This window comes from Hordeum vulgare, chromosome 4H (assembly GCF_904849725.1).
Source record: "Hordeum vulgare subsp. vulgare chromosome 4H, MorexV3_pseudomolecules_assembly, whole genome shotgun sequence".
In the NCBI taxonomy this organism is placed as follows: Eukaryota; Viridiplantae; Streptophyta; class Magnoliopsida; order Poales; family Poaceae; genus Hordeum; species Hordeum vulgare.
The window spans coordinates 567,118,456-567,190,544 of NC_058521.1; the positions used below are offsets into that span (position 1 = coordinate 567,118,456).

Here is a 72,089-nt window from a genome sequence, read left to right on the forward strand (position 1 = left end):
CCAGTCATTTCTCAAATAATGCATTCTACATTCAGATATCTTAAATTAGAAACCTCAAATTCATACTATTACATGCAACCGTAAATCTAATACTAAGCAAAACTCGTCCGGCTCCGCCGTGTCCATGTCCGGCGACTGGCTGCGCCTCTTACAGTGTCGGTCTGGTCGCCGGTGAAGTAGAGTAGGACATGGAACACTAGCCGGCTCACGGAAGTCGAGCTCCCGATGTCTCCCATGTCCTACTCTTCCTCGTCGGAACCGGTAACCCGGACGGTGCCAGTCGACGTGAGGTGGATGACGGATCCTTCCTGGGAGGAGCCGACGTCCACCACGATGCGGTTGCGTCGCCCACACTAATGCACACTACGGGGTGCCCGGAGTGTGACTCCGCCTCTCCAAGCGAGGGCCCTCGCCGCATCCCGTGTCTACTGCCTCGCCCGACGGGCACGTTGCGCCATGACATTGTCCAAGGACGGCCTTGCGTCGTGCTCGGCGCGCCAATGAAGGGTTGAGTTTCCGCCACGGTCTTCGGACGCCAGACGGACCGCGCCGCCTTCGGTGAGGCAGCGACGCCGGATCCAAGCACCCATTGTGCGGACGCAATGGATTCCCGGCGTTGCGAGTCCGAGCGTAGCCATCGTGCGACCGCCTCTCCGGAGAGGCAGAGCGCAAGCCAGATGTCCATCTCCTCCTCGAGGCCATGATACGTCTCAAACGTATCTATAATTTTTGATGGTTTCATGCTTGTTCTCTTGTCAACTTTGTATGTTTTATATACCTTTTATATCTTTTTTGGGACTAACTTATTAATTCAGTGCCAAGTGCGAGTTCCTGTTTTTTCTGTGTTTTTGACTCTTTTCAGATCTGATTTTGGAACGGAGTCCAAACGGAATAAAATTCCCAAAATAATTTTTTCCAGAACAAAAGAAGATCGGGGGACTTGAGGGCCAAGGCAGGAGGCCCACAAGGAGCCCACAAGCCCTGTTGCCGCGGCCAGGGGGTCGCGGCGACCAGGCTTGTGGCCTCCCTGGCGCTCCCCTGCCCTAGCTCTTTGGCCTATAAATTCCCTAAAATCTTAGAAAAAATAAGGGCGTCCATGAAACCACTTTTCCGCCGCCGCAAGCTTCCGTTTCCACGAGATCTCATCTGGAGACCCTTCCCGGTGCCCTGCCGGAGGGGACTTTGGAGCTGGAGGGCTTCTACATCAACATCATCGCCCCTCCAATGACTCGTGAGTAGTCCACTTGAGACCTACGGGTCCGTAGTTAGTAGCTAGATGGCTTCTTCTCTCTCTTGGATCTTCAATACAAAGTTCTCCATGATCTTCATGGAGATCTATCCGATGTAATCCTCTTTGGCGGTGTGTTTGTCGAGATCCGATGAATTGTGAATTTGTGATCAGATTATCTATGAATTATATTTGAGTCTTTGCTGATTTCTTATATGCATGATTTGATATCCTTGTAAGTCTCTCTGAGTCTTGGGTTTTGTTTGGCCAACTAGATCTATGATTCTTGCAACGGGAGAAGTGCTTGGTTTTGGGTTCATACCGTGCGGTGACCTTTCCGAGTGACAGAAGGGGCAGCAAGGCATGCATCGTGTTGTTGCCATCAAGGGTAACAAGATGGGCTTTCATCATAGATTTGAGATTGTCCATCTACATCATGTCATCTTGCTTAAGGCGTTACTCTGTTCTTATGAACTCAATACACTAGATGCATGCTGGATAGCGGTCGACGTGTGGAGTAATAGTAGTAGATGCAGAAAGTATCGGTCTACTTGTTTTGGACGTGATGCCTATAGATATGATCATTGCCATAGATAACGTCATGACTTTGCGCGGTTCTATCAATTGCTCGATGATACGTCTCCATCATATCTACTTTTCCAAACTCTTTTGCCCTTGTTTTGGACTCTAATTTGCATGATTTGAATGTAACTAACCTGGACTCACGCTGTTTTCAGCAGAATTGCCTTGGTGTTATTTTTGTGCAGAAATCAAAGTTTTCCAAACGTCCTGAAAATCTACGGGGAGCAGTTTTGGAAAATATAAAAAATATCTGCGCCAAGTTCCACGTGAGGGGTGGGCCAGTGGGCCACAAGCCCTCGCTCCGCCACCACCCCCTGGTGGCAGTGGGCAGGCTTGTGGGGGCCCACACGGCTCTGCCGCCCCCAACCTCAGGTCTATAAGTTGACTTTCGTCCCAGAAAAAATAAAAAGAGAAGTTTTCGTCGCGTTTGCGATACGGAGGCGCCGCCACCATCTGTTCTTCATATGGAGGGCAGATTTGTAGTCCGTCTTGGGCTCCGGAGAGGGGAAATCGTCACCATCGTCATCATCAGCCTTCTTCCCTCTCCAATTCCATGAAGCTCTTCGTTGTTCGTGAGTAATCTATTCATAGGCTCGCTGGACGGTGATGAGTAGGATGAGATCTATCATGTAATCGAGTTAGTTTTGATGGGGATTGATCCCTAGTATCCATTATGTTCTGAGATTGATGTTGCTACTACTTTGCCATGCTTAATGCTTGTCACTAGGGCCCGAGTGCCATGATTTCACATCTGAAATTATTATGTTGTCACCAATATATGTGTGTTTTAGATCCGATCTTGCAAGTTGTAGTTATCCACTATGTGTTATGATCCGGCAACCCCGGAGTGACAATAACCGGAACCACTCCCGGTGATGACCATAGTTTGAGGAGTTCATGTGTTCACCAAGTGCTAATGCGTTGGTCCGGTTCTTTATTAAAAGGAGAACCTTAATATCCCGTAGTTTCCTTGTGGACCCCGTTGCCACGGGAGAGATGGACAATAGATGTCATGCAAGTTCTTTTCCCTAAGCACGTATGATGACACACGGAATGCATGCCTACATCACATTGACGAACGGGAGCTAGCCACATATCTCTTCGTGTTATAACTGTTGCAAGATGAATATCATCCAAACAAATCACCGACCCATTACCTACGAGTTTGTCCTACTTCTGCTGTTACTTGTCTTGCTCTGTTGCCGTTACTACTGCTACTGCTGTTGTTACTTGTCTTGCTTTGCTGCTACTGTTGCTACTACTGTCACTTGCTACTGTTGCTACTTGCTACTGCTGTCAGTACTGCTGTTCCTTGCCACTGCTATTGCTCGTTACACTGCTGCTACCTGCTACAATCTTGATCGCTGGTCGTTGACGGGAACTGACAATTTCCGTCAACGAGGCAACTTGGCGCCATTGATACAATCGTTAGAAATAGTCTGCCGTGTCAACAAATCGTTTCTGACACCGTTGTTATCATACTACTTTGCTGTTACTACTTTGCTTGCAGATACTAATCTTTCAGGTGTGGTTGAATCTGACGCATTCAGCTGCTAATACTTGAGAGTATCCTCTCACCTCCTCTCTGGCTAACCAACAAGTTTGGGTCGAATACTCTACCCTTGAAAATTGCTACAATCCTACGCGCTGGTGGGCCGTCAACAACATTCTTCTAGTTTCGATTGCCGGAGAGTGCTAGCAGCATTCTTCTGGTGCCGTTGCAAAGGGGAAGAACAGTTGACATCACTCGACAGTAATTCGTTCACCCACCGTCTACTTGCTTTCATGAGAGAAGCCACTAGTGAACACTACGGCCCCCGGGTCTATTCACAACTATCGTCTCCACTTTTACTTTTACTTTGCTTTGTTTACTTTTTGCTTTCAGTTCTCACTTTGCAAACAATCTATAAGGGATTGACAACCCCTTCATAGCGTTGGGTGCAAGCTCTTTGTGTTTGTGCAGGTACTTGTGACTTGACGCGATCCTCCTACTGGATCGATACCTTGGTTCTCAAACTGAGGGAAATACTTACTTCCGCAGTACTACATCACCCTTTCCTCTTCAAGGGAACACCAACGCAAGGCTCCAAGGCCGCGGGGGAATCCTTTGCATATTTGCCAAGGAAGTCCCTGTAGGCGTAGCCCGCAGCAGAAGGATTCCTAGCGCCATTGCTGGGGAAGGTCTTTTGTTGCCGTAGCAGGCCGCGTGGGACGAGCTCGTGGTCGATGGATTTGGAGGTGAAGGACTCAGATCCGTTAGTTGCCATGCCGGAGTAGAGTTTGGGTGGCAGATGGGAGTGGAGTGAAGTGGCTAGGGTTTGGTACGGTGAGCGGATGGGGACAAATATATGTGGGGTAGTGCGGGCCACTGCGGGCGTGTCTAGGCATGCCCGGGCTCCCCCATATCTGCCCCATATTTGAGTTGGATATGAGGGTTGCTGGTCAACCCGGATGTTTGAGGCTAGTTTGAGGGGTACGTCTGGGTCGCTTTTTCGTGACCGATCAATGACCGGGCGTTTAGTGAGGGTTTGATGGGTCCGGTTGTAGATGCTCTAACATCATATCTCGTGCGTTACCCACATCACACATCTCAATTATCGAATCTTGAATCCATGCATTCCATGTACGTCCATCATACAATATAAATTGCACGAATTTAATAGTTTGAAGCAACACAAAACAAACTATAGTTCAACAGTCCGAACATACCAAAATGAATTCAATGCCCGATCAGTCGCTGGCTGGCATATTAGGATGTTTTTGGATCCCGATATTAACCACATGTGTGGTATATTAGCCATACGCCCACACACCATGTGTGGTGTACGCAGAAGGCAGCCCACATTGATCGTGTGTGGGCAAACAATAGAACTGCCCACACGTGTGGGCGCAGCTACTTCGTATCACACTCCCAAAATTCCCATCCCCGCGTGTGGCACGAAGCAAGTATGCCCACATACGTGGCGCATCTATGTTAGTTACCTACAGGATGACACTTTAGTTACCCCTCGAAATGGCAATTTTAGTAACCCGAGATGGCAAATGTAGTTGAAAAAACATGACAACTCTTTCTGTTTTGGTTAACTATATTTACCCGTGGGATGATATTTTAGTTATCCGGAGATAGTTGCCACATGTGGTCCAACCATAGTTGTCACGTATGTTTACCTGGTTGCCACGTACGCGCAACTGCAGTTGCCATCTAGCAAGGAATCATAGTTGCCACGTACGTGCAAATGTAGTGGCCATCTAGCAACGTACGAGTGTCATGTGGGCGAAGAGCATTTCGATCACATGCGCGTGGACTAGGTGGTGATTGTGTGGGCAGAAACTGGTTCGCCCACACAACAGAGCTGTCTACCACGTGTTGCGGGTCGTGCGGGCGAACTCTCTAACACGCACACACATGATGATGCCAACCTGGGACTAAAATTTTAACAGATTCCTCTAAGATTCATGCAAAACAGAATCAACGTGGATTGACGCGTGTGTGCAAAGTGTAAACATGTCATACATGTGGGCGTTAACATTTGTTTTTTAAGAGGAATGGAACAATAGTAATACTCATTTTAGAACAGAATGGAATAGTAGTACTTAACACGACAAGTTGTCGGAGGAGAAACTTTCACAGCCAAGCAAGAGCTGGTTGGCATGCCAGCAACACATACGGGAGACAACAAATGGTGGGGTCACCCAATCCGCTGCCGTCACTGCGCTGGGCGGCGACCTTCTCCTCGGCCCTCCCCAGTGGTAGTACAGACTCGCATCCTGGCTCATTCTTCCTAGATCGGTCTGACCTTTGCTTTCTGCGGAACAACGATGGCAAGATTGAGGAAGGACGTCATCTACGGGTAGGGGAGAGGATTCAGAGCAAGACTGAGATGGTGCTACTGGACTGTGTTGTGCGAGTTGGTGGCCATTCCTTCCTAGATCGACGACGGCTTACCCTAGCCCCATGTGATCTCTCACAGGTAGTAGGGTCTCCAAGTTCTTGTTGGAAATATGCCCTAGAGGCAATAATAAAATGGTTATTATCATATTTCCTTGTTCATGATAATCGTCTATTGTTCATGCTATAATTGTATTAACAGGAAACAGTAATACATGTGTGAATGAATAGATCACAATGTGTCCCTAGCAAGCCTCTAGTTGGCTAGCTCGTTAGTCAATAGATGATCATGGTTTCCTGATCATGGGCATTAGATGTCATTGATAACGGGATCACATCATTGGGAGAATGATGTGATGGACAAGACCCAATCCTAAGCCTAGCACTAGATCGTATTGTTCGTATGCTATTGCTTTTCTAATGTCAAGTATCTTTTCCTTCGACCATGAGATTGTGCAACTCCCGGATACCGTAGGAGTGCTTTGGGTGTATCAAACGTCACAACGTAACTGGGTGACTATAAAGGTGCACTACGGGTACCTCCGAAAGTGTCTGTTGGGTTGGTACGAATCGAGATCGGGATTTGTCACTCCGTGTGACGGAGAGGTATCTCTGGGCCCACTCGGTAGAACATCATCATGAGCTCAATGTGACTAAGGAGTTAGTCACACGATGACGTGCTACGGAACGAGTAAAGAGACTTATCGGTAACGAGATTGAACAAGGTATAGGTATACCGACGATCGAATCTCGGGCAAGTTCTATACCGACAGACAAAGGGAATCGTATACAGGATTGATTGAATCCTTGACATCGTGGTTCATCCGATGAGATCATCGTGGAGCAAGTGGGAGCCACCATGGGTATCCAGACCCCGCTGATGGTTATTGGCCAGAGAGGTGTCTCGGTCATGTCTGCCCGTCTCTCGAACCCGTAGGGTCTACACACTTCAGGTTCGATGACGCTAGGGTTATAGGGAATTGTTATACGAGGTTACCGAAAGTTGTCCGAAGTCCCGGATGAGATCCTGGACGTCACGAGGAGCTCCGGAATGGTCCGGAGGTAAAGATTGATATATAGGACGGATGGTTTCGGATACCGGAAGTGTTTCGGGCATCACCGGTAACGTACCGGGACCACCGGAGGTGGCCCCGGGGGACCACCGAAGGGGGGCAACGACCCCGGGAGATAAGGTGGGCCAAGTGGGGGTGGGAACCAGCCCCTAGGTGGGCTGGTGCGCCTCCCCACTCAGCCCATAGCGCAAGGGAGAGAAAGGGGGGGGGGGCAAACCCTAGGCCAGGTGGGCCTAAGGCCCACCAGATGGTGCGCCACCACCTCCTCCCCCTCTGGCCGCCGCACCCCCTAGGGTGGGAACCCTAGGGGTGGCACCCCCTCTCCCCTTCCCCTATATATATCGGGCACTTTTGGCCATTGAGACACACGGTTTTTCCCTCTCTCTCGGCGCAACCCTCCTCTTCTTCCTGCTCCTCTCTGTCGGTGCTTGGTGAAGCCCTGCCGGGAGACCTCGTCTCTCCATCGACACCACGCCGTCGTGCTGCTGGAGTTCTTCCCCAACCTCTCCCTCCTCCTTGCTGGATCAAGGTGCGGGAGACGTCACCGGGCTGCACGTGTGTTGAACGCGGAGGTGCCGTGGTTTGGCACTAGATCGAAATCGCTGCGTGTACGACTCCATCAACCGCGTTCTAGAAACGCTTCCGCTTAGCGATCTTCAAAGGTATGAAGATGCTCTTACCCCTCTCTCGTTGCTGGTTTCTCCATAGGAAGATCTGAATATGCGTAGGAAAATTTTGATTTTATGCTACGTTACCCAACAGTGGCATCCGAGCCAGGTTTTCTATGCGTAGATTGTATGCACGAGTAGAACACAAAAGTTGTGGGCGATGATTTGTCAATTTGCTTGCCGCTACTAGTCTTCTTCTTTTCCGGCGGTATTGTGGGATGAAGCAGCCCGGACCGACTTTACACGTACACTTACATGAGACTGGTTCCACCGACAGACATGCACATCGTGCATAAAGGTGGCTAGCGGGTGTTTGTCTCTCCTACTCTAGTCGGATTGGATTTGATGAAAAGGGTCCTTATGAAGGGTAAATAGCTTTGGCATATCATCGTTGTGGCTGTCACGTAGGTAAGAAGGCGTTCTTGCTAGAAACCCAAATCAGCCACGTAAAACTTGCAACAACAATTAGAGGACGTCTAACCTGTTTTTGCAGGGTTTGACATGTGATGTGATATGGCCAAAGTTGTGATGTTGCATGTATGATGTATGAGATGATCATGTTATTGTAATAGGTTTCACGACTTGCATGTCGATGAGTATGACAACCGGCAGGAGCCATAGGAGTTGTCTTAATTTATTGTATGAGATGCAACGCCATGTGCTTACTACTTTTACTTCATTGCTAACAGTTAGCTATAGTAGTAGTGATAGTAGTAGTTGGCGTGACGACTTCACGGAGACACGATGATGGAGATCATGATGATGGAGATCATGGTGTCACGCCGGTGACGATGATGATCATGCGATGCCTGAAGATGGAGATCGAAAGAGCAAAGATGATAATGGCCATATCATGTCACTATATGATTGCATTGTGATGTTTATCATGTTTTATATCTTATTGCTTAGAACGACGGTAGCATAATAAGATGATCCCTCTTAAAATTTCGAGAACATATTCCCCTAAGTGTGCACCGTTGCGAAGGTTCGTTGTCTCGAAGCACCACGTGATGATCGGGTGTGATAGATTCTAACGTTCGCATACAACGGGTGTAAGCCAGATTTACACACGCGAAACACCTAGGTTGACTCGACGAGCTTAGCATGTACAGACATGACCTCGAATACAAGAGACCGAAAGGTCGAACATGAGTCGTATGGTTGAATACGATCAGCATGAAGTTGCTCACCATGGTGACTAGTCCGTCTCACGTGATGATCGGACACGGGTTAGTCAACATGGATCATGTATCACTTAGATGACTAGAGGGATGTCGATTTAAGTGGGAGTTCATACTTAATTTGATTAAATGAACTTGATTGTCATGAACTTCGTCTAAAAGTTGTCTTTATAAATATTGTAGATGTCCAACGTCAACCTCAACTTCAATGCATTCCTAGAGAAAAACAAGCTGAAAGATGATGGTAGCAACTATGCGGACTGGGTTCGCAACTTGAAGCTCATCCTTGAAGCAGCTAAAAAGGCTTATATCCTTAATGCGCCGCTAGGTGACCCTCCCGCTCCTGCAGCAGCCCAGGACATTCTGAACGTCTGGCAAGCGCGGAGTGATGACTACTCTCTGGTCAGGTGTGGCATGTTATACAGTTTAGAAACGGGGCTCCAAAGGTGTTTTGAGCAACACGGGGCATATGAGATGTTCCAGGAGCTGAAGCTAGTTTTTCAAGCTCATGCCCGTGTCGAGAGATATGAAGTCTCCGACAAGTTCTTTAGCTGTAAGATGGAGGAGAACAGTTCTGTCAGTGAGCACATACTCAAAATGTCTGGGTTACACGGTCGTCTGACTTCACTTGGATTCGAACTTCCGGATGATGCTATAATTGACAGAATCCTCCAGTCTCTCCCACCAAGCTACAAAGGCTTTGTGCTTAACTACAACATGCAAGGGATGGAGAAGACCATTCCCGAGTTGTACTCGATGCTCAAGTCTGCAGAAGTAGAAATCAAGAAAGAGCATCAAGTGTTGATGGTCAACAAGACCACTAGTTTCAAGAAAGGCAAGGGTAAGAAGAACTTCAAGAAAGACGGCAAAGCTGTTGCCGCGCCCGGTAAGCCAGATGTCGGGAAGAAGAAAAAGAACGGACCCAAGCCTGAGACTGAGTGCTTCTATTGCAAGGGAAAGGGTCACTGGAAGCGGAACTGCCCCAAATACTTAGCGGACAAGAAGGCCGGCAACGTTAAAGGTATATGTGATATACATGTTATTGATGTGTACCTTACCAGCGCTCGTAGTAGCTCCTGGGTATTTGATACCGGTGCTGTTGCTCACATTTGCAACTCAAAGCAGGAACTGCGGAATAAGCGGAGACTGGCCAAGGACGAGGTGACGATGCGCGTCGGGAATGGTTCAAAGGTCGATGTGATCGCCGTCAGCACGCTACCTCTACATCTACCGTCAGGATTAGTTTTAAACCTTAATAATTGTTATTTAGTACCAGCTTTAAGCATGAACATTGTATCAGGGTCTTGCTTAATGCGAGACGGCTACTCATTTAAGTCAGAGAATAATGGTTGTTCTATTTATATGAGTGATATGTTTTATGGTCATGCTCCGCTGGTGAATGGTTTATTCTTGATGAATCTCGATCGTGATGTTACACATATTCATAGTGTGAGTACCAAAAGATGCAAAGTTGATAATGATAGTCCCACATACTTGTGGCACTGCCGCCTTGGTCACATCGGCGTTAAGCGCATGAAGAAGCTCCATACTGATGGACTATTAGAGTCTCTTGACTTTGAATCATTTGACACATGCGAACCGTGCCTCATGGGCAAGATGACTAAGACTCCATTCTCAGGAATAATGGAGAGAGCAACCGACTTATTGGAAATAATACATACTGATGTGTGTGGTCCAATGAACGTTGAAGCTCGCGGTGGTTATCGTTATGTTCTCACTCTCACCGATGATTTGAGTAGGTATGGGTATATCTACTTGATGAAGCACAAATATGAGACGTTTGAAAAGTTCAAGGAATTTCAGAGTGAGGTTGAGAATCAACGTGACAGAAAAATTAAATGTCTACGATGTGATTGTGGAGGAGAATATTTGAGTCACGAGTTTGGCACACACCTAAGGAAGTGTGGAATCGTTTCACAACTGACGCCGCCTGGCACACCGCAGCGCAACGGAGTGTCTGAACGTCGTAATCGCACTTTATTAGATATGGTATGATCTACGATGTCTCTCACCGACTTACCGCTATCATTTTGGGGATACGCATTAGGAACTGCAACATTCACTCTAAATAGGGCACCGTCTAAATCCGTTGAGACGACACCGTATGAACTATGGTTTGGCAAGAAACCTAAGTTGTCGTTTCTAAAAGTTTGGGGCTGCGATGCTTATGTGAAGAAACTTCAACCAGAAAAGCTCGAACCCAAAGCGGAGAAATGCGTATTCATAGGATACCCTAAGGAAACTATTGGGTATACCTTCTATCTTAGATCCGAAGGTAAAACCTTTGTTGCCAAGAACGGATCCTTTCTAGAGAAAGAGTTTCTCTCGAAAGAAGTAAGTGGGAGGAAGGTAGAACTTGATGAGGTAATTACACCCCCTCTCGAACAGGATAGTAGCGCATCGCGGGAAGTTGTTCCTGTGGCGCCTACACCAACTGTAGAGGAAGTTAATGATGATGATCATGAAGCTTCGGATCAAGTTACTACTGAACCACGAAGGTCCACAAGGGCACGCTCCGCACCAGAGTGGTACGACAACCCTGTGATGGAAATCATGTTGTTAGACAACGGTGAACCTTCAAACTATGAAGAAGCGATGGCGGGCCTGGATTCCAACAAATGGCTTGAGGCCATGAAATCCGAGATAGGATCCATGTATGAGAACAAAGTATGGACTTTGGTGGACTTGCCCGATGACCGGCGAGCCATAGAAAATAAATGGATCTTCAAGAAGAAGACTGATGCAAACGGTAATGTAACCATTTACAAAGCTCGACTTGTCGCAAAGGGTTTTCGACAAATTCAAGGAGTTGACTACGAAGAGACTTTCTCTCCCGTAGCGAAGCTGAAATCAGTCCGAATCATGTTAGCAATTGCCGCCTTTTATGATTATGAAATTTGGCAAATGGACGTCAAAACAACGTTCCTTAACGGGAACCTTAAGGAAGAGTTGTATATGATGCAACCAAAAGGTTTTGTCGACCCTAAGGGTGCTAACAAAGTGTGCAAGCTCCATCGCTCCATCTATGGGCTGGTGCAAGCATCTCGGAGTTGGAACATTCGCTTTAATGAGGTGATTAAAGCGTTTGGGTTCATACAGGTTTACGGAGAAGCCTGTCTGTACAAGAAAGTGAGTGGGAGCTCTGTAGCTTTCCTCATACTGTATGTGGATGACATATTATTGATGGGGAATGATATAGAGATGTTGGAGAGCATAAAGGCCTATTTGAACAAGAGTTTTTCCATGAAGGACCTTGGAGAAGCTGCATACATATTAGGCATCAAGATCTATAGAGATAGATCAAGACGCCTCATAGGTCTTTCGCAAAGTACGTACCTTGACAAGATATTGAAGAAGTTCAATATGGAAAACTCAAAGAAAGGGTTCTTGCCAGTTTTGCAAGGTATGAGATTGAGTAAGACTCAGTCGCCGACCACGGCAGCAGATAGAGAGAAGATGAGTTCTGTCCCCTACGCTTCAGCCGTGGGCTCTCTAATGTATGCCATGCTGTGTACCAGACCTGTTATAAACCTTGCCATAAGTTTGGTAGGGAGGTACCAAAGTGATCCCGGTACGGAACACTGGACAACGGTCAAGAATATCCTTAAGTACCTGAAAAGGACTAAGGAAATGTTTCTTGTTTATGGAGGTGACGAAGAGCTCGTCGTAAAGGGTCACGTCGACGCTAGCTTCGACACAGATCCGGATGACTCTAAGTCACAGAACGGATACGTATATGTGTTGAATGGTGGGGCAGTGAGCTGGTGCAGCAGCAAGCAAGAAGCTGTGGCAGCATCTACATGTGAAGCGGAGTACATAGCTGCTTCAGAAGCGGCTCATGAAGGAATTTGGATGAAGGAGCTCATCACCGACCTTGGAGTGGTTCCAAGCGCGTCGGGTCCTATGACACTCTTCTGTGATAACACTGGAGCCATTGCCATAGCCAAGGAGCCCAGGTTTCACCGGAAGACGAAGCACATCAAGCGCCGCTACAACTCCATCCAGGACCATGTCCAGAGTGGAGTGATAGATATTTGTAAAGTACACACGGATCTGAATATTGCAGACCCGTTGACTAAACCTCTTCCACGAGCAAAACATGATCAACACCATGATGCTATGGGTGTTCGATACATCACAATGTAACTAGATTATTGACTCTAGTGCAAGTGGGAGACTGTTGGAAATATGCCCTAGAGGCAATAATAAAATGGTTATTATCATATTTCCTTGTTCATGATAATCGTCTATTGTTCATGCTATAATTGTATTAACAGGAAACAGTAATACATGTGTGAATGAATAGATCACAATGTGTCCCTAGCAAGCCTCTAGTTGGCTAGCTCGTTAGTCAATAGATGATCATGGTTTCCTGATCATGGGCATTAGATGTCATTGATAACGGGATCACATCATTGGGAGAATGATGTGATGGACAAGACCCAATCCTAAGCCTAGCACTAGATCGTATTGTTCGTATGCTATTGCTTTTCTAATGTCAAGTATCTTTTCCTTCGACCATGAGATTGTGCAACTCCCGGATACCGTAGGAGTGCTTTGGGTGTATCAAACTCCACAACGTAACTGGGTGACTATAAAGGTGCACTACGGGTACCTCCGAAAGTGTCTGTTGGGTTGGTACGAATCGAGATCGGGATTTGTCACTCCGTGTGACGGAGAGGTATCTCTGGGCCCACTCGGTAGAACATCATCATGAGCTCAATGTGACTAAGGAGTTAATCACACGATGACGTGCTACGGAACGAGTAAAGAGACTTACCGGTAACGAGATTGAACAAGGTATAGGTATACCGACGATCGAATCTCGGGCAAGTTCTATACCGACAGACAAAGGGAATCGTATACGGGATTGATTGAATCCTTGACATCGTGGTTCATCCGATGAGATCATCGTGGAGCAAGTGGGAGCCACCATGGGTATCCAGACCCCGCTGATGGTTATTGGCCAGAGAGGTGTCTCGGTCATGTCTGCCTGTCTCTCGAACCCGTAGGGTCTACACACTTAAGGTTCGATGATGCTAGGGTTATAGGGAATTGTTATACGAGGTTACCGAAAGTTGTTCGGAGTCCCAGATGAGATCCCGGACGTCACGAGGAGCTCCGGAATGGTCCGGAGGTAAAGATTGATATATAGGACGGATGGTTTCGAATACCGGAAGTGTTTCGGGCATCACCGGTAACGTACCGGGACCACCGGAGGTGGCCCCGGGGGACCACCGAAGGGGGGCAACGACCCCGGGAGATAAGGTGGGCCAAGTGGGGGTGGGAACCAGCCCCTAGGTGGGCTGGTGCGCCTCCCCACTCAGCCCATAGCGCAAGGGAGAGAAAAGGGGGGGGGGCAAACCCTAGGCCAGGTGGGCCTAAGGCCCACCAGATGGTACGCCACCCCCTCCTCCCCCCTCTGGCCGCCGCACCTCCCATCTGGGGGGGGGGGGCTGCCGCACCCCCTAGGGTGGAACCCTAGGGGTGGCACCCCCTCTCCCCTTCCCCTATATATATCGGGCACTTTTGGCCATTGAGACACACGGTTTTTCCCTCTCTCTCGGCGCATCCCTCCTCTTCTTCCTCCTCCTCTGTGCCGGTGCTTGGCGTAGCCCTGCCGGGAGACCTCGTCTCTCCATCGACACCACGCCGTCGTGCTGCTGGAGTTCTTCCCCAACCTCTCCCTCCTCCTTGCTGGATCAAGGTGCGGGAGACGTCACCGGGCTGCACGTGTGTTGAACGCGGAGGTGCCGTGGTTCGGCACTAGATCGGAATCGCTGCGAGTACGACTCCATCAACCGCGTTCTAGAAACGCTTCCGCTTAGCGATCTTCAAAGGTATGAAGATGCTCTTACCCCTCTCTCGTTGCTGGTTTCTCCATAGGAAGATTTGAATATGCGTAGGAAAATTTTGAATTTATGCTACGTTACCCAACAGTTCTGGATCAAGATTCATTGTCCTAGGTGACGGGCAAATCGATTAAGACGATGCTGGACAGTCGGATGAGACATTAGTGCCGGCTTAATCGGTCAATGACGTGCTCTCCTCTGAAGATCAAGATGGAAGCGGGGATTCTTGGTTGACGGTTGCTTGCTGGAAGAAATCAAAAGCAGAGGTCATCCCGGAATTCTGGGAGGACGTGGGGTTTCCACCAAGAAATCGCGCTCTGGGAACATCGGGATTCCGAGTCACCATCTTCATCTACAGGTAAGCTTCGTTCGATTTCGTTTCAAGCTGATTGTTCGTCGACTGGGTGTAGGTCTTTGCAAGGGTGCGCCGTTGCCAAGCCTTCGTCGACGACTGCGAAGCCCATCCATCGGGGCATGATAATCCGCCCCTGGACAGGGCCGCTTCCGAGGTCGAGGCCACTGCATCCAGTCGCCCTGCGGCTTTGTGGCCAAAACCGCCGATGGCAACGGACGCGGTCGCAGTGGAGCGGACTCCAGCCAGTGCATGCACAAACCGCGCGTCTCTTGTGGATTGGGCAAGAGATGAGTCAAAATCAGAGGCTTGGTTTAATTACGTGGACAATAATTCAGCTTCTCCAGACCAGGCGAATCGGGAGCTCATAAATCTAGCGAGGAGGAACCACTTCGAGGCGTTGGTGGAGGAGCGGTGGCAGATGACGGCGTTCCCTTCCTCGCTGCCAACAGAGTTCATGCAATGGGCGAGGAGAGAGGCAAAATCGGCGGTCCCAAGGCGAGAAGTGAGATCGAACTGCATACTGGGTCTCGCCCCGACCAGTACGCCGCCGTTCCCCGAGCCGGTGGATCCATTGCCGTATCTATCCCTGTCGTCAGCAACGGATTGAGTACTGGTACTGGTGCACCATGGATGCAAGAAGAGGTCAACGAGGGATGTTTCGGTAACGAGGTTGGTGACGGCGCGAGTACGAGGCGGATAATACCCACTTTGAGTAGTTGTGGGAGGAGTCTCTTTCTCACTCCTCCCAACCACTCCATGCATTGTGTGAAGGCGGGCGACTAGGGTTGGGAACCCTAGCCACTAAAAGGTTCTGATCTAGATTCCAAGAGAGAAATTAGGGACGGGTGATTTTTTAGTGCAGGATTGCTTTGTGGCCAAGGAAAAAGATAGTCAGTTCTTGTCCCTGTTGAGCTTTAGTTGTTCCTCCTCTTCATAGCAGGGCGATAGGAGATTGGTATTCAAGTATTTCTAGGAGTCCAAACTGATGACTAAGGCTAATCGGGGGCGAGGTAGGGGACGGGGGGCTTCTCATCCTCCTCCTTTGCAGATGCAGGCTCAGGGCGGGCAGATCCAGGATGGAGATGCCCCTCAGTTTGCATACCCTCCCCCCTACTATGGCTTCCCCGGAGCTCCACCATCGTGGATGAATGGGGGCGGTTACCCTTTCCCCCAACCAATGTTGCCAGGGAAGCAGTGGGAGAATGACCCGTGCTTTGGAGGGGACTAGCAATAGAGTAACATGCAAGGTGGTGCACTCGGAAACCAAGGCAAGATCCAGAATTAGAAAACAGGGAAGCAGAAGGATAAATCTAAAAAATCCCAGGAGAAAATTGATGCTCGAGGGAGTTGTGAGGGAGCTGGTCACCTAAATCACCCAAGATACTTTACTTATTATCCATAAGTGACTTGCTACAGCTGTGGTGATCGTGGACATCACAAGGCTGAATGTGGCAGAGCAAAAAAATGTTTCATATGCAAATCTGCTACTCATCAAGTGGAGACATGCCCTGTTAAGAAGAGACCACATCAGATGGCCAAGTACATTGGTAGTGCTGCTTCTGGGCTGCGCTTCTATCATCTTGAGATGTCTGATGTGGGGGATATCTCTATTGGAGTGATGAGAAACTATTGTGTATATTGAGTCTGGTCATGTGGGCAAGGAAGAACTGGCCAATGGGTTTTCTGTGATCTCCAAAACCAATTGTCCTTGGCATATTAGCGAGATTGATGAGGATTCTTTCCTGGTCAAAATTTCCCCCCACATATCAGTGGAACACGTGGCAGGTTACCCTTGCTTTGGTCTACCTTCCATGGATGTCATTGTTAAACTAGAAGTGTGGAAAGAAGAACTAGCCGAGCTGGACGAGCTAGTCGATGTTTGGGTACAGGTGAGAGGTGTGCTTCCCAGGTGGTGTGAATGGGCACTTCTGGACCAATGTGTTTTTGCTTTTGGATTAGTGAAGGATATGGATTGGCAAGACATGTTTTAGTGCTTGTTTGAACATGTCGGGGTGAAGATTCGGTGTAGGGATCCTTCCAAGATTCCTTCTGAGATATTGTTTGAGATTGGGGGCAAGACCTTCAAGGCTTAGATGATTGTGGAGGTGCCTATAGTCAGGAAAAATGTAGAGCTAAGCAAAAGCATGGACCAAGGTAATGGTGATGGAGGTGAGGAGCAACAAAAAGATTAGATGGATACTGACAAAAATGCTGGTGGAAACAGTGGGAGTTCTAGCAGTTCTGTGAATGGAAATGTGCTATGAGTAACAGAGTTGGCATCTTCTATGACATTTTTTATGGTGGAAGTTTTTGCCGGTTCTTCATTCATAGAGGTCTCACATCTCTATATAATTGGCATTTTCATAACTGCATGTTCTTAAGAGGTGCTGTTTGGATAGCTCTTGTCGTCTTGAATCCAATAAGCTTGAGTTTGCTCTATTCGGAGCTCCTTTGCAAAAGTTATGGCAGTTTCAGCATGAGAGCTATTTTTCTCCCAACATGCGGTAGTACTGCTCGGTACGACGTAGTACCCCTTGGGCGGTACTTTCGTTGTGTAAAGAGCGGACATAGTTTTTTACTACCGCCCTCAGGCGATTGTACCGCAAAACCGTGTTCGGTACTACCGTGACGGATATTTGCACAGCCGTAGCCTCAGCATAGGTAGACACAGAAGTAACTTTTACTTCCGTGTACCTCGTGTGGCAGTTGGATACTACCTTGCGGTAGTACCGTAAGGACGTGCGGTAGTACCGCTTGTTGCCCCGTGCATTAGTTCCTCCCTCTTCCACTATCGTGCGTGCGGTAGTACCGCACCGGGCAGCGGTAGTACCGCTATGCTCGGGCTGAAAGTGGGGGTAACGGCTGGATTCTTTCCCCCACTATATAAAGGGGGTCTTCTTCCTTAATGGTTACTTATCCGTTGAGCTCGTGTTCTGCCCCCATTGTTGACCTTCTTCGAGCTTGCTAACTCTCAATCCCTCCAATGATTCTTGCTCCTTTTTGAGGGAAAAGAGAGAGGAGATCTAGATCCACATTTCCATCAATCATTTTCTCCTCTAAGTGAGGGGAACCCCTTGGATCTAGTTTTTGGAGTTCTTGGTGTTCTTCTTTGTTCTTCCTCTCATTTTCCACCATAGCATTAGTTGTTGTGGTGGGATTTGGGAGTGAAGGACTTGGGCACTCCGTGTGTCCTTGCCATTGCATTTGGTGCATAAGTTTGAGTTCTTCACGGTGATACGTGGAAGTGAAGTTTGAGAAGCTTATTACCCTTTGGTACTTGGTACCCTAGATATTGTTCTTCGTGTATGTTTTGGCATCCTAGAAGCTTGGTGGTGCATCAGAACTCAATCATTGTGGCGTAAAGCTCCGGGCAATCGTCGGGGTCTTCAATTAAGTTATGGAGATTGCCCCGAGCATTTGTGGCCACCTCGAAGCCATATACCATTGTGGTGAAGCTTCGTGGTGTTGGGAACCTCCAATTAAGTTATGGAGATTGCCTCAACCTTGTTTGTACGAGTTCGGTGACCGTCCTCAAGGGTCCCTTAAGTGCCTCACGGCATCTTGCATTGTGCGAGGACGTTAGGAGATTGCAGTGGCCTTATTGTCATCTTGGGGAGCATTGTGCCTCCACACCATTTCAAACGAAGATTAGCATCTGCAAGGGTGTGAACTTCGGGATACATCGTCATCTCCGCGTGCCTTGGTTATCTCTCACCCGAGCTCTTTACTTATGTACTTTACTTTGTGAAAGGACGTGGATGTCGCCTAGAGGGGGGGGGGTGAATAGGCGCTTTAAAATAATTATGGTTTAGGCTTGAACAAATGCGAAATAAAACTAACGTTTAATTTGTCAAGCACAAAACCTACAACAACTAGGCTCACCTATGTGCACCAACAACTTATGCTAAGTAAGATAAACAACTAAGTGAGAGCAAGATATATGACAATAAACAATATGGCTATTACAAAGTAAAGGGTTTGGGTAAGAGATAACCGAGGCACGCGGAGACGATGATGTATCCCGAAGTTCACACCCTTGCGGATGCTAATCTCCGTTGGAGCGGTGTGGAGGCACAATGCTCCCCAAGAAGCCACTAAGGCCACCGTAATCTCCTCACGCTCTTGCACAATGCAAGATGCCGTGATTCCACTAAGGGACCCTTGAGGGCGGTCACCGAACCCGTACAAATGGCAAACCTTGGGGGCGGTCACCGATACCCTTACAAATTGCTCGGGGCAATCTCCACAACCTAATTGGAGACCCCGACACTTGCCCGGAGCTTTACACCACAATGATTGAGCTCCAAGACACCACCAAGCTTCTAGAACGCCAAAGCATCCACGAAGAACAATATCTAGGGTACTAAGTACCAAAGGTAATAAGCTTCTCAAACTTCACTTCCACGTATCACCGTGGAGAACTCAAACCGATGCAACTAATGCAATGGCAAGGGCACACGGAGTGCCCAAGTCTTTCTCTACCAAATCCCACCAAAGCAACTAATGCTAGGGAGGAAAATGAGAGGAAGAACGAAGAAGAACACGAAGAAATCCAAGATCTAGACCCAAGGGGTTCCCCTCACTTAGAGGAGAAAGTGATTGGTGGAAATGTGGATCTAGATCTCCTCTCTCTTTTCCCTCAAGAACTAGCAAGAATCATTGGAGGGTTTGAGAGTTAGCAAGCTCGAAGAAGGTCAACAATGGGGGAAGAACACGAGCTGAAGAGATAAGGTTCAATGGGGAAGAAGACCCCCTTTTATAGGTGGGGAAAAATCCAACCGTTATGCTTCACAGCCGCACACAGCGGTACTACCGCTCATGGGAGCGGTACTACCGCTCATGGGAGCGGTACTACCGCTCGGTAGGTTCACGAGGCCAAAAAGGATGCCAGAAGACAGTCCGACGGAGCGGTACTACCGCCCCTGGAGTGGTACTACCATTAGGGAGCGGTAGTAAAAAATTACTACCGCTCCGGGGGTGGTACTACCGCTCCGGGGGCGGTACTACCGCTACAGGAGCGGTACTACCGCTCGCACGAGGAGCGGTAGTACCGTTGGATAATGAAACTGCTCTAACTTTCGCATACGGACTCCGAATTCAACGAAACCATGTTTGTTGGAAAGCTAACAACATGGGCTAACACAATCTTGATAGAAATATCAATAAGAAGCAAGTGACAAAAGTCCCATAATAAAATGGTGAGAACCCTTCTTCGAATAAGACCGATAAAAACTCCCAACATCGAAAACATCATAGAATATGCATATGGACTCCATTTTTGATGAACTCGAGCTTGTCATGAAGATGACCATAAGCTCTAAAACTCACAAAGAGAAACACGAAACAAGAACCAAGAAGTATGATGCAAGGATGCAAATGGTTTGAGCTCTCAACGAACGATACGATCAAGCTACTCACTTGAGAGCCCCCCTTGACAGTACGACAATCTATCCTAAAACAGAAAACCTATCAAGGGCAAACCTATACCTTGCACCTCGTCCTCTTGAGCTAGATGACGATGATATTGGCTTCCTCGAGATGGACCATCTTTCTTGATTGCGTTGGCTTGATGAATACTAGTTGATTGCTCCCCCATACACACTATGGGTGAGCCGCTCTTCAGCATATCTTCACAAGTTCATTACCACCATCCTCCATCACTTGACGTCATCCTCCATGGGTTGTATGAGATCTTCCTCTTGACGCAAGCCCATGGAAACACACCTAACCCCACATAGAACTCTCACGAAGACCATGAGTTAGTACACAAATACGTAATGGACAATGCTTACCATACCATGGGATCACTTGATCCCTCTCGGTACATCTTGTACGCTTTGTGTGTTGATCATCTTGATTTACTCTTTGTATGACGATCTTGATCAACCTTGTGTCTCTATGACCATTATTTGGAAAATACCTTGAATACCACCTTGGTCATCATATAAACTCCTTGAACCCAACAGATGGACTTCAAGAAGTGCCTATGGACAAATCCTCTAAATATAACTTAAGGCAACCATTAGTCCATAGGAATTGTCATCAATTACGAAAACCACATATGAAGATATATGCTCTAACAATCTCTCCATTTTGGTAATTGATGACAACCACTTCAAGAGAGTTTATATAAGGAAATAAGCATACCCAAGCGCACAGATACAAATCAATAATGCATGTGTGCAAGATGTAAATGCTTACGCAATAAAAGCAAAACCCTCTAAACATATCCAAAGTAAACTCTCTAAACTTCTCCCCCATTGGCATCGATTGCAAAAATGGACGAAAAGTTTAGAAATCCAATATAGTAGGTGGTCCTCCAAAAAGTGTGTACTTCTCAGCAAATGAGTGCAAAGAAATACACAAATACAATGATAAGTAGTTGGAGGAAAACAAACTATATTGAGGACCCAAAGATTGCAAAAAGAAGGGTCGTATGGCACAAAGACATACAAAATAGAAGCAAGCAATCAAAAGATACCATATGGAACAAACAATCACATTGTCCTTCGAACCACATGAATAAAAGATACTATGATAAAGGCAAAGGAGTGTTTTATCAAAACTAGAGAAGCTCCCCATGATTTGTGCACTAATAAGAGATTTTTGTATTTGATACAAGTGCACAAAATAGGATTGTTGCTCCCCCAAATTTAATAAAAACACACAACGAGTGTAAGAAGATAGATGAGACAATAAGCATATCACTTGCACAAAACAAATGGTTGAGCAACATGTAAAAGAAGCAACTTAAGATAGGCTCAACCAAAATAATGTGTGTGAGTCATGGCAAAGCACTTGAGAAGACTAAGATAAGGATGAGCATTACTCATCAACATAGTCTTGATGAAATGAGAAACAAAGTGCAAGACGTATCCTTCCCACACACACACTACTAGAAAATGGGTTCACAAGCTTACTAAAAAACAAATTGAGAACCAACGCTTGTGAGAGCCCATGGTGAAGATAGGAAATAATAACCTTGTCAAGAGGAGGGATACCAATCGAAATGGCAAAACCCTCAATAATACAAGCAGGAGGAAAAACATTCTTCACCACCAAAGAGTGCATCAAGATGCAAGAATATAAGATACGCACTCAAGAAAAATCCTTTCACGAAGCCACAAAAAACGAAAAAAGGAAATGCAACGGTGGACGTGAAAGAAAAGATGATATCAATTAGAGATGTAACTTCTCTCATATGTAAAAGATTCTAGGTAGAAGACAATAATGATGATATATTTCCACAAAGAAGGATGTACACACGAAATGGTTACAAGAAGGAACAAACAAGATATCGAAAAGGAAGTCATAAATATATCAATAAGGTCTTTGCTTGGAAGCATAACACATGGCCTAATATTTTCTTATTGTACAATATGAACTTCCAACATACGAATATCAAAGACATCCCAACTAGCAATAAGACATCATTGTTTGGATGCTTTGAGAAAGGAAACAAGTACCACAAGAACGAATCAAGAGATTCATGCCATGATGCAACCTGGCCAAGAAAAGATAGGTTTGGGCCTTTGCGGGAAATGAATGCATGAAGTAGATACTTGTTACCGAGACAACATTGGATTGATGTAGTAGATAGTTGTTCGTTGTTCATCCTAACTTGGCTCCAATAATCACATGGTCTCAACACCTTCCTTGTAGGTGAGCCGAGCATCCAACGCATCTCCAATTGTTCCTGGAACAACAAAACAAACAAAATGGTGTCCAAACTCATTGGGACCAAAGAGTTAGAAAACCAACAATACATAGGACAAACTCCACATACATATGTGCATATAGATATGAATTTGAATTTCATGCACACTTTAGCCAATTTATGACAAGATGGAGTTTCCCCTATATATTGGGTCAAAGAAAGAAAGCAAGCAAAAGAAGCTATATATAGTAAATATGCATGCTCAAGGCTTTCAAGAATCAACTCAACACAAAGTTGATAGGACACCAAAAAACAAGGTATCAAGTGATAATAAGATACCAAACGAAAAACTATCACTTGAAGGATATCAATGAAAATATACCTCAAGGAATGAGATATCCATTGACACATGCCAAATAAAAGGAAACAAGATACCAATTGAAGGAAAACAAACACGAGGTATCTAGTTTCCAATAGAGAGCTAGGTTACAACAAACCAAACCCTCGACAAATTTTCATGATGGCACAAAACATCATAAATAGAAAGACTTTCCTCCCTTCAACACACGCTTGATAGGGATCACAAAATTTTATGATGGGCGAATAAAGAGAGTGTTCTAAAGAAAATAGGATAGCTCCCCCAAGGGATGTTCATTATATAGAATTTGCATTTAAGTACAAAATGCACAAGATGGGATCATCACTTTCTCTATATCTATAAAAACACTAGACATGTTAAAATAGATCCACAAGAGGCAAGGAAGACAAACGAAACACAAAATCCAATGTAAAGACGATTATCAATTCCTACCACATGATGGGAATACCAATTGTCAAGGACAAGAAGTATTTTGGAAATGATACTCATTGGTAGATCGCAAATATATCCAAGATCATCTTTACCCATAAAACGCAAGAAAATGACACTTGTAGAGCAAACATGCCACCTAGGAACAAGATAATTTACAATATCAACACTAAGTGGTAATAACTCAAATGTACACATTATCTAGGCTTGTAATATGCACATAGCATATTACTCCCCCATAATGTGATAACCCAACAATATTAACAAGTGGCAAATTAAAACCAACAAGAGATAATTAATGGACCATATATAATTTGAATTTCTCATGAGTAAGCCATACCACATAGAAACTAGATAATCTTGAAATGTCAATCCTAAGTGGTATTGCCCATGTATACACATTTATAGGATTGTGAGGTGTGCAAAGCACATCACTCCCCCACAATGGGATAATCCATTAATCTCTCACAAGAGCCAACAAAGATACAAACAAGATGCAAAAAGGCTCAATACGAGACTCACATGTACATGATATGCAAACCAACATACACATACTCAATTACTCAACATAAGCAAGTTGGAAGCACGACATGTACAAACGCATGCAAGGTACAAAACCACAACATGCAAAGGGGCAAGCAACTAACAATGTAAACAGTTTAAGTACAAGTTACCGTAAGGAGGCACATTGGATATAAGATAGAAACTCGATAATCCAAATGACTTGGCTTGAGAAAATATGAATGATGAAGACCCCTTAATTCTTCATTATGTATCCAAGTCTCTAATGTCCTTCACAAACACCTATTGATCAAGTTTGAGCTTGTTGGTCCCCAACCACGTTGGGTCCTAAGAAGTTAGTCACAATAGGCTTCGCAACCCAAATGGTACATTTCTTGACACCACTTTGAGTACCAACAAACTTGGCAAACACATTGCCAACCTTATCCTTCCCAAGTGAATAGATATCATCAATAATGATTGGGTTGGATAAATTACCTCTCGTGCAAGAAGAAGCGAAGTGACCCTTCTCACGACATAAGTAGCAACATCTACCCTTTAATTTATTCCCTATTGATTTCTCAACATGAGGAGTGTTGGCTTGGGTCTTCTTGGGAAGGGGCCTTTCTTCAACTTGTAGTTGAGTATGTGAGTGCACTTGTGGCCTCTTTCCTTGTTGCTTGTGACTTTGGGGCTTTCCTCTTTAGTGGGCAAGATCTAACATGGTGCCCTTAAATTTTGCACTTGAAGCAAATAATCTTGGCCGAATTCTTGACTTGTTCTTGGCCCTTAATCTTGAAGCTTTTGGACTTATTCTTCTTGTTGGAGTTGAATCCAAGTCCATATTTTTCATTTGGGGATTTTTTTCCCACACAAGACATTGTTGAGTGTGGACATTCCTTCATGACTCTTTTCCAAGTCTTTCTTCAAGGAAGTGACTTGGGCCTTGAGCTCTTTGATTTTCTCTACATGGTTAGTATCAATACAAGTACTAGAGGAAGTATAAGCTTCATTGTTAGAGCAACAAGGCATGGAAAGTAATTCATCACAAGATGTAGCAACATTGTGAGTAGACGAATTACAAGGACTAGCACATGGCAATATAGCTTTTTGACTAGAAGTAGTGCTAATGTCCACATGAGGCTCACTCGATGTTACCTTGGTAGTAATAGCCTCATGAGCTAATTTTAGCACATTATGGGATACTAGAAGATCATCATGACAGCTTGTGAGCATTACATGACTTTCTTCCAATTTCCCATAATTGCTAGATAGCAACTCGAGTTGAGCCCTTAGCTCAATATTATCCTTTAAAATGGATGCTTCAAAAGAAGTAGAATTAGTAGCACAAGCATCATTATTAACACTAAGAGGAGAAGGCAACTTGGCAAGTTCTTTAGCATATGAAGCTTCAAGTTGAGCATGATACTCGGTGAGTTCGATGAGCGAACTCTTAATAGCCTTTGATCCATTTTCGAGGTGCTCATAGTGTTGGAAATATGCCCTAGAGGCAATAATAAAATGGTTATTATCATATTTCCTTGTTCATGATAATCGTCTATTGTTCATGCTATAATTGTATTAACAGGAAACAGTAATACATGTGTGAATGAATAGATCACAATGTGTCCCTAGCAAGCCTCTAGTTGGCTAGCTCGTTAGTCAATAGATGATCATGGTTTCCTGATCATGGGCATTAGATTTCACTGATAACGGGATCACATCATTGGGAGAATGATGTGATGGACAAGACCCAATCCTAAGCCTAGCACTAGATCGTATTGTTCGTATGCTATTGCTTTTCTAATGTCAAGTATCTTTTCCTTCGACCATGAGATTGTGCAACTCCCGGATACCGTAGGAGTGCTTTGGGTGTATCAAACGTCACAACGTAACTGGGTGACTATAAAGGTGCACTACGGGTACCTCCGAAATGGTCTGTTGGGTTGGTACGAATCGAGATCGGGATTTGTAACTCCGTGTGACGGAGAGGTATCTCTGGGCCCACTCGGTAGAACATCATCATGAGCTCAATGTGACTAAGGAGTTAGTCACACGATGACGTGCTACGGAACGAGTAAAGAGACTTACCGGTAACGAGATTGAACAAGGTATAGGTATACCGACGATCGAATCTCGGGCAAGTTCTATACCGACAGACCAAGGGAATCGTATACGGGATTGATTGAATCCTTGACATCGTGGTTCATCCGATGAGATCATCGTGGAGCAAGTGGGAGCCACCATGGGTATCCAGACCTCGCTGAAGGTTATTGGCCAGAGAGGTGTCTCGGTCATGTCTGCCTGTCTCTCGAACCCGTAGGGTCTACACACTTAAGGTTCGATGACGCTAGGGTTATAGGGAATTGTTATACGAGGTTGACGAAAGTTGTTCGGAGTCCCGGATGAGATCCCGGACGTCACGAGGAGCTCCGGAATGGTCCGTCGATAAAGATTGATATATAGGACGGATGGTTTCGGATACCGGAAGTGTTTCGGGCATCACCGGTAACGTACCGGGACCACCGGGACCACCGGAGGTGGCCCCGGGGGACCACCGAAGGGGGGCAACGACCCCGGGAGATAAGGTGGGCCAAGTGGGGGTGGGAACCAGCCCCTAGGTGGGCTGGTGCGCCTCCCCACTCAGCCCATAGCGCAAGGGAGAGAAAAGGGGGGGCAAACCCTAGGCCAGGTGGGCCTAAGGCCCACGAGATGGTGTGCCACCCCCTCCTCCCCCTCTGGCCGCCGCACCTCCCATCTGGGGGGGCTGCCGCACCCCCTAGGGTGGGAACCCTAGGGGTGGCACCCCCTCTCCCCTTCCCCTATATATATCGTGCACTTTTGGCCATTGAGACACACGGTTTTTCCCTCTCTCTCGGCGTAGCCCTCCTCTTCTTCCTCCTCCTCTCTGCCGGTGCTTGGCGAAGCCCTGCCGGGAGACCTCGTCTCTCCATCGACACCACGCCGTCGTGCTGCTGGAGTTCTTCCCCAACCTCTCCCTCCTCCTTGCTGGATCAAGGTGCGGGAGACGTCACCGGGCTGCACGTGTGTTGAACGCGGAGGTGCCGTGGTTCGGCACTAGATCGGAATCGCTGCGAGTACGACTCCATCAACCGCGTTCTAGAAACGCTTCCGCTTAGCGATCTTCAAAGGTATGAAGATGCTCTTACCCCTCTCTCGTTGCTGGTTTCTACATAGGAAGATCTGAATATGCGTAGGAAAATTTTGATTTTATGCTACGTTACCCAACACATAGTCCTCAACGAGTTTAGCATGTGCAACTTCAAGCTTATCGTTTTTAGTTCTAAAATCATTAGCCACCTCGAGAGGTCTATTATGGGATTCCTTTAATCTAGATAATTCTATAGCAAAGGTTTCCTCAAGAGATTCCTTGGTGGTTTGTTCATTTTCAAGAGCTTGAGATAGCTTCGCGATCTCGTTAGCGTATTCACGCTCATGACCTTCCATTCTCTCAATGGTGGCCTCATGCTCCTCAAGATGAGCTTCCAACTCCTCAATGTATTTCTTGCCCTCAGTGGCAATAGACATGATTTCCAAGAAGTTGGAACAAGCAAGTTTATTCTTATAAAGATATTTAAAAATCATTTCACCCTTAATTTTTAAGGATGCAATAATATCACTCTCTTCATCATTATTATCATCCTCATTATCATCAACATCATCATCATGAGATACATTGGGATACAAAGTAGGAGATACCTTTGAAGCCTTAGCCATAAGGCAAAAGTGAGTAACAATAGATGATGATGTAGGATCCCTTGAAGCATCATTAAAGGCCACATATTGTTCCATGGAGTGATGAATTTCCTCTACATTGTTATCACAATAACTCAAGGAAATATATACATTTTTATCATGGCAACAAGATATAGGTAGCATGTCATCATGAGATTTAGTCAAGCAATTTTTACATGATATGCAAGGACTATCAACACAAGCATGTAAAACACTTAGAGTGCTCGAAGTGTTAATGCCCAAATATGAACCATTGCAATAACATAGTGAAGAAGGATCATCAACAATAAACACACTATCATCATTGCAATGATCACCACTACTCACCATATCATTACCTTGTGGCAATCCACATGTAGGTGAAGTAGATGAAGTTGATAAGAGCACACGACCGGAGCTGGAGGGAGAACAATCATTCCCACAAATCTTGGACGTACCATATTTATCTTGAAGCTTTGTCCACAACTCATGAGCATCCCGGAATGGCATGAGTTGAAATATAACTACATTGCTCAAAGCATCAAAAAGCACATTAGAAGCTTGAGAATCGAGATAAGAGTTTTTCTCATCCTCTAAAGATGTATTTTGAGAATCCTTTGGAGGAGAAAAACCCATATCTACAATTCACTCTAAATTTGGGTCCAAGACCCGAAAGTGATTAAGCATGTGAATTGCCCAAACATCAAAATTTGTGCCATCAAAACTAAAAGTGTCAGAGAATCCTAAACCCCTAGTTGACATCCTTACTCTCTAGGTGGTTAAACCTAATAAAGAGAGACCTAGCTCTGATACCAATTGAAAGGACGTGGATGTCGCCTAGAGGGGGGGGGGTGAATAGGCACTTTAAAATAATTACGGTTTAGGCTTGAACAAATGCGGAATAAAACTAACGTTTAATTTGTCAAGCACAAAACCAACAACAACTGGGCTCACCTATGTGCACCAACAACTTATGCTAAGAAAGATAAAGAACTAAGTGATAGCAAGATATATGACAATAAACAATATGGCTATCACAAAGTAAAGTGCATAAGTAAAGGGTTCGGGTAAGAGATAATCGAGGCACATGGAGACGATGATGTATCCTGAGTTCACACCCTTGCGGATGCTAATCTCCGTTGGAGCGGTGTGGAGGCACAATGCTCCCCAAGATGCCACTAAGGCCACCGTAATCTCCTCATGCTCTCACACAATGCAAGATGCCGTGATTCCACTAAGGGACCCTTGAGGGCGGTCACCGAACCCGTACAAATGGCAAACCTTGGGGGCGGTCACCGATACCCGTACAAATTGTTCGGGGCAATCTCCACAACCTAATTGGAGAACCCGACGCTTGCCCGGATCTTTACACCACAATGATTGAGCTTCGAGACACCACCAAGCTTCTAGAACGCCAAAGCATCCACGAAGAATAATATATAGGGTACTAAGTACCAAAGGTAATAAGCTTCTCAAACTTCACTTCCACGTATCACCGTGGAGAACTCAAACCGATGCAACTAATGCAATGGTAAGGGCACACGGAGTGCCCAAGTCCTTCTCTCCCAAATCCCACCAAAGAAACTAATGTTAGGGAGGAAAATGAGAGGAAGAACGAAGAAGAACACGAAGAACTCCAAGATCTAGACCCAAGGGGTTCCCCTCACTTAAAGGAGAAAGTGATTGGTGGAAATGTGGACCTAGATCTCCTCTCTCTTTTCCATCAAGAACTAGCAAGAATCATTGGAGCGATTGAGAGTTAGCAAGCTCGAAGAAGGTCAACAATGGGGGAAGAACACGAGCTGAAGAGATAAGGTTCAATGGGGAAGAAGACCCCCTTTTATAGGTGGGGAAAAATCCAACCGTTATGCTTCACAGCTCGCACAGAGCGGTACTACCGCTCATGGGAGCCGTACTACCGCTCGGTAGGTTCACGAGGCCAAAAAGGATGCCAAAAAACAGTCCGACGGAGCGGTACTACCGCCCCTGGAGCGGTACTACCATTAGGGCGCGGTAGTAAAAAACTACTACCGCTCCGGGGGCGGTACTACCGCTCGCACGAGGAGCGGTACTACCGCTGGATAATGAAACTGCTCTAACTTTCGCATACGGACTCCGAATTCAACGAAACCAAGTTTGTTGGAAAGCTAACGACATGGGCTAACACAATCTTGATAGAAATATCAATAAGAAGCAAGTGAGAAAAGTCTCATAAGAAAATGGTGAGAACCCTTCTTCGAATAAGACCGGTAAAAACTCCCTACATCGAAAACATCATAGAAGATGCATATGGACTCCGTTTTCGATGAACTCGAGCTTGTCATGAAGATGACCATAAGCTCTAAAACTCACAAAGAGAAACACCAAAAAAGAACCAAGAAGTATGATGCAATGATGCAAATGGTTTGAGCTCTCAATGAACGATACGATCAAGCTACTCACTTGAGAGCCCCCCTTGACAGTACGACAATCTATCCTAAAACAGAAAACCTATCAAGGGCAAACCTATACCTTGCACCTCGTCCTCTTGAGCTAGATGACGATGATCTTGTTTTCCTCAAGATGGACCACATTTCTTGATTGCGTTGGCTTGATGAATACTAGTTGACTGCTCCCCCATACACACTATGGGTGAGCCGCTCTTCAGCATATCTTCACAAGTTCATTGCCATCATCCTCCACCACTTGACGTCATCCTCCATGGGTTGTATGAGATCTTCCTCTTGACGCAAGCCCATGAAAACATACCTAACCCCACATAGAACTCTCACGAAGACCATGGGTTAATACACAAATACGTAATGGACAATGCTTACCATACCATGAGATCACTTGATCCCTCTCGGTACATCTTGTACGCTTTGTGTGTTGATCATACTGATTTACTCTTTGTCTGACGATATTGATCAACCTTGTGTCTCTATGACCATTATTTGGATAATACCTTGAATACCACCTTGGTCATCATATAAACTCCTTGAACCCAAAAGATGGACTTCAAGAAGTACCTATGGACAAATCTTATAAATATAACTTAAGGCAACCATTAGTCTAGAAGAATTGTCATCAATTACGAAAACCACATATGAAGATATATGCTCTAACACTTTGTGATAGCCATATTGTTTCTTGTTGTATTTCTTGCTATCACTTAGTTGTTTATCTTGCTTAGCATAAGTTGTTGGTGCACATAGGTGAGCCTAGTTGTTTTAGGTTTTGTGCTTGACAAATTAAACATTAGTTTTATTCCGTATTTGTTCAAGCCTAAACCGTAATTATTTTAAAGCGCCTATTCACCCCCCTCTAGGCGACATCCACATCCTTTTAGTAGCGATTTTGCCTATTGTTGGATTGAATTCTTTTTTCCTGCATTTCTTACCAAAGTGACGCCATGGTCCATCTCCATATGTTGTTTGGCTTTATAGTTAACGATTATCATCACCATCGACACTGCCTTTTACCCCACGTACCTAACTAGAATCTCTTTTTTTGGACATGAAGGTTAAGCCCTGGACCTGTGCATCAATCGATGCATGGAGCCATCTTCATTAATTGTTTCACAAATGTCTCATAAAAACACATAACAATTCATCTGAAGCCACCATCCATAACTACAAACTCAATAATGTGGAATGCTCTCACTCCCCATATCTAAAACTGGTGTCGTCGTCAATCCATCAAAATAACGTATCGGGACCGACTGCCGGTGCATCAGACCTAAAGAGCACACCACATGCACACATTTAGAAGCCACCATCATCATCGGACCACTTATCCATCTTTATGAGAGAGATCCGCATCATCCTTGCGAGTGCGGACATCCGTCGACACTACCACGACGCCCAACGGCGTCACCGCCCTACTCTCATCTGTTGAAATGTGAGGACTCTGGAAGAACTATCATGTCTAGTACCTGCTAACCAAGCATGACTCAGCGTAGCACCTGTCGGCCACGCATGACTTGACATTTCTAGCAAAGCTCTGTGAATACGAAGCCGCTCCACAAATGATGCTCCCAAGAGAGAAACAACAACACAATATCGTCATCGTCCGATCTGGAAGACCGGATCCTAGGGTTTTCCCTGAAGGAGTGCCCACCACCAGCAACCGTCAGGGACCCACACAGTGCCCACCACTACTAAGACCTCAATGTGTCGCCTTTAGGAAGGTCACGATTTCAAAGACGTCACTGCCACCCACCGGAGTTAGGGTTTTCACGTGAAATCCGGGTAGGGGGAAGTGGAGGAGCAGACGAAGGCCAACGTATAGAAGAAGAAAAGCGACACCCTTGAGCATCATCGTTGGTGCGACCGGCCAGGGCCGACCAAGGGGTTTCCTCCAATCTAGTTCTCCTCCACGAACCTCACTCGCGGCCATAGGCTGGGGTCCCGACAAGCCACTCCGACACTGCTAGGAACCACAGGAAAGAAGCACACCAATCATGGTCGAAGGACAACGGCCAGATCAGGCGCCGCCGACCGCTAGAGTAGCCACGTCAAGACCTGGTCCACCGATGATCTGTCGACCGTCCGACCAGACCACCGACACCACACCAGCCCCGTCACTTGCAGCACGACGGGGCCTCACTAGAAGGGTCGTCGCCTGAGATCCGATCACTCTTTAGCACAAGACGGAGGAGCAAGGGCCCCGTCGCCATAGTATCTAGTTGCGCCATGGGCTTGCCCAGTGCGAGTCTCATGCGGCAGCGAGGGAGGATGGGGAGGAGGTGGCTACACCGATGATGGGAGAGGTGTCGCCACCTAATCGTCCGAGAGCGCCCGACTTCGGGCCGGATGGATGGGGAAAGAGTGTGGAGAGGGTTTCATACCTAGTCTCTGTTGTGAAGGAGTCGACCGGAGGCGGAAGATTAGGCGGCGACGGCGAAGCTCTCTCCCGCCTACAATCTCTTTCCTAGATAATAGAAATTTATTGTCATCGCTAATGAATTGCAATTACTAGTTGCACTGTAGCACCGGCTGCATCCTATATAAGCCCTCTCAGTTTTTTCCTTCTAAGCAACTCAGCTCAGTTCATCGTTCCATAGGCCGAGTAGTTAGAGCATCTCTAGCAGACCCTATATAATGCCCCGACCCGCAAAATAACCACTAAAATACGGGTCCATGTGAAATTTTTTGCCCGATCAGACCCCGCAAACACGCCGGACCCGTAAATATTTTTGCCAAGCGCAATAAAAAGGTGCTCCCGATCTGTAAAAGCACAATTTTCACGTCCGCTTCTACGGTGCCGTGTATCAAGAGAAAGCAGTTGGCGGGAGCCCAACTGTCACGGGAACTTTCGCGTCCGTCGTCCACGTCCACCGTGTGCCGCCCCGGATGTCACCCCGCCCGTCCTCAGACGCCGGCCGCCCGTCCACGGAATTCCCCGGATTCGACGACGGCGACGGAAGCTAGCTAGCTAGCTCATGGCTCCTGCGTGGATTTGGGGACGAGAGCTAGCTAGCTCCTGGATGGATTTCACGACCGGAGCTACCTAGCTAGCTAGCTCCGACGGATTCATGGAGGGAGACGCTAGCTAGCTCCTCGATGGATTCATGGAGGGAGACGCTAGCTAGCTCCTCGATGGATTCATGGAGGGAGAAGCTAGCTAGCTCCTGGATGGATTCACGGACCCGTGACTCCGTATTTTGCTGTTTGAGACGCTCTTCGCCGGCTTTTAGGAACAAATTTAGTTGACCATGAACACGGACGAGAGAAAGAAGAAGATGTGGGGAAACAATATAAGCAAAAAATTGATTTACATTTCAAGTTTAAGGGGTTTGTTCGGCCGTAGCTCGAACTGACCCGTAAAGGAGCATCTTCTCCGAATAACCTTTTTTACGGGTTCGTTTTGCAAGGTGCGACTCTCCCCCTCGTCCGCACCGACCCGTAAAGCCGTTTTTTTCGCGAACTTTAAGCGCGTTTTATGGATCGGTGTTATACGGGGTCTGCTAGAGATGCTCTTAACATAGGAAATCCCTATTTGACGCTCTTCATGTCAAATAGTCGGGCAAACACACAGGGGTGCGATAAACTGGGCAGGCCCATCTCCCTCTTCTGCATGTAATTCTGGTTTCTGCTTCAATTTCTTGTCCTTTTTTCTATTTTGTTTTTTCCTCTTTATCTTTTTTCGTTTTTCTGCTTCTGTTTCTTTTTTTCCTTTTTTCTATGGTTATTTTTTAACCGAAGTTCATGTATAATAAAAATTGAAATTCAGAAAATGTTCTAGTTTTTATAAAAATGTTCTCAATTCCAAACATTTGCCGTTTTTCGAAATAATTCCTAGCTTCAAAAAAAGATTGGGATTTTAGAAAAATGTCCGACATTTTCAAAAAATATTCGCCATTTTCGAAATTGTTCTTTCTTTTTCAAAAATTGTTATTGTTTAATTTTTAATTTTTTTCCTCCACTTTTGTTTCTTTTTCCTTTTCCTATATTTATGTTTGATATTCTATAATTTTTGTTATACATTTCAAAAAATATTCTCGTATTCACCGCTTATATTTAAATGTCCGTGCTTCAAAAAATGTTCCTGCTTCCAAAATGTGTTCATCGTTTGAAAAATGTTCGTGTTTCAAAAATTGTTCTCATCTTAAAAAAATTGCATGACTTTTCAAAAAATGTTCCGGTTTTCATAAATTGTTCACAGTTTTTTAAAAAATGTTCTTCTTTTCACATTTTCATAAAAAATGTTCCTGTTTTACGAATTGTTTTCACTTTTTTGAAAATTTGTTCAATTTTTTTTAGCAATTGTAAATTTATTCATCATTTTAAAATGTTCAGGAAGTTAAAAAAATATTCTTCATTTTCAAAAAAATATTTTCTGTTTTAAAAAATGTACGTAAGTTCAAAAAATGTTCCTGTTTTAAAAAGTGTACATAAGTTCAAAAAATGTTCCCGTTTTAAGAATTGTTCACAAATTTCAAAAAATGTTCCGTTTCAATAATTGTTTACAAATTTAAAAAAATGTTATTTCTTACAAAAAAATGTTCTATGTTTGTAAGATGCTCCTGTTTTCAAATTTGTTAATAGAATAAAAAATGGTTTATGTTTTCAAAAAAATTGTGTATTTAAAAAATTATTCGCGCTTCATATTGGTTCACTTTTTTTTAAATTGTTCTCGGTTTCAAAATTTGTTCTCAAAATTTTAAAAATGTTTGTTCTATACGAAAATGTTTGCTGTTTCAAATTTGTTTGGGGTTTTTCAGAATTGTTCTCCTTTTCAAAATTTTGTTCTTAAGATTCAAGAAATGTTCGTGTATCTAAATAATTGTTCGCGCTTTCCAAATTTGTTCACATTGTTTTTCAAATTGTTCGCGCTTTCAAAATTTGTTCTCAAAATGCGAAAAATGTTCTTGCTTTCAAAATTTGTTCGCGCCTTCAAATTATTTCCGAGTTTTTCAAAATTGCTCTCCTTTCAATAAAATTTCTCAAGATCAAAAAATGTTCGTGGTTTCAAAAATTGTTCGCGCTTCCAAATTTGTTCAGATTTCTAAAAATTGTACTCAGTTTCAAAAAAATTCTCAAAATTCCAAAATTGTTCGTGCTTTAAAAATTGTCCGCGCATTCAAAATTGTTCTTCTTTTCCAAATTTTGGTCTCAAGTTTCAAAAAATATCCATGCTTTAAAATATTGTTCACACTTCCAAATTTGTTCACGTATTTCTAAAATTGTTCTCGGGTTTCAAAATTTGTTGTCAAAATTCAAAAACAATTCGTGCTTGAAAATTTGTACTCGCATTCAAATTAGTTCAAGGATTTTCAAAATTATTCTCCTTTTTAAAATTTTGTTCTCAAATTTTTAAAGATATTCGTGCTTTAAAAAATTACCCCACTTCCAAATTTGTTCACGAATTTTAAATTTTTTTATTCAAATTTTAAAAAAAGCTTTTTTCAAATAAAAAATGAAAATGAAAACGGAAAGAAAAAACGAAACACAAAAGAAAATAAACAGAGAAGGAAAAAAGTATCAAAATAAAGAAACAAAACTGGGCCGGCCCAGTCGGGGCGCCCCCCAGTGCGGCACAGGGCTGCCTGGCACAGTGAGCGGCATGTAGGAGGTCCCCTTATAACATAGAGCAATGCTACATCCATGTAATTATTTACGTAAGCTTACGAAGTGATGTGACGTGGAAATATATGATTGGATTAAGAGAAAGGATGAGGCCCACCCCACAAAATCACGGAGGAGGTGTTTAGATTAGTTGGAAGTTTACGTATCACCTACCTATGCGTACCTACCTATGCGTTCGTAGGTCTTGGATTTTCGTATAACATATACAAGTACGTAGTCGGGCGTGACGGCTGGCTTGGCCGCCTTGATCCTTCTGATCCCATCGGTTCCGCTAGCCGCATCCGCCATAAGCCAGGCCACGCCGACGAAAGCTTTGCCGACACACACCTCCGCTTCTACATGCACGACGCCCACGGTGTCCCGCGTCCACGGCCGCGCTCATCGTCGCTAGAAGGGAGTAGCTCCCACTACTGACTGTCGACAACGGTTCCGGCGAGGAGGTAACCACCTCCTCCCCGCAGTGGTTCGGCGAAATCGCCGTGATGAACAACACGCTGACGGAGGGTCCCGAGCACGGCAGCGCACAGGTTGGCACGCACCATGCGCATCGCGGAGAACGGTGCCATGAAGGACCTAAGCCTGCACCTGGTGTTTGAGGCCGGTGAGTACGATGGAAGCTCGCTGGCGGTGAAGGGCAGGGTGAACACATGCATCATGGTGCGCGAGTCCATAATAGTTCGTGGCACGGGCCTCTTCGGCACCGGCGAAATGGGAAAGCATGAATCCAGACTGCACCGCGCCGGCGACAGGTGATGCGACCACGTCGAGGGCACCCATCCCTCGAACCGAGCTCTCCGCTGAGCACGAGGAAAAGGAGGGCGCACTGTCGTGTTGCCCAACCATGATAGCTGGCACAGCTCTCCGCAAGGCCATCCGTAAACGTGCGTCCGTCGACGAGGAAGACCAGATCGACGGGCCGCCGAGAGAGCATAAGTTATGAAGGAAGAAAGGGAAGAATATTAGTGCGTGAAGATGAAGTGATAGTGAACAAAGAATGACAGAAATTAAGTGGACTATTCTAGACCTCAAATTATATACTGTATACAATACACAGATGATGTGACAACTTTAGGCTCGTGAATTAAGAAATTTAAATTAATGGTCAGCACTTACGGTTAAAGCTAGGCGACCGCGCACACACAGTGTAACATCTTATATTTGAGCAAAACTGTAGCGATACTGCCTATTGTTGGATTGATTTCTTTTTTCCTGCATATGCTACCTAAGTGACGCAATGGTCCATCTCTATAGTGTTGTTTGGCTTTATAGTTAACGATTATCATCACCACCGACACTGCCTATTACTCCACGTACCTAACTACAATATCTTATTTTTGAAAAAGGCCATTAAACCCCTCACATGCATGCATCCGGTGTGACATATCCTTCTGAAGCCATCACCCATATCTACAAACTTGATAATGTGGAGTGTTCTCGCTTTTCATATTCAAAATCGGTGTAGTCGTCAATCCATCTACATAACGTATCAGGACCAACAACCGGTGCAGCAGACCTAAAGAGCACATCACATGTACACATTTTAGAAGTCACCATCATCACCGGACCACTTATCCATCTTCAGGAGAGATATCCACATCATCCTTGTCAGTTCGGACATCCTCGACGCCACCACGGCGTCCAACGGCGTCACCGCCCTGTGCTCATCCGCCCAGACGCGAAAACTCTAGAAGAAATGTCGTGTGTAGCACCTACCAACGAGGTATGACTCATCGTAGCACCTGTCGACTAGGCATGACTTGACACTTCGAGCAAAGCTTTGCGCAAGATGAAGCCGTTCCACCTCTTGCATTTGTCATCTAGCGCTGGTCCACAAACGATGCTCCCAAGAGAGAAACAACACCGTAGTACCATCATCGCCCGATATGGAAGATCGGATTCTAGGGTTTTCCTTGAAGCAGTGCCCACCACCAGCAACCGTCAAGGACCCACACAGTGCCCACCACCACTAAGCCCTAAGGCTACCCCTTCAGGAAGGTCAAGATGTCAAAGACGCCGCTGCCGCCCACCGGAGTTAGGGTTTTCACCCGAAAGGCGGGTAGGGGGGAAGTGGAGGAGCAGACGAAGACCGGCGAATCCAAGAAGAAAAGCCGCGCCCTTGAACGTCGTCGTCGGTGCGGCCGACCGGGGCCGACCAAGGTATTTCCCTCAATCTGAATCAACTCCACCATCCTCACCCGCGGCCACCAGCAGGTTCTCGGCAAGCCACGTCGGCACCACCAGAAACCCGCAGGAGAGAAGCACGCCCATCAGGGCGAGAGGACAACGACCAGATAAGGCGCCGTCGGTCGCCAGAGCAGCCAGGGCAGGCCCTGGTCCACTGAAGATCCGTCGACCGTCTGACCAAACCACCGGCACCACGCAAGCCTCGCCGCTCCCCGCAGCATGGAGGGGCCTCACCGGAGGGGCCGCCGCTCCAGATCCAATCGCTCTCTAGCGCAAGACCGCGCAGCAAGGGCCCTGCCGACGCAGTCCCGGCTGCGCCACACGCTTGCCCAGTGCTAGTCTCATGCGGCGGCGAGGGAGGAAGGTAGAGGAGATGACTACACCGACGGTGGGAGGGGGGTCGCCCTTGAATCACGTGAGAACGCTGGATTTCGGGATGAATGGGGAAAGAGTAAGGAGATTGCCCCTTAAGTTTGCATAAATTATCCACCATGCCACCGGTAAGTAATAGAAAACGTTTCACACAGCGAAAAATCTCGGACTGGGCCGGCCCATGTAAAAACCTCCTATATTACGCTCTGCAACCTGGGAGAATATCCAGCACACCGTATGGGCCGGCCCATGCACAGACGTCAGTTTTTTAAGTTCCGTTTATTTATTTATCTTAAGTTACATTTTATTTTTCTATTTTAAATAATTTAGAACTTCAAATAAACTTTAAACCTTTAATAAACTTAAAATTTAAATCAACATATTTTAAAAAATAAAAATGTTTCAGTTTTTGTAAAAATTGCTCGCATATACAATAAAATGTTTGCAAGTTTGAAAAAATGTTTGTAAAATAAGTAAAGTCCATGATTTCAAATCAAACTCCATGTATTAAAAATTATTATAAGCATTTAACAAAATGTTTTCTAATTCAAAATATGTTAATGCATTTAAAAAATGTCCTAAAATTTTAAAAAAAGCTAATGCCTGTTTTGATAGTTTCTTTTTTATTTAAAATTTTCCGTTCCATTTTTGTTTACTTATAATTTAAATAATTTAGAATTACAAAAGCATTTGCATATTAAAAAATAGGAATTTTGAATTAAAATGTTGATGAAAACATAAAATGTTTGTGGATTCAAAAAAGGCGCCGGATTATATATATTTTTTGCAAATTCCAAAACAATGTCCGTGAATTTAATAAATATATTACTGACTTATAAAAATGTTTGTTTATTCAGAAAAATTCATGCGTTTCAAAAATGTTTGTGAATTTAAAGTAAAATCCTCCAACATCAAAAAATATGTTTGTCTTTTCTAGAATTGGTCGCCAATTCAAAAGAAAATATTTAAACCCGTTTGAAATATAAAAATATTCACGATTTTTAGTAAATATTTGTAAATTGTAAAAAATGTTCTCGATTTTAAAATTGTTCTCATATTTGTAAAATTGTTCGTGAAAGATCTAATGTATGTAGTTAAACATTAATGCTTCTAAGTCTTTGTGAAAATATACCGTGTGATTTTTGAAAAATTAACTGTCGGATGGATCGGATTATTATTGTATGTTTTCTAAAAACAATTCTTGAAATTAAGAATAATTAAGAATAATTCTTTGTGAATTCTTGGAGGCTCGCGAAATTGCCGTGATGAACAACACGCTCACGGAGGGGGCCGAGTGTGGCAATGCACAGGTTGGCGCGCACCATGCGCGTCGCGGAGAACGACGTCATCAACGACGACCTAGCTACGGTGTTCGAGGCCGGCGAGTACGGTGGAAGCTAGCTGGCGGTGAAGGGCTGGGTGAACACAGGCGCCGTGGTGCGCGAGTCCATAATCGTTGGTGGCACCGGCCGCTTCCGCTTCGCGACGGGCTACGCGCTGAGCAGGAGCTACGACTACGACATCGCCAACGGAGGAATCATGGAGATCGATGTGCCAAGGTTCTAATAGAGCCATTTGGCAGCACCTGCACACACTTGCCCTTTGGCGAGGACGGAACAAACATCGTTTATGTAGGAAGAAGCCGGAGAGTCTTTAGTCCAACACAAGCCATCGTCTTCACCATCTAGTTGGTGCCATCGAAAAAACAAAGTTTAAGCGAAACACAACGAAATGCAAGGACTAAAATCTCCTAGCTGTTGACAAGGCCGCCAGACAGGAGATAAGTGGGGGACCAAGGCGGTGGCGAGGAAGAACCTTGTGGTCTCCGATGTTGATGGAATTTGCACTCCCAATCCAAAGTGTAAACATGTTATGACATGGACGACACTAGCCCAGCGCAATATCCACCATTTTTTTTTCTTTCATTGAGCCGCGATTTAGGTTAAATCAATTCATACACATGCACCAAGTGGTCATCTTGGTAAGCTATCAACAAAAATTACAACCAATTCATACACATGCCAGAAGATAACAAAATATAATACTTTTAGCTTGTCGAAGCATATACAACCACGCTGACATACATATACCCATACAACTCACACCAAGTGACTTCAACACTTTATTGAAACTAAAGATACATACATAGGTCCTGATATGGCCAAGTGGGCATATGACTTAACTACTTATTCTCCCTTAGACTTTTCGTTACAAACTTGGTCATTGCCCTTATTTACTTATAGCACACCATCAATATCAAACTCACGACATTAAACATAACCCACATCATCGAGGCACTTGGCACACAATCTTATGGATAGACCTCGATGATACCTCGAGCTCCCAGTTTCTTGACAATCTTATAGTCGCTAAATCCTGCTTTTGTAAAGATTGTGCTCCAGTCATTTTCATCTCGTTGCCGTCCTTTTGTACATACCAACATGAGCATATCCATCAACAGTTCGGTTTCTAATATTTCTTTGGATGATGAGCCGACAACTATATCTATAACAATAACCTTTCCCCCCATTTCGCGGGACGGAATGGCCTTCTTGCATTGAGACAGGATATTGATGCAATCTTCGTCACTCCAGAAGTGCAGAACAAGCTAGCATGAAAAAACTTACATACGGTCAAGTAATTATTAACAATTCTAGATGTTAAAGTATTTGTTCATACATCTTAATTAGTATTTATTATATAGCCAAACGAAGTTACTCTCAAAATAATGAGAAAGTGAGACTAGTCCTAAAGTTAGTTCCCCAAGAGTGAAAAAATGGTTCGAAATAGTTTACAAAGACAACACTTCATACCTTAAGCATGAGAACTTGAGCAGGTGGAATGGCATGGAATAGGTCACCAGCAACATAGTTAACGATACCATCACTTGGAACTTTCTCGATCACCTTCGGAAGGTCCAACACATTGCACTTGATATGCGGGAAGGCCTTGACAATGGCCCTAGCTGTCGTTCCATCACCACCACAACAGTCGGTGAGTGACTGGACCCCCTTAAATAAGTCATGGCATTCCCGCAATATAGTGCCTATCCCCAAATGGTCATGGGCAGCCAAAGCTTCATGGAACATCTTGTCTGACTCTGGGTCAAGGAGCGCCATACTCTCCTCGAAGAGTGTGGCACCATGAACATCCTCAAATGGTGATGGTGGTGGTGCGATGTCCTTCTTGAACCAGTCAGCTAGCCCTAAGGCCGCCTCTATGTAATGTCTTGAGGTCGTGGTAAGCACAATGGCCTTCTGGCTAGCCTCACCATCAATGAATACACCATCCACCAGGAGGTATGATAGCGGGACGAGGGAGTAGGTCCCCTCCTTAGGGGACGCTAAGGCGCCTGACGCGGCCAACAACCGCAAGACACGGCCAAGATATGGCATCTTAGATTGTGGTAGGGACAATGCGGTGACAAGATCGGACACTGAGGTTGTGCCACCGAGTCGGTGAATCGCAGTAGGGATGCCGAGCTGGACAGCACACCTGAGTGCTATGGCCCTGAGGTGGCACAAGCTATGGCGCCATAGGTCCGCCTGCGCCTGAATCAGTTGGGCATCGGTGGGGACTGCCATGGTTGGAGCTTGAGCTGCCATTGCGTTGTATATCTCTAATTGCAGTGTTGTGTGTTTGTTAACTGCTTGAGCTGAAGCACCAATATATATATACACACACACACCATGCATTTACTATTTTTAGGTAGTACGTACGTCTCTAGCAACCAACCTCATTGAAAACACGTGGTTGCTATTTTGATGCTATCAATTGGGTCATCTGTCTTGTCGTTTTAATTAGGAGCTCTATCCATACGTCTCAACTCTTTCAAGACCGTATCCAAGATGTCCCAACGTATCTCAGATGTCCCACCCAACATTTACTGTGATTATTTCTTATGGATTTCCTAAAAAAAAAACTTCGGTACCATTCAAATTGAATAGTTTTATTACTTGAGTTAAATCTATTTTGAAATTTAGTTTTCTCTGTAAAAATGAAAATAAAAGAAAATTTTAGTACATATATAACTCTTATGTATCATATATAATATGATTATTCTTGTTGTTTCTTTGGATATGCAGTGTTAAATTCTCTAACTGAATCAACTAAGAACCAATTTGAACTCTATTATAAAAGAAAATCGATGCAGTAACCCGCTCCTTGTTGGGCTGCTAACGTCAAAATATATGGCATGGTTTTAAATTAAATAGTACGCCGCTATAGTGATTGGAGGCAGCTCACGCTATATGCTGTCAGGTACAATTTAGCGCCATTTAGCGTGACATAGCATTATGACATTATGGTGAGAAATGATGTTAGCCTGATTAATCCACTAATGCCAACAGTGAAGGCTCCAGCATAGAATATTGTGAGAATATAACGGAACGTGCCCTTCTCAGCTTGAGTTCATGTGACCTCTGGTGAACAGTAAAACACGGAAAAATAAAAGAAACAATTTTTTTGATATATTGGCAGCTTTTGACAAATGTTTTCAATGCTCGCAAAGTTTCATGACGAAATAACATTCGTGAAAGTCCTGGGAAATAATCAACAATCCAGAAATAACTTTTTTCGAGCATCTTGTCTTTATTGCCACGACGTCGAGAAAAAAAACCAATACTCCAGAAATAACTTATTTGGAGCATTAATTTTTTTTGCCACGACTTTCAGGAATGTTATTTTGCGATGAAATTCTGCAAGTATGTAAATAATTTATCAAATGTTGACCAAATTATCAGAATGTTATTTTTTCAATTTTTTTGGAATTTTACTCTTCAATGATCTCACATGAGCTCGAGCTGGGGTTTATCCGCTTTTAAATATAATCGCAATTGTATGACCAACTCTATATCCTTTCTATACAAAGAATATATGTTCTTTTATGGTTATTTCATCCACCATCTCTACTTGAGGGTGTTCTCCAAGTCTATATAGATTTGGTACCAAGAGCTCTTGTTGTTACATATGTGTAGGAAATGCAATTCGGCTCCCGGGAGCATATCCTTCCGGGGCCACAAAAAAAAGCTTGACCTAAAAAAAATAAATCAAGACAAAACTTATTTGTGTACTTTGTCACATTCAAATGCTATCTGCAAATTTTGAGGCAAAAAGGTAAAACATTTTGGCTTGTGAAAAAAAACAAATTGAACACCAAAAAGTTACTCCAAAATGTCATCCTAAATTTGTTTTTTTTGCTGACGAAACATCGCTGCTCCTTACTACGGAAATTGTCACGCATGTTTGCGACACTAAGAGAAACTCTAGCAGACCCCGCATCCGTCCGGCCCGCAAAACGTGTTTGCAGTTCGCGGAAAAACGTCTTTGCGGGCCCGCGCGCACGACCGCGGATGCATGCCCTGCATACGGACCCGTAAAAAAACATATTCGTGGAATATGCTTTTTTAGACCCTGCGCGGGCTGAAATGTCCTTCCCACCAACCGCTTCCGCTTATATGCAGGGCACCGCAACGGCGAGGGAGAAACCCGCGAATACGCGGGTTGGGGCCGAGATTTTGCCGCGCCCCGCAAAAATATTGCGGGCCGGGGCGGGATGCGGGGTCTGATCAGACAGTTTTTTCCGCCCGGCCCGCGCTCGCATTTTGACGGTTATTTTCCGGATCGGGGCGAGATGCGAGGTCTGCTAGAGTTGCTCTAATACAATCATCTACAAAAATTTCAGAATTTTTTAAAAACATTTTTTTTCGTGTTACTCTTTACGCGGGAGCATATGCTTCGGGGAGCCAAAACATCGCTCCCCATGTCTGTTTGTTACTTTGAGGGAAATTAAGCTGATTGAGGGGAACCCAAACGCATAGCTGTCACAACAGAATCCACATGCATATTATAAACACTAAAACATTAATGATCGGATAGAGAGTTACTAACTGATATGCAAATAATGTTTGGTGAAGTCTATGGCAACCAATTATATAAATTGAAGGCTGGGCATCGGTGGGTACTGCCATCGTTCGGGCCCAATATTTATATATTGTGAGACATACTCCCTCTGTCCATAAATAAGTGTACATATAGATTTGTACTTAGTCAAACTTTTTAAAATTTGATCAATTTTATAGAAAATAGTAGCAACATATATGACATGAAAATGATATATTTGAAAACTTCATGTAAAGACAAATCTATTGATACTAATTTGATGTCATAATTAAATGCTAGCATTTTTTTCAATAAAGTTAGTCAAAGTTTAACTAGTTTGACTGACAGAAAAGGAAAAAGTACATTTATTACCGAACGAAGGGAGTAGCACTATGACATTATGGTGAGAAATGATGTTAGCCTGATTAATCCACTAATGCCAACAGTAAAGGCTTCAGCATAGAATATTGTGAGAATATAACCGAACGTGCCCTTCTCAGCAAGGCACACATCGTGTTGTTGCCATCAAGGGTAACAAGATGGGCTTTTATCGTAGATATGAGATTGTTCATCTACATCATGTCATCTTGCTTAAGGCGTTACTCTATTCTTTTAAACTTAATACACTAGATGCATGCTGGATAGCGGTCCACGTGTGGAGTAATAGTAGTAGATGCAGAAAGTATGAGTCTACTTGTTTTGGACGTGATGCCTATAGATATAATCATTGCCTTAGATAACGTCATGAATTTGCGCGGTTCTATCAATTGCTCGACAGTAATTCGTTCACCCACCGTCTACTTGCTTTCATGAGAGAAGCCACTAGTGAACACTACGCCCCCCGGGTCTATTCACAACTATTGTTTCCACTTTCACTTTTACTTTGCTCTGTTTACTTTTTGCTTTCAGTTCTTACTTTGTAAACAATCTATAAGGGATTGACAACCCCTTCATAGCGTTGGGTGCAAGCTCTTTGTGTTTGTGCAGGTACTTGAGGCTTGACGAGATCTTCCTTTGGTTTGATACCTTGGTTCTCAAAATTGAGGGAAATACTTACCGCCGCTGTGCTACATCACCCTTTCCTCTTCAAGGGAACACCAACGCAAGGCTCCAAGGCCGCGGGGAGATCCTTTGCAGATTTGCCAAGGAAGTCCCTAAAGGCGTAGCCGTAGCAGCAGGATTCCTAGCGCCGTACCAGGGAAGGTCTGTTGTCGCAGTAGCAGAAGGATTTCTGGCGCCGTTGCCGGGGAGATCAAGTCAAGAATAGTCTCTCTTCAACGTGCTGATTTCTGGCGCAAGGAGGAGAGATCAAGTCATCTATCCAAGTAGGTGTCACAAACTCATCTCTTGCATTTATTTTTTTGCCAGTTGCCTCTCGTTTTCCTCTCCCCCACTTCACATTTGTCGTTTTCATTTGCCTTTCTCCTTTGCCTTTTTTTCTTTTGCCTTTTTGCCGTTTTCCTATGCCGTTTTCTTTTGCCCGCTTCACTCGCTTGCTTCCTGCTCGTTCGTGTGTGGGATAGTCCATCAATGAAGTTCTCAATTTCAGGCAGAATGAGGAAGAAAATTTAAAGGACGCTTGGTACAGGATTTGCAATGCTCAAAGTAGATCCACTCGCAAGCAATCCACTACCGTTCTTCTTCACAATTTTTATGTTGGAATCTCTCCTTGAAATAGGTATATTCTTGATACCATCGTAGGCGGGAATTTTTTGGGGAGCCATACTGTTGACTCCTATGGAGCTATCATGAATTTGGTAGGCTCACCCCCGCTCATGGTTAGTGGAACTACCTTGACCTTGGAACATGTGATGCAAAGGCTTGACGCTATTGAAAACAAAATTGCCACAATTGAACTTATTGAGGGTTTGGATAGAAAGATCCACAATCAAATTACTCAGTACGGATCCAAAGTGGGAAATGTTTTGAAAAATTTAAGGGAGAAGGAACCTATAGTTAATGATTCCTCTAGAATTGGCAAACTAGAAGATGTCATAACCAACTTGGGTTCCGCTTTTGCCGCTGCGCAAAATACTCCAAATCTCACTCTCAAAAAGACCGTCAAGTCTGTTTTTGTTCCTAAAGCTAGTGGTGAGTCATACAATAAAGAGGAAGATCTTAAGATGATAAATGATCACACTACTTATGGTTTGAGCACCAAAGATGACTATACGTGATTCCATCATCTTATGCCTAGCTAAGGGCGTTAAACAATAGCGCTTGTTGGGAGGCAACCCAACGAATCTATCCTTTTTCTTTCTGTTTTGTGTTTTCGCACTTTCATAATTCTGTTATGTTTGTGTTTTTTGTGTTTCTTTTTGCGTTTGTGCCAAGCAAAACCGTTATGATTAGTCTTGGGGATGATCGTTTGGTCATGCTGGAAAAGACAGAAACTTTCTGCTCACGAAAAGAATTTTCATTTTTTTTCTTCTGTAAGAGCTTTTGAGTTGATTCTTTTTGCTGCTGATTGCTATGCAAATTCTTCATACTTTCGTAATTTTTCAGAATTTTGAAGTACCAGAAGTATACGAAGTATACAGATTGCTACAGACTGGTCTGCTGTTAACATATTCTGTTTTTGTTGAGTTGGTTGCTTATTTTGATGAAACTATGGATAGTATCGGGGGGGGGGGTATTAGCCATGGAAGATTGAAAATATAGTAACCCAACATCAACATAAGTAGAATTTAAGTTTGCTACAGTACCTAAGGAAGTGGTGCTTTGCTTTCTTATACTAATGTTATCACGAGTTTCTGTTGAAGTTTCATGTTGTGAAGTTTTCAAGTTTTGGGTGAAGTTCTTATGGACAAAAAGATAAAGAGTGGCAAGAGCTCAAGCTTGGGGATGCCCACGGCACCCCAAGTTGATTCAAGGATGCCGTAAAAGCCTAAGCTTGGGGATGCCCCGGGAAGGCATCCCCTCTTTCGTCTTCAATCAATCGGTAACGTTACTTGAGGCTATATTTTTATTCACCACATGTATGTGTTTTGCTTGGAGCGTCTTGTATCATAGGAGTCTTTTATTTTTGTTGTGTCACAATCATCCTTGTTGCACACCTAGAGAGAGAGAGACATGCACTCACCGTGATTTTGTCGAGCTTCACTTATATCCTTTGGTTAGACAATTCAGCTCATATGTGCTTCACTTATATCTTTTAGAGCACGGCGGTGCGTGGCTTGGTAGTTGATCTATGCTTTGAAAGTAGTCTCAAAAGGGGTACTTATCCAAAGGGATATGAAAACTTCCACCTTCATGTGCATTGAATAGTTAGAGAAGTTTGATTCATCTCAATTAGTTTTGAGTTGTGGTTGTGGTAATATTGAAGTTATATTAGTAAGGTGTTGTGGATCTAGAAATACTTATGTTGAAGTTAGTGATTCCCGTAGCATGCACGTATGGTGAACCGCTATGTGATGAAGTCTGAGCATGATTAGTCTATTGATTGTCATCCTTTGTGTGGTGGTCGGGATCGCACGATGGTTTATACCTACCAACCCTTCCCCTAGGAGTATGCGTTGAATGCTTTGTTTCGATTACTACTAAAACTTTTGCAACAAGTATATGAGTTCCTCATGACTAATGTTGAGTCCATGGTTTAGATGCAATTTCACCTTCCACCATCACTATCTTCTTTAGTGCCGTGCAACTTTCGCCGGTGCACAAAACCACCCATATAGCCTCCCTCAAAACAGCCACCATACCTATCTACTATGGCTTTTTCAAAGATATTTCGAGATATATTGCCATGCAACTACCACCATGACATGTGCCACCACGTCTACATTGCCATTGCATGATCATAAGATAGCTAGCATGATGTTTCCATTAATGTCTATGCCATGCTAGATCATTGTCACGGTACATTACCGAAGACATTTCATATAGAGTCATCATTGCTCTAAGTTTTGAGTTGTAAGTGTGATGATCATCATTGATGGAGCATTGTCCCATGTGAGGAAATAAAAGAGGCCAAATATTCCCACCAAAAAAAAAGAAAGAAAAATAGGCCAAAGAGCCCATCAAAAAAATGAGAGAAAAAGAGAGAAGGGACAATGCTACCACCTTTCCACACTTGTGCTTATTAAGCACCATGATCTTCATGATTGAGAGTCTCTCGTTTTGTCACCACCATATAGCTAGTGGGAAATTCTCATTATATAACTTGGCTTGTATATTCCAATGATAGGCTTCCTCAAAATTGCCTTAGGTCTTTGTGAGCAAGCAAGTTGGATGCACACCCACTAGTTTTCTTTAAGAGCTTTCACATACTCTTAGCTCTAGTGCATCATTTGTATGGCAATCCCTACTCATTCACGTTGATATCTATTTATGAGCATCTCCAGAGCTCAATTATATGCCTAGTCAATGTGACCATCTTCTCGTTGTTTGTCTTGCAACCTCCACCACACTCCACACCACTTATAGTGCTAAAACCATGGCTCACGCTCATGTATTGCGTGAGAGTTGAAAAAGTTTGAGAAAGTAATGGTGTGAAAACAATTACTTGGCCAATACCGGGGTTGTGCATGATTTAAATTCATTGTGCTATGATGATAGAGCATAGTCAGACTATATGATTTTGTAGGGATAACTTTCTTTTGGCCTTGTTATTTTGAAAGTTCATGATTACCTTGCTAGTTTGCTTGAATTATTATTGTCTCCACGTCAATAGCAAACTATTGTTTTGAATCTAATGGATGTGAACATTCACGTCACATAAGAGGAGTTACAAAGGACATCTTTGCTAGGTAGCATGAAAGCATCAAAAGTTCATTCGTTATCACTTCCCTACTCGAGGACGAGCAGGAGTTAAGCTTGGGGATGCTTGATACGTCTCAAACGTATCTATAATTTTTGATGGTTTCACGCTGTTATCTTGTCAACTTTGGATGTTTTGTTTACCTTTTATATCTTTTTTGGGACTAACTTATTAATTCAGTGCCAAGTGCTAGTTCCTGTTTTTTCTGTGTTTTTGACTCTTTTCAGATCTGATTTTGGAACAGAGTCCAAACGGAATAAAATCCCTGAAATAAATTTTTCCAGAACGGAAGAAGATCAGGAGGCTTGAGGGCCAAGGCAGTAGGCCCACAGGGGGCCCACAAGCCCTGTTGCCGCGGCTAGGGGGGAGGCCGCGGCAACCAAGCTTGTGGCCCCCCTGGCACTCCCCTGCCCTAGGTCTTTGGCCTATAAATTCCCTAAAAATCCAGAAAAAATCAGGGCATCCACGAAAACACTTTTCCGCCGCCGCAAGCTTACGTTTCCACGAGATCTCATCTGGAGACCCTTGTCGGTGCCCTGCCGGAGGGGACTTTGGAGTTGGAGGTCTTCTACATCAACATCATCACCTCTCCAATGACTCATGAGTAGTCTACTTCAGACCTACGGGTCCGTAGTTAGTAGCTAGATGGCTTATTCTCTCTCTTGGATCTTCAATACAAAGTTCTCCATGATCTTCATGGAGATCTATCCAATGTAATCCTCTTTGGCGGTGTGTTTGTCGAGATCCGATGAATTGTGGATTTGTGATCAGATTATCTATGAATTATATTTGAGTCTTTGCTGATTTCTTTTATGCATGATTTGATATCCTTGTAAGTCTCTCCGAGTCTTGGGTTTTGTTTGGCCAACTAGATCTATGATTCTTGCAATGGGAGAAGTGCTTGGTTTTGGGTTCATACCGTGTGGTGACCTTTCCCAGTGACAGAAGGGGCAGCAAGGCCCGCATCGTGTTGTTGCCATCAAGGGTAACAAGATGGGCTTTTATCGTAGATATGAGATTGTCCATCTACATCATGTCATCTTGCTTAAGGCGTTACTCTGTTCTTTTGGACTTAATACACTAGATGCATGCTGGATAGCGGTCGACGTGTGGATTAGTAGCAGTAGATGCAGAAAGTATCGGTCTAGTTGTTTTGGACGTGATGCCTATAGATATAATCATTTCCTTATATAACGTCACGACTTTGCGCAGTTCTATCAATTGCTCGACAGTAATTCGTTCACCCACCGTCTACTTGCTTTCATGAGAGAAGCCACTAGTGAACACTACGCCCCCCGGGTCTATTTACAACTATCGTTTCCACTTTCACTTTTACTTTGCTCTGTTTACTTTTTGCTTTCAGTTCTCACTTTGCAAACAATCTATTAGGGATTGACAACTCCTTCATAGCGTTGGGTGCAAGCTCTTTGTGTTTGTGCATGTACTTGAGGCTTGACGAGATCTTCCATTGGTTCGATACCTTGGTTCTCAAAACTGAGGGAAATACTTACCGCCGCTGTGGTACATCACCCTTTCCTCTTCAAGGGAACACCAACGCAAGGCTCCAAGGCCGCGGGGAGATCCTTTGCATATTTGCCAAGGAAGTCCCTAAAGGCGTAGCCGTAGCAGCAGGATTCCTGGCGCCGTACCAGGGAAGGTCTGTTGTCGCAGTAGCAGTCCTTCTCTTTGTCGGGATGGAACCTCCCTTCCTTCTCATCCTTGATTGCTTCGATAATCTTTAAGACGGGTGTTTCTAGTTGAGATATCATGAAAACACACTTCCTTGTTTCTGGGTTCAAAGCTCCCCCATGCCCGAAGAACCAAGTCCTTGACCGATCACGCCAGTGCAATATCGCTGGTTAGGCCCCTTTATCAAGCAGGTCTTTCTCAACTTTGTCCCACGTAGTCCGGGCAACCTCGTACCCACCCGACCATGTAACATAGTGATACTTCTTCTTTTCATCATTTTCCTTATTTACGTGTAACCTTTGCTTAGTTTTCTCCGATTTCTTGTATGCCACAAATGCGGGCGAGTGATCTTTTATCTTCACAAATTGACCGGTGAATTCTGGAGTCTGGTCTTTCTTGAAAAACTCGATCAATCTTTTCTTCCAGTTCTTGAATAGTTCTGCCATCTTCTTAAGAGAGAACGCCTAGACTTGTCACTCTATAACTGGGTTATTTGATCCTCCTCTGGCGGTAGGCTGAAATTTGTCATCAGCGAGTTCCAAAGCTCATCTTTCTATCTATCGTCATAATAAGAAACTTCATAGTCCTTCCTCTTATTCCATTCTTGGATGCTGGTTGGAACACTGTCCCTAACAATAAATCTGAACTGATATATACATTTGTCTTTGCTCCTCTTGGGACCAATCGGTTGGCCATCTAGAGGGACTTCTTCGATCATGAACCATTCATCCTAGCCCAACCTTTTCTTCGGGCCTCATCTTCTTACAGAAGATTAGCTCGATCGAGAGGGCTAAAAGAAGAAAGAAGTGTCAATTTGTGCACATACAAAACAATTAATGCATCTAGTTAGCACATGCTTAATTAATATATATATACCTCGCTAGACTTTGCAACAGTTAAGGCTCCAACACCGGTGAAGCCGTCATCTCCTCCCTCCTCCATTCGATTGGTGTCGTTGAGATACGAGAAGGTGATATCATCATCACCTCCCTTGCGGATTATATCCCCCAACAACTCTTCTTTTTCTAAGTCTCTGTCCATAGTTTCTGCAAATATTACAACATGGCAATATACAACCATGAGAGATGGATTAGTGGCAAACATAGACCTAATCACAACAAAGGAATGATATGCATATGAGCAATGGATAGTGGCAAACATCATGCAAAGTTGACAAGTTTTATAAGAGTCAGTTTCAGACGATCGTCGAGGACTCCTCCCCCTCGTGTCTGATGAGTCATATTTAATGACCCCCCTCATGTCAAAGTTATTGAAGTTATGTTTCTCAGACTTTGAAATGCTCCTGTTGAACTAAAATACATTTCTCAGACTTTACATGGCAAAAATACATTTTTTTATAAAGGAGAAAATAGATCTTGTTGAACTTGAGCATTTCTTAGACTTTGAAATGCTCCTATTGAACTAAAACTATTTCAAATGAACTTGACAGAAATTTGACATATTACTTCTACCATTGCAAAAAGTGTTCTCCCTAAGCCAAAAACTTGACGGTAACTTGACAAAAAATGCATTGGAACTTCTCCATGATCTGATCTATCTTGAGAGGAGTAGAGTATATGCTAGTAGAGTATAACTAAGCAAAACATTGGAAGGAATTTACATAACACATTTGTAGTTCGCATGCGCAATTTTTTAAATGCACAACTCCTACAAAAATGAAGGGATTGGCATCACATCTCTTTGGCACTGCCTTGATAGCAACACTAGTCATGAGTGTGATACGTTTTGATGATCTCCATGTTTGAAATATTCCCCTAGGATTCATCCAAGAAGCGCATTAGCTTAAAGAAAGAGGACCATGATTCCATCGAGTGCAATCTCCGTCAACACCAGGTACTAATCCGACACAACTTTTCTATAACATCCATCACCAGTCCAAATCACTGTTGAATTCCATGGGTTTAGTATTTTTTTTTCTTGGCCTATAATATCATTTTATAGTTCCATTTTTTGTTTATTCAAACCATGTTTTTATTCTTGATTGACTTCATTCCATGTATTGTTTGCTGCTGTGAGCATCTTATATGTTCACCTTGAAATTCATTAAAGTGCGAGATTATTTACTGTGAATTGACTAAATTGACTAAATTCATGTAAATTGACTAAATTCATGAAAAGAAGGGAGGAAAGGGGTGGGAGGGAGTAGGGAATATACCTGGCCAGGTGTGGAGTGGCGGCGTTGGCGCAGGGGCGCGACAGTGTGAGGGCAGGGGCACGGGGAGCGGCGACGTCGGAGCAAGTCACGGCGCGCGGAGCGGTGGCGTCGAGGCAGGTCACGCGTCGGGGCACAGGGGTAGGGCGCTGCGAGGGCGTCGACGGCGAGGTCCGACAACCTGGCGACGTCGAGATGGTCGTCGGTGCCGTCGGGGGAGAGGAGGATCGAAGAAACTGTATCGATGAGGAGGAGAGCCGGTGGCCTGGTGGCTTATATATATACCGAGGCATTTAGTCCCGGATGGTGGCGGCAACCGGGACTAAAGGTGACCTTTAGTCCCGGTTGGATCCACCAACCGGGACGATAGGCTTAGGCTCCTGCCCTTTCGGCTGGCGACATTTCGCCTTTAGTCCCGTTTGGTGGCTCCAACCGGGACTAAAGGGATGGAAGTTTAGTCCCACGTCGCCGAGCGAAGGCTGCTCGGAGCGGTTTATAAGCCTCGCTACGGCTACCGCCGTGAGCTTCTCTTTAATGCAGGCAGTAAATGCCTAATCTTCAGCCCTACCTAGTTGTGCCTACTTGCCCTACGGGCCTCCATCCTGGCCCATGTTTGGTTGGGTTTCTAGTCGTATGCACGCCATGGTGGCCAAGTAGGCGTGCTTTTAAAAAAAATAAAATTGTATGTTATTTTTTTGCTATTATAGTTTTTAACAAAAAATACTTTATCAAAATTCTTTTTGCTATTCATGTTTTTGACAAAAATACTTTGATAATTTTATTTTTAAATTTTATATAATTTTAGGCTAATATTATTTTGATCATAACTAGAGGTTTATAAAAGTTTTTAGCTAAATGACCCTGAAATTGAAAAGCACCACAAATGAAGAATATTATAAAATACTTATTGTTAACCGAATAATGTTATATTTTCTTTTCTCTTAAGTAATTAATTTAAACTAATACTTTTTGTTAACCTAATTTATTATCATGCATTTAATCATTTTTTAAGCTAAATGACCTTGAAATTAAAAAGCACTAGGGATGAACTCTGAAAAGGTCGAAACTTGGCATGGTATCATAATTTCACCCACACAACATGTGCTAAAAATTTGAGAGGGTTATGGCAAAAACTGGATGCACTCATGTACAAACTGGACAATCTCTTTCGAAGTATTAGGGTTTGAGATGAAAACCCATCTATTACAAAGGAATTTCATTTTTTCAACATAGTTTACCTCCACAGTATTTGTGAGGTCAATATGCACCATTCAAAGCCACATCATCAATTTTCAACCCTTTTCTGACTTCATTTGCTGTATTTCGTGCATTCAATCATTTTTGAGCTAAATGACCTTGAAATTGTAAATCACTAGGAATGAACTCTGAAAAGATTAAAACTTGGCATGATATCATAATTTCATCCAAACAACATGTGCTACAACGGTGAGAGGGTTATGGCAAAAACTGAATGCACTTCGTGTACAAACTGGACAATCTCTTTCGAAGTATGAGGGTTTCAGACGAAAACTCATCTATTACAAAATGATTTCATTTTTCCAACATATTTTAACTCCAGACTATTTGTGAGGTCAATATGCACCATTCAAAGCCACATCATCAATTTCAAACCTTTTCTGACTTCATTTGCTATTTTTCATGCATTGAATCATTTTTTTGAGCTAAGTAATCCTGAAATTAAAAAGCACTACAAATGAACTCTGAAAAGGTTGAAGCTTGGCATGGTATCATAATTTCACCCACAGAGCACGTGCTAAAAAGTTGAGAGGGTTATGGCAAAAACTCGATGCACTTCGTGTACAAACTGAACGATCTCTTTCAAAGTATCAGGGTTTCGGACGAAAAATCATCTATTACAAAGGGATTTCATTTTTTTCAACATAGTTTAACTCGAGAATATTTGTGAGGTCAATATGCACCATTCAAAGCCACATCATCAATTTTCAACCCTTTTCTAACTTTATTTGCTATTTTTCATGCATTTAATCATTTTTTGAGCTAAATTACCTTGAAATTGAAAAGCACTACAAATGAACTCTGAAAAAGGGTGAAACTTGGCATGGTATCATAATTTCACCGACATAGCATGTGCTAAAAAGTTGAGAGGGTTATGGCAAAAATTGGATGCACTTCGTGTACGAGCACGCCAATCTCTTTCGAAGTATTAGTGTTTCGGACGAAAACTCATTTATTACAAAGGGATTTCATTTTTTTGAACATAGTTTAACTCTAGACTATTTGTGAGGTCAATATGCACCATTCAAACCCACATCATGAATATTCAACCCTATTCTTACTTGATTTGCTATTTTTCGTGCATTTAATCATTTTGTGGGCTAAATGACCTTGAAACTGAAAAACACTACAATGAACTCTGAAAAGGTTGAAACTTGGCATGGTATCATAATTTCACCCACAAAACATGTGCTAAAAAGTTGAGAGGGTTATGGCAAAACTGGATGCACTTCGTATACAAACTGGACAAGCTCTTTCGAAGTATCAACGTTTCAGATGGAAACTCTTTCGAAGTATCACGGTTTCAAACGAAAACTCATTTATTTAATTAAGTATATAAAAACATTACAAAATATCATGAATATAGAAAAGCGATCAAATTAATACATGTTCATCATCAAATGTTATTACTGAAAAATAAACACATAAAGTGCATACATATAGTCCTCATAGAACAACGTACAACTCTCTAGAGCATCTAATTAAAACATACATTAAAACTAACATACAACTATGTAAAACATTTAAAGGCAACTAACCAAAATCGCAACTAAGGTAACAATTGATCCAACAACATAATGATACCAACCTCATTTTCAATGGCATATTTTCTAATCCTTTGAATCTTCAAACACATTGCATTCATCTGTATCTTGTTTAGATCGACGACACCGGGAACATGCGACTCCAATTTCATCTTCTCTTCTTCAACTCTTTTCAGTTTTTCTTTCAAATAATTATTTTCTTTTTCAACTAGATTTAACCTTTCGACAAGAGGGTTTGTTGTAATTTCCAGCTCACACACCTCCTCAATAAATACATCTATGTCAAGTTGGTCGGCATAATTGTTATAAACACTAAATGAAACAAATAGTTATAAAGGATAATAGACCGGACGAGAACCGACGGGGGTGGATAGAAAAACCATGGAACTATGTAATAATAAACAATAATAAAAGTTAGAAAATTATACAAGTAGCTATATAAATCATAAGCTCGACATTCTCTCTCTCAAGCTAGACATTTCATATAGTACTACTACCTCTTGAGCTTGCATTGGTTTTCCCTTGAAGAGGAAAGGGTGATGCATTGAAGTACATAAGTATTTTCCTTAGTTTGTTGAGAACCAAGGTATCAATCTAGTAGGAGGAACAAGCAAGGCCCCAATCGTAGTACCTACACAAACAATCAAACACTTGCACCCAACGCTATAAAGGGGTTGTCAATCCCTTCACAGTTATTCACAAGGATGAGATCTGATAGAGATAGATATAAAAGATTGCGGAAACAAAAGTAAATAAATTGCAGCAAGATATTTTTGGTATTTTTGGTTTATAGATCTGAAAATATAATATGGAAAATAGACCCGGGGGCCATAGGTTTCACTAGAGACTTCTCTCATAAAGGAAAATAATACGGTGGGTGAACAAATTACCGTCGAGCAATTGATAGAAAAGCGAATAATTATTAAGATATCCAACGCAATGATTATGCATATAGGAATCATGTCTGTGTCAAGTAGACCGAAACGATTCTGTATCTACTACTATTACTCCACACATCGACCAACTCCTACCTGCATCTAGAGTATTAAGTTCATGAAGAAGAGAGTAACACATTAAGTAAGATGACATGATGTCGAGGGATAAACTCAAGCAATATGATGAAAACCCCATCTTTTTATCCTCGAGGGCAACAATACAACACGTGCCTCGCTACCCCTACTATGTCACTGGGTGAGGACACCGCAAGATTGAACCCAAAACTAAGCACTTCTCCCATTGCAAGAATTACCAATTTAGTTGGCCAAACCAAATGAATAACTCGAAGAGACTTGCAAAGATATGAAATCATGCATATAAGAATTCAGAAGAGACTCAAATAATATTCATGGATAATCTGAACATAAACTCACAATTCATCGGATCTCGACAAACACAACGCAAAAGAGTATTACATCGGATAGATCTCCATGAAGATCATGAAGAACATGGTATTGAAGATCAAAGGGATAGAAGAAGCCATCTAGCTACTAGCTATGGACACGTAGGTCTATGGTGAACTACTCATACATCATCGGAGGGGCAATGGAGTTGATGTAGATGCCCTCCGTGATCAATTCCCTCTCCGGAAGGTTACAGGAAAGGCTCCCAGATTGGATCTCACGGGAATAGAGGCTCCCAGCGGCGTAGAAGTATTTTCGTGGCTCCCTTCTGTGATACGAGAATATTTGGGAATTTATAGGACAAAGAATAGGGTTAGGAGACCTGCAGAGGACCCACAAGCCAGGGGGCGCGACCACCCCCTAGGGCGCGCCCTTTAGGTTTGTGGCCTCCTGGCAGATGTCGTGCCCCCTACTCCAAGTCTTCTACGTTTGTTTTGGTCCAAGAATATCATTCCGGTGATTTATTCTGTTTTGACTCCGTTTAATATTCCTTATCTGCAATACTCAAAAATGTGGAAAATACAGAAACTACAATGTGCTCTAGATTAATAGGTTAGTCCCAAAAATAATATACAATAGCATATTAATGCATATAAAACATCCAAAACAGATAATATAATACCTTGGAACAATAAAAAATTATAGATATGTTGGAGAAGTATCAAGCATCCCCAAGCTTAATTCCTGCTCGTCATCGAGTAGGTAAATGATAAAAACATAATTTTTGATGTGGAATGCTACCTAACATATTTATCCATGTAATATTATCTATTGTGGCATGAACATTCAGATCCATAAGATTCAAAACAAAAGTCTAATATTGACATAAAAACAATAATACTTTAAGCATACTAATAAGGATATTGCTTCCTTTCGAAATAACATGGTCTTAGAAAGTTATCCCTACAAAATCATATGGTCTGTTTATGGTCCATCTAAATCATGCACAACCCCGATGAAAATCATGAAACTGTTTCACGCTTTTTTATGTTCTCAAACCTTTTCAACTCTCACGCAATACATGTGTGTGAGCCATGGATATAGGACTATAGGTGGATAGAATGTGGTGGTGGTTGCAAAAAAGGAGAAGATAGTCTCACATCAACTAGGCACATCAACGGGCTATGGAGGTGCCCATTAATAGATATTAATGTGAGTGAGTAGGGATTTCCATGCAACAAATGCACTAGAGCTATAAGTGTATGGAAGCTCAAAAAGGAAACTAAGTGGTTGTGCAAAAGATGTAATTCCACTAGTTATATGAAAGTAACAAAATAGGAGACTCTCTATGAAGAACATGGTGCTACTTTGAAGCACAAGTGTGGAAAAAAGATACTAGCATTGTCCCTTCTCTCTTTCTCTCATTTTTTTCCTTTTTTCCTTTTTTGGTGGGCTTCTTTGGCCTCTTTTATTTTTTATGGGTTTTTCTGGCCTCTTTTATTTTTTGTAAAGTTCGTAGACTCATCCCAACTTGTGAGTGAATCATAGCTTCCATCATATTTTTCTCAGACGGGACAATGCTCTAATAATGCAAATCATCACACTTATATTTACTTACAACTCAAAAGATTACAACTCGATATCTAGAACAAAGTATGACTCTATAAGCAATATGGAAGTGATGGTGCGTGTCATAAAAAAACGAGACGGTGGTGTTGCATGGCAATATATCTCGGAATGGCTATGAAAATGCCATAATATGTAGGTATGGTGGCTGTTTTGAGGAAAATATATGGTGGCTGTTTTGAGGAAGGTGGGCTTAATGTACCGACGAAAGTTGCGCGGTACTAGAGAGGCTAGCAAAGGTGGAACGGTGAGAGTGCGTATAATCCATGAACTCAACATTAGTCATAAAGAACTCACATACTTATTGCGAAAGCCTATTAGTTATTGAAGCAAAGTATTAGACGCATTCTCCTAGGGGAAGGGATGGTAGGAGTTAACCATCGTGCGATCCCGACCTCCACACAAAAGTTGACAATCATTAAACAAATCATGCTCCGACTTCATCACATAACGGTTCACCATACGTGGATGCGACGGGAATCACAAGCTTTAACACAAGTATTTCTTCTAATTCACAATGACTTACTAGCATGACTCTCATATTACCATCTTCATATCTCAAAACTATATGCAAGGAATCGAACTTCTCATCATATTCAATGCACTTAATAGGAAAGTTTTTATTATATCCCTCTTGGATGCCCATTATATTAGGACTAAATTCATAACCTAAAACAATTACCATGTTGTTTAAAGAACTCTCAAAATAATATAAGTGAGGTACGAGAGTTTAATAATTTCTATAAAACACACACCGCCGTGCTCTAAAAGATATAAGTGAAGTACTATAGCAACATTTCCTAGCTCAAAAGATATAAGTCAAGCTCAAAGAGTATTCTAATAAATTCACGATTCAGCGTGTGTCCCTCAAAAGATATATGTGTGCAGCAAGGATGATTGTATCAAACTAAAAAGTAAAGAATCATATCATGCAAGATGCTCCAAGCAAAACACATATCATGTGGTGAATAAAAATATAGCCTCAAGTAAATTTATCGATGGATTGAAGACGAAAGAGGGGATGCCTTCCAGGGCATCCACAAGCTTATGCTCTTTGGTATCCGTGAATATGTCTTGGGTGCCTTTGGAATCCCCAAGATTAGGCTCTTTCCACTCCTCATTCCATAGTCCATCAATTCTTTGCCCAAAACATGAAAACTTCACAACACAAAACTCAACAGAAAACTCATGAGATCCGTTAGTATAAGAAAAATAAATCAATACTTTAGGTACTGTTGTGAACTCATTCTTTATTTATATTGATGTAATATTTACTGTATTCCAACTTCTCCATGGTTCATACCCCCGATACAACACATAGATTCATCAAAGTATGCAAACAACACAAAGAAAACAAAATCTGTCAAAAACATAACAGTCTATAGCAATCTGTTTACTTAGAATACTTCTGTAACTCCAAAAATTCTGAAACATTAGGACAATCTGGGAAATTTGTACAACAATCTTGTGTAAACAATTAAGATCAAAATCACTTTCCAGTGAATTTTCAAAATTTCTGGACTGAGAGCGAAAGTTTCTATTTTTTAGCAAAATCAACTTGCAAACACCGTAGACCATTCCAAAGGTCTTACTTGGCTCAAACACTAATTAAAAAAAGAAAACACAATTAGTACAAATGTATTAATTTGTGCAGCACTCAAAAACACAAGCAAAAACAAAATAATAAAAATAAAATTGGGTTGCCTCCCAACAAGCGCTATTGTTTAACGCCCCTAGCTAGGCATAATGCAATAGATCTAGGTATTGTCATCTTTGGTATGCAATCCATAGGTAGCTCTCATGATAGATTCATAAGGTAATCTTATTTTTTCTAAGAAAGTGATCAATGCATTTCCTTAATGGAAATTGGAATCTAATATTTCCTTCTTTCATATCAATAATTGCACCAAACGTTCTAAGGAAAGGTCTACCAAGAATAATAAGACATGTAGGATTGCAATCTATATCAAGAACAATGAAATCTACGGGCACATAATTCCTATTTGCAATAATAATAACATCATTTATCCTTTCCACATGTTTCTTAATTGTAGAATCGTCTAGATGCAAATTTAAAGAGCAATCATCAAATTCACGGAATCCTAGCACATCACATAAAGGTTTTGGAATCGTGGAAATGCTAGCTCCCAAATCGCACAAAGCATGGCACTCATAATTTTAATTTTAATCTTAATAGTAGGTTCCCACTCATCATAAATCTTTCTAGGTATAGAAACTTCCAACTCAAGTTTTTCTTCAAAAGATTTCATCATGGTATCCACAATATGTTTAGTAAAAGCTTTATTTTGACTATAAGCATCCAGAGAATTCAACATGGATTTCAACGAGGAAACACAATAAATCAAAGAGCAACTATCATAATTAAAGTCCTTGAAATCCGAAAGAGTGGGCTCATTTCTATTTAAAGTTTTGTCCTCTTCCACCCCAATTTTATAAATTTTATCATTAAGAACTATAAACTCCGAATTATTTGGACACCTTTTAACTAAGTCGACTCATCTCAAGTCCCATCTTTTTCAGGATTTATACTAGAAAACAAAGATTCAATAGGTTTCACATCAATCACTTTAAGATCTTCATCAATATTATCACGAGAAAACACCTTTTCAAGCCATTCACGCTTAGCACGTATTCTAGCGGTTCTTTACTTACACTCATTAATAGAAATCATCATAGATTTTAAAGACTCATTAATATCATGCTTGGGAGGAATAGATCTAATTTTCAAAGAATCAATCTCAAGAGAAAGTCTATCAACGTTCCTAGCCAAATCATCAATCTTTAGGATTTTTTCTTCAATCATAGCCTTGAATCCTTTTTGAGAGCTAATGAATTCTTTAATATTATTCTCAAGATTAGAGGGCATCTTATTATAATTTACATACGAATTTTTGTAGGAATTACTAGGAAACGACCTAGGATTGAAATTACCTCTATACACGTTATTGCCAAAATTGTTCCTACCAACAAAATTCACATCCATAGATTCATTATTATTTCCAATCAAAGAAGACAAAGGCATACCATTGGGGTCAATAGGAGCACACTTACTAGCAAAAAATTCTATTAATTAGCCCATCTTTCCACTCAAAGTGTTTATTTCTTCCATAGCATGCACTTTTTACTTGTACGGGATCTTTCGGTATGCAATTGAGAGTAATTTTCCATAATATTATCTAGGAGTTTAGTAGCTTCTCCTAATGTGATTTCCATAAAGGTACCACCTGCGGCGGAATCTAAAAGATTTATACAAGGAAAATTCAATCGTGCATAAAAGTTTTGTATAATCATCCATAAACTCAAGCCATGCGCGGGGCAATTCCTAATCATTAGTTTCATACTCTCCCAATATTGTGCAACAAGCTCATGACCAAGTTGCTTAAAATTCATTATATCGTTCCTAAGGGAGATAATCTTAGCGGGCGGAAAGTACTTGGAAATAAAAGCAGCTTTACACTTATTCCATGAATCAATACCTTTTTTAGGTAAAAATGAAAACCAAGTTTTGGCACGATCTCGTAGTGAGAAACGAAATAGTTTCAATTTAACAATTTCATTATCCACATCTTTCTTCTTTTGCATATCACACAACTCAACGGAAGTATTTAGATGGGATGCAACATCTTCATTGGGAAGGACAGAAAATTGTTCTTTCATAACAAGATTGAGCAAAGCGGCACTAATTTCACAAGATTTCGCACTAGTGGCGAGAGCAATCGGAGTACTAATAAAATAATTGTTATTAGTAGTGGAAAAGTCACATAACTTGGTATTCTCTTGAGAAATCGCGACAAAGCAAGAAATCTAGCACACAAGCAAGCAAACAAAAAGACGAACGGAAAAAGGGCGAATAAAAAAGGAAATCTTTTTGGTATTTTCTGAAAATCATTTAGAAGTGGGGGAGAGGAAAACGAGAGGCAAATGGCAAATAAAGTAAATGCAAGAGATGGTTTTGTGATGGGTACTTGGTAGGATTGATATTGCTATGTATCCTCCCCGGCAACGGCACCAGAAATCCTTCTTGCTACCTCTTGAGCTTGCGTTGGTTTTCCCTTGAAGAGGAAAGGGTGATGCAGCGAAGTAGATAAGTATTTCCCTCCATTGTTGAGAACCAAGGTATCAATCCAGTAGAGGAACAAGAAAGGCCCCAATCGTAGTACCTACACAAACAATCAAACACTTGCACCCAAGCTATAAAGGGGTTGTCAATCCCTTCAGAGTTATTTGCAAGGATGAGATCTGATAGAGATAGATATAAAAGATTGCGGAAACAAAAGTAAATAAATTGCAGCAAGATATTTTTGGTATTTTTGGTTTATAGATCTGAAAATATAATATGGAAAATAGACCCGGGGGCCATAGGTTTCACTACAGCCTTCTCTCATAAAGGAAAATAATACGGTGGGTGAACAAATTACTATCGAGCAATTGATAGAAAAGCGAATAATTATTAAGATATCCAAGGCAATGATTACGCATATGGGCATCATGTCCGTGTCAATTAGACCGAAACGATTCTGCATCTAGTACTATTACTCCACACATCGACTGACTCCTCCCTGCATCTAGAGTATTAAGGTCATGAAGAACAAAGTAAATGATACGTCACCAACGTATCTATAATTTTTGATTGTTCCATGCTATTATATTATCTGTTTTGGATGTTTTATATGCATTTATATTATGTTTTATACTATTTGGGAACTAACTTATTAATCTAGAGCCTAGTGCCAGTTTCTGTTTTTTTCCACGTTTTTGAGTATTGTAGATAAGAAATATTAAATGGAGTCCAAACGTAATAAATCTTTAGATTGATTTTTCTTGGACCAGAAGAAACGCAACAGACTTGCAATAGGGGGCACGACATCTGCCGGGAGGCCACAAGCCTGCAGGGCGCGCCCTGGGGGTGGCCGTGCCCCTGGCTTGTGGCCCCCTATAGGTCTCCTAGCCCTATTCTTTGTCCTATAAATTTCCAAATATTCCCGTATCTCTAAGGGGATCCATGAAAATACTTTTACGTCGCCGGGAGCCTCTGTTCCCGTGAGATCCAATCTGGGAGCCTTTTCCGGTAATTTGCCGAAGAGGAAATTGATCACGGAGGGCATCTACATCAACTCCATTGCCCCTCCGATGATGTGTGAGTAGTTCACCACAGACCTACGGGTCCATATCTAGTAGCCAGATTGCTTCTTCTCTCTCTGTTTGATTTTCAATACCATGTTCTTCATGATCTTCATGGAGATCTATCCCATGTAATACTCTTTTGCGGCGTGTTTGTCGAGATCCGATGAATTGTGAGTTTATGTTCAGATTATGCACGAATATTGTTTGAGTCTCTTATGAATTCTTATATGCATGAGTTCATATATTTGCAAGTCTCTTCGAGTTATCGGTTTGGTTTGTCGAACTAGATTGGTAATTCTTGCAATGGGAGAAGTGCTTTGTTTTGGGTTCAATCTTGCGGTGTCCTCACCCTGTGACATAGTAGGGGGTAGCAAGGCACGAATTATATTGTTGCCATCGAGGATAAAATGATGTGGTTTTCATCATATTGCTTGAGTTTATCCCACTACACCATGTCATCTTACTTAATGCGTTACTCTGTTCTTCTTGAACTTAATACTCTAGATGCAGGAAGGAGTCGATTGCTGTATGGAGTAATAGTAATAGATGCAGAATCGTTTCGGTCTACTTGACATGGACGTGATGTCTATATGCATAATCATTGCGTTGGATATCTTCATAATTATTCGCTTTTCTATCATTTTCTCGACAGTAATTTGTTCACCCACCGTATTATTTTCCTTTATGAGAGAAGCCTCTAGTGAAACCTATGCCCCTCGGGTCTATTTCCCCTATTATAATTTCAGATCTATAAACCAAAAAAACCAAAATTACTTTCCTGCAATTTATTTACTTTTGTTTCCGAAATCTTTTATATCTATCTCTATCAGATCTCATCCTTGCAAATAACTCTAAAGGGATTGACAACCCCTTTATAGCGTTGGGTGCAAGTGTTTGATTGTTTGTGTAGGTACTACTATTGGGGCCTTGTTTGTTCCTCCTACTGGATTGATACCTTGGTTCTCAAAAAATGCGAGAAATACTTATGTACTTTGCTGCATCACCCTTTCCACTTCAAGGGAAAACCAACACAAGCTTAAGAGGTAGCAAGAAGGATTTCTGGCGCCGGGAGGATACATAGCAAGATCACGCCTACCAAGTACCCATCACAAATTCATCTCTTGCATTTACTTTATTTGCCATCTGCTTCTCGTTTTCCTCTCCCCCACTTCTAAAATGATTTTCAGAAAATACCAAAAAGATTTGCCTTTTTATTCGCCTTTCTTTCTTTATCTATACTCGTCTCCATGAGTAGCTTTACCACTTCCCCTTTGTCACCAGATTTTGAAGTTTTATACTTCAAATAAAAACAAAGGAAAAATTTGAAAGATGCATGTTATAGGCTAATGGAATCTTATTGTATCTCCAACCTAAAAGGATATGCGAAGGTTTTGTTGAGAATTTTTTGCATTGGATTAGTTTTACATCATAGAGAACTCTTAGATTGGGCCTCAAAAGGCAATCTTAGTTAATTAAATACAAACGCTTCTTATGAAGTCTTGGAGGGTATTTTAGGAGTTCCTCCACAAAAAGAGGGTTAAATTTTTTAAAAGAGGGAGTTCAAATTCTCGACAAATTAAGTGACTTACATAAGCACTTAATTAAGTTACAACAATATCATGAACCCCTTAAACATATTAGTGGAAACCTCAACCGTTTGAACACTTTGATTGCCCTTTGCAATAAGCGTTTGGACATGTTGGACAATAAGGTGGTTTCTTCACCTACAAACTTGGGGAAGAGGAAGGAGACTCCCGGATTTGAGAAGGCCCTCACGAAAATTGTCAATACGGAGATGACGATACCTAGATCTATTGCATTATGCCTAGCTAGGAGCGTTAAACAATAGCGCTTGTTGGGAGGCAACCCAATTTTATTTGTTTTGCTTTTGTTTTTGCTTTTTTTAGTGCTGCAGACATTATTACCTCTGTAATAATTGTGTTTTCTTGTTTTAATTAGTGTCTGAGCCAAGTAAGACCTTTGGGATGGTCTACGGTGTTTGTAAGTTGATTTTTCTGAAAAACAGAAACTTTCTCTCTAAGTCCAGGAATTGTATAAATTCATTGGAACGTGCTTTTTGATCTAAATTTTTTACAAAAGATTTTTTTACAAATTTCCCAGATTGTCCTCATTTTTCAAGATTTTTTGAAGTTACATAAGTATTCGAAGTAAACAAATTGCTAGAGACTGTTCTATTTTTGACAGATTTTGTTTTCTTTGTATTGTTTGCTTATTTTGATGAATCTATGGGTTGTATCGGGGGGGGGGGGGGTATGAATCATGCTGTAGTTGGAATACAATAAATATTACATAAATATAAATAAAGAATGAGTTCACAACAGTACCTAAAGTGGTGATTTATTTTTCTTATACTAACGGATCTCATGAGTTTTCTGTTGAGTTTTGTGTTGTGAAGTTTTCAAGTTTTGGGTAAAGATTTGATGGAATACAGAATAAGGAGTGGCAAGAGCATAAGTTTGGGGATTCCCAAGGCACCCCAAGTTATATTCAAGGATACCAAAGAGCCTATGCTTGGGGATGCCCCGGAAGGCATCCCTTCTTTCGTCTTCAATCCATCGGTAAATTTACTCGAGGCTATATTTTTATTCACCACTTATATTATTTTGAGAGTTCTTTAAACATCATGGTAATTGGTTTAGGTTATGAATTTAGTCCTAATATAATAGGCATCCAAGAGGGATATAATAAAAACTTTCATATTAAGTGCATTGAATATGATGAGAAGTTTGATTCCTTACATATAGTTTTGAGATATGAAGATGGTAATATGAGAGTTATGCTAGTAAGTAATTGTGAATTAGAAAAATAATTGTGTTAAAGCCTGTGATTCCCGAGCATGCACGTATGGTGAACCGTTATGTGATGAAGTCGTAGCATGATTTGTTTAATGATTGTCAACCTTTGTGTGGAGGTCGGGATTGCGCGATGGTTAACTCCTACCAACCCTTCCCCTAGGAGCATGCGTCTAATACTTTGCTTCGATAACTAATAGGCTTTTGCAATAAGTATGTGTGTTCTTTATGACTAATTTTGAGTTCATGGATTATAAACACTCTCATCCTTCCACCTTTGCTAGATTCTCTAGTACTGTGCAACTTTCGACGGTACATTAAACCCACCTTCCTCAAAACAGCCACCATATATTTTCCTCAAAACAGCCACCATATATTTTCCTCAAAACAGCCACCATACCTACCTATTATGGCATTTTCATAGCCATTCCGAGATATATTGCCATGCATCACCACCGTCCCGTTTTTATGACACGCACCATCACTTCCATATTGCTTATAGAGTCATACTTTTTTCTAGATATCGAGTTGTAATCTTTGAGTTATAAGTAAATAAAAGTGTGATGATTTGCATTATTAGAGCATTGTCCCGTGAGAGAAAAGGATGATGGAAGCTATGATTCCCTCACAAGTTGGTATGAGTATCCAGACTTTACAAAATAATAAAAGAGGCCAGCGAAGCCCATAATAATAAAATAGGCCAAAGAAGCCCACAAAAAAAGAAAAAAAGAAAAAAAGGAAAAGAAAAAAATGAGAGAAAGAGAGCAGGGACAATGCTACTATCTTTTTCCACACTTGTGCTTGAAAGTAGGACCATGTTCTTCATAGAGAGTCTCCTATTTGTCACATTCATATAACTAGTGGAATTACATCTTTTGCACAACCACTTAGTTTCATTTTTGAGCTTTCATACACTTGTAGCTCTAGTGCAATTGTTGCATGGAAATCCCTACTCACTCACATTAATTTCTATTGATGGGCATCTCCATAGCCCGTTGATATGCCTAGTTGATGCGAGACTATCTTCTCCTTTTTTTTGCAACCTTCACCACACTCTATTCTACCTATAGTGCTATATCCATGGCTTACGCTCATATATTGTGTGAGAGTTGAAAAGGTTTGAAAACATAAAAAGTGTGAAGCAATTGCTTGATTTTCATCGGGGTTGTGCATGACTTAGATACTTTGTGTGGTGAAAATGGAGCATAGCCAGACTATATGATTTTGTAGGGATAACTTTATAAGACCATGTTATTTTGAAAGGAAGCAATTACCTTATTAGTATGCTTGAAGTATTATTGTTTTTATGTCAATATTAGACTTTTGTTTTGAATCTTATGGATTTGAATATTCATGCCACAATAGAAAATATTACATGGATAAATGTGTTAGGTAGCATTCCACATCAAAAATTATGTTTTTATCATTTACCTACTCGAGGACGAGCAAGAATTAAGCTTGGGGATGCTTGATACGTCTCCAATGTATCTATAATTTTTTATTGTTCCATGCTATTATATTATCTGTTTTGGATGTTTTATATGCATTTATATGTTGTTTTATATTATTTTTGGGACTAACCTATTAATCTTGAGCCTAGTGCCAGTTTCTGTTTTTTCCATGTTTTTGAGTACTGCAGATAAGGAATATTAAACGGAGTCCAAATGGAATAAAATCTCCGGATTGGTTTTTCTTGGACTAGAAGAAACACATCTGACTTGGAGTAGGGGGTAGGGCATCTGCCGGGAGGCCACAAGCCTGCAGGGCGCGCCTTGGGGGGGGGGGCGTGGTCGCGCCACCTGTCTTGTGGGTCCCCTGCAGGTCTCCTAACCCTATTCTTTAGCTTATAAATTCCCAAATATTCCCGTATCGCCAAGGGGAGCCACAAAAATACTTCTACGCCGCCGGGAGCCTGTGTTCCCGTGAGATCCAATCTGGGAGCCTTTTCCGGTAATCTGCCAGAGAGGGAATTGATAACGGATGGCATCTACACCAACTCCATTGCACCTCCGATGATGTGTGAATAGTTCACCACAGACCTACGGGTCCATAGCTAGTAGCTAGATGGCTTCTTCTTTCTCTTTGCTCTTAATACCATGTTCTTCATGATCTTCATGGAGATCTATCCGATGTAATACTCTTTTGCGGTGTATTTGTCGAGATCCAATGAATTGTGAGTTTACGTTCAGATTATCCATGAATATTTTTTGAGTCTCTTCTAAATTCTTATATGCATGATTTCATATCTTTGCAAGTCTTTTTGAGTTATTGGTTTGGTTTAGCCAACTAGATTGGTAATTCTTGCAATGGGAGAAGTGCTTAGTTTTATCATTGCAAGAATTGTCAGAATTACCATTGCAAGAATTACCAATCTAGTTGGCCAAACCAAACCAATAACTCGAAGAGACTTGCAAAGATATGAAATCATGCATATAAGAATACATAAGAGACTCAAATAATATTCATGGATAATATGAACATAAACTCACAATTCATCGGATCTCGACAAACACACCACAAAAGAGTATTACATCGGATAGATCTCCTTGATGATCATGAAGAACATGGTATTGAAGATCAAAGAGAGAGAAGAAGTCATCTAGCTACTATCTATGGACCCGTAGGTCTGTGGTGAACTACTCACGCATCATCGGAGGGGCAATTAATGGAGTTGATGTAGATGCCCTCCGTGATCAATTCCCTCTCCGACAGATTAATGGAAAAGGCTCTGAGATTGGATCTCACGGGAATAGAGGCTCCCGGTGGCGTAAAAGTATTTTCGTGGCTCCCTTCTGCGATACGGTAATATTTGGGAATTCATAGGCCAAATAATAGGGTTAGGAGACCTCCAGGGGACCCACAAGCCAGGGGGTGCGGCCATCCCCCTAGGGCGCGCCCTGCAAGCTTGTGGCCTCCCGGCACATGTCGTGCCCCCTACTCCAAGTCTTCCGCGTTTCTTCTGGTCCAAGAAAAATCATTCTGGAGATTTTATTCTGTTTGGACTCCGTTTAATATTCCTTATCCGCAATACTCAAAAACGTGGAAAAAACATAAACTAACACTAGGCTCTAGGTTAATAGGTTAGTCTCAAAAATAATATAAAACAACATATTAATGAGTATAAAACATTCAAAACAAATAATATAATAACATGGAACAATAAAAAATTATAGATACGTTGGAGACCAAAGTTGTCAGAATCGCGATTCTGAATCGGATCGGAGCTCCCTTGGTAGGATCGTAGAAACTTAGATTCTATGACCAAAATCGTAGAATCGGAGGGGATAGTTTGGATCGTAAGGTCTTAAGATTCTAAGACTTGAGTCGCGATTCTAAAAACTTTATTGGAGACATATCAAGTACTGATGGAAAACTAAGAACATTTATAGAAGGATAAAAAAATCTGACCAGCCAAACCTGTGTGGACGTGTCCACAGACAATGACTGGTCATGTCCCAAATAACCTCTTCCACAACCGAACACCTTAATTAAGAAACATGAAGTCCATACTTTTACATACAACATGAAAACTAAACTAAGCGAAGCTCGTCTGGATCCGTCGTGTCCATGCCCGACGGCTGGCTGCACCCCTCAAAGTGTTTCTCCGATCGCCGGCAAGGTAGAGAAGGACATGGACACACACAAACTCGGGACTCGAGGCATCATCGTCTCGCATGCCCTACTCTTCTTCGTCGGAATTCAGAACCTTCACAATGCCGATGGACGTGAGATTGATGATTGATGATGAATCCTTCCTCGGAGGAGCAAGCGACGTCCACCATGCGCAGTTGTGGCGCCCGAACTGGTGCACCATATGGGGCGCGGGAGAAATGTGGCGATTGTTTTTTCGGGAAAACAATTTCCTGAAAACAGGCCCTTGTGTTCATCAGCCTCACGACTATTGTTAGCTGGTGAACACTCACTTGATACAGATATTCCAAGCAAATACAAAATTTGGGTACAAGACCATGAAGGTCTATGAGGGGAGGTTGGACAAAAATGTCTAGAGGCTGATGGCGGAAGCCACTCGTGGAATCTCCAGTGCTCATGGGCTCCATTTCCATAGGAACAACTCACGTGGATAATTTCTATCTCACAAGGCTTCTATCCTCGACTCTCAAGTTCTGGGGTTGCTATCATCGTGCTCCTCTCCAAATATACGATCTGGCCAAGACAATAGCCAGGGACAAGTCAGTGAATACTTTGAAAGTACTCGCAAACATTAAGAAGACAGATAAGTAAAAGAAGGTGAGATGCATGCACACAATGTTAACACCACCTGATATGCCACAAGATTAAATTCATGGGTGTAGTTATACACTTAAATCATTTCTACTCATGATGTATAAGCAAGCAAAGTACGGGGGAAATAATAAATTTAAAGGTGTCGATCGGGCGTGTGAGGCGACACCTCGTAAGGACACGCACTATAAGCCACAGTCGGGCGTGTGGACGACACCACATAGAGGGCTTACAATGAGATAATAACAAGTGTGCCATAGTTGGGCGTCTCGGACGACACCACAAAAAGGGGCTTATAATCATATAATAATGATAAAATACATAATAACACGCGAGCTACAATCGGGCGTCTAAGCGATACCACCTAAAGGACTTATATGAAAGTACTAATAGTTGCCACAGTCGGGCGTCTAAGTGACACCGCAGAAAAATGCTTTTATGAACGTACTGACAGTTGCCACTATCGGGCGTCTAAGAGACACCACATAAAAGGGGTTTTATGAAGGTACTGACAGTTAACACAGTCGGATGTCTAAGTGACACCACAGAAAAAGGGCTTTTATGAAAGTATTGCAGTTGCCACAGTTGGGCCTCTCAGCGACACCTCATAAAGGGCTTATATGAAAATAATAACATCAAAAATTCGAGAGGTAGAACCGTCCCAAGGATACTCAAAAATTCATATACCATAAATAATTAGTCCACAAAAAATTCATAACAATTATGGTTATCATTCTGGTTCATGATCATCATCATGTTTACATTTATTCATCCAAAGACCGACACTTGACCGTTCAACCTATCATCCTAAACCGTGGACGCGGCTACTCGAATAGTTTTTAACCCTGCAGAGGGTGTACTCTTTACCCACAGCCAACGGGTTTCAATAGTCACTAGGACCAATCCTATGTATGGTATTTTAGAAGTAACCACTCAAAACCAGCACACACCCATTTTTACCTAGCGAGGTCCGGAATTACCCGGACTACGCTTCCAGGAAAAAACTATAAAACGGGGAGGCCAATATCCTCGAATAGCATGGGATCAAATTTATATCGCATGCTCAAATGGGAGGGCCCTCCCCTATCGGTCCCAGACCGGAAACACCCATGCCCCCTGACCGGAAGACTGGCATTATTCGAGGGCCATGGAACCTTCATCCCGGCCCCTCTACTTGGCGTGCACATGATAATAGGATTACGACCTACTAAACCGTATTCCCTTTAAGGAAGACCTATCGCAGCACGAACGGTAAGGTGATGCACTAACAAGACTCAATCTATGATCGACTCAGGAGGTTTACGTTTTCCTGCAAGGGTTAGCACTACACCATTTTCTGAATGATACACCATAGTGTTACCACCATCACACCTCGGTATGCCCTCACTGATCACTCTCGTCCCAACGAGATATCAGTTCCTTGATCTCATACTTACCACGACAAAC

At 42.7% G+C, this 72,089-nt stretch overlaps 1 protein-coding gene and 1 pseudogene across 1 annotated transcript; one reads left to right on the plus strand and one right to left on the minus strand.

Annotated features, from left to right (window-relative positions):
* Positions 1 to 16,660: 16,660 nt before the first annotated feature.
* On the plus strand, positions 16,661 to 39,741 carry LOC123450771 (annotated as a pseudogene).
* A 463-nt stretch (positions 39,742 to 40,204) lies between these two features.
* Positions 40,205 to 41,813, minus strand: LOC123447092 (flavonoid O-methyltransferase-like protein Os11g0303600). Its single transcript, XM_045123661.1, has 2 exons — positions 40,989 to 41,813; positions 40,205 to 40,783 (listed from the first exon to the last, which is right to left on the minus strand). The coding sequence occupies exons 1-2, from the start codon at positions 41,778 to 41,780 to the stop codon at positions 40,487 to 40,489; spliced, it is 1,089 nt and encodes a 362-aa protein (XP_044979596.1). The 5' UTR covers positions 41,781 to 41,813; the 3' UTR covers positions 40,205 to 40,486.
* Positions 41,814 to 72,089: the final 30,276 nt, after the last annotated feature.

Coding starts and splice junctions, on each gene's coding strand:
- LOC123447092 (XM_045123661.1), bottom strand. CDS start 41,780: ATGGCAGCTCAAGCTCCAACCATGGCAGTCCCCACCGATGCCCAACTG. Junction 40,784..40,988: donor CTCAAGTTCTCATGCTTAAG/GTATGAAGTGTT, acceptor TTTTCATGCTAG/CTTGTTCTGCACTTCTGGAG.